The sequence below is a fragment of the Suricata suricatta genome, chromosome 4, assembly GCF_006229205.1.
Source record: "Suricata suricatta isolate VVHF042 chromosome 4, meerkat_22Aug2017_6uvM2_HiC, whole genome shotgun sequence".
Classification (NCBI taxonomy): domain Eukaryota; kingdom Metazoa; phylum Chordata; class Mammalia; order Carnivora; family Herpestidae; genus Suricata; species Suricata suricatta.
In genome coordinates this window covers 160,443,658-160,515,746 of record NC_043703.1, presented here as the reverse complement: position 1 = coordinate 160,515,746, position 72,089 = coordinate 160,443,658, and the positions used below count along the sequence as shown (strand labels likewise).

General features: G+C 45.4%; 2 long non-coding RNA genes across 2 annotated transcripts; both read right to left on the bottom strand.

The window, feature by feature from the left end:
- Positions 1–23,216: 23,216 nt before the first annotated feature.
- Positions 23,217–24,071, bottom strand: LOC115289222. Its single transcript, XR_003907481.1, has 3 exons — positions 23,994–24,071; positions 23,395–23,466; positions 23,217–23,254 (listed from the first exon to the last, which is right to left on the bottom strand). It is a non-coding gene; the product is annotated as an uncharacterized LOC115289222 (long non-coding RNA).
- A 12,495-nt stretch (positions 24,072–36,566) lies between these two features.
- Positions 36,567–56,079, bottom strand: LOC115289221. The gene is made up of 5 exons (XR_003907480.1): positions 55,995–56,079; positions 55,281–55,336; positions 38,963–39,099; positions 37,705–37,821; positions 36,567–37,428 (listed from the first exon to the last, which is right to left on the bottom strand). It is a non-coding gene; the product is annotated as an uncharacterized LOC115289221 (long non-coding RNA).
- Positions 56,080–72,089: the final 16,010 nt, after the last annotated feature.

The following is a 72,089-nucleotide window of genomic DNA, read 5'->3' as shown; positions in this document are numbered from 1 at the left end:
TAGCTTTGGAAGCAAGACAAGTCCCAGAGGAGTTTTCAAGGAGCAGGAAGGGAAGCCAGGGTTGATACCCAGGCCTCTGCACTACTGCTGCAACAGACCTGACTCCAAGGTCCCCTCCCATTTCTGTGTCAGTTCCTAGAAGGGCTGTGCTCTGGACTGAACTTTCACCATAGGAGAAAGGTGCTGGATGTATTCTCCTACCAAGAGCAATCAGGATGCTAATGGAACAGGGGACTCCAGAGACCCCAAATGACAGAGCTGGAACCCACAGGGTATAGGGCCAGCCAAATGGGACAGCAAATGTGTGATTATTTTGTGAAATGAGTAATTTTCTACAATATAGGATTCCTTGTATAACACATGTTCTTTGTTTTCACTATTACTACTTGACAGTGGATTTAACTAGCCCAAGGTAGAAGAAGGCTGAAGATCTCTGTTGCAATCAGCTCCATTCAATATTTGTACAAACCCTACCTTCTAGGTGCCTGCTGGCACACTGCCATGTTGGGCTTTGATGCCACCTATACTTCCCGGCTTCACACGGCAAAGCCAAACTTGCTTATTCATTTTCTACCCAGAGTTTTGAATGCCAAGCAGCTGTTGAAAAACAACATTTTGATGAGAGGTATAAATGATGCAGAAACATATGGACAAATTTTTCTTTAAAATAAACACAGGCATTAAATCAAAGGGGACAGTTGATTGACAGAACTTATTCTGTTAGAAAAGATGGAAATGCTTGTGGACTACAGTGGAACTCACCTGTCTTCTGTTGGTGTGGTGGAGACTGCTGGCCATCGGGGGAGCCCCTTCACCCCTCCCGGCATGATCCAGACGAGAAGCCTGTGTGTGACCGGCAGCTCTACTGAAATGTCTGGCGTCCCTTGGGGCTGCCATCATGGCAACTAAGTTCTCTCCAGTCAATGAGCAGAAATGACATGTGCCATTTTTGCATGTAGCCTAAGGGGAGTGCCTTTCCCATGCACTCTTCGGGCATACTGAACCCAGATAGAGTGGTGACCTAGCTTCAACCATGACAGCACCCCAAGGAAAGTGTCAGCAAAGGTGTTAGTAAAGGCCCAGAGAGTCAATACTTAAGATCTTGTGAGCGGTGTGATCTGCCATTGCCATTGTCACAACAAAGCAGTCATAGACACTGCCTGTCCAATGGTGGTGTTCCAATAAAACTTTATTAACAAAAATAGATGGTGGACGTGGAATACTGGTTTCTGTCCTAGGGAGTAAAGAGCCAGAGGATGAAAAAGAAAAGCTTTGGAAAGAGTTTGATTGTACAAAGGACCCCGAGGGACAAGACTACACTAACACCTTGTTTTGCTAATATCAGGACAGCTACATATGAATGAAAACTTCTCTACTCTGTAAGCTCTAGGTTTGCAAGGACCTTTGTTACAGAAAACTATCTTTACCCTAACACACTGAGTAGATAGAAAACCAAAAAGTAAAATAAAAATAAATAAAATACCCTCTCAGGAAAGCTATATGATCAACTAGATTAATAAAATATGTGCAGTAGAATCTCTGGGACAGAAAGAACCACATAGATACACACCTGATAGTACCCTGTATAATACCTGGAATGGAATGTGAATATAGTGTTTAAATTATGTTTTATATCTCATTTATTATTTACATTATTTTTAAGACTATTGTTAGAATAGCTGATGGTTCAAGCTGTAATCATCAAAATATGCTTGGAGAAAAATCATATCTTGGACCATGTGTGGGTAGTGGAGAATAATAATTCTGTTGTCCATGTTATGGAAAATGTGTACAAATTATAGCATACCCAGAAGGGTAGATTACAGGTATGCCAAGTGAAGTATGGTGGAATTGACAATGTTTAATATGGAAAAGAAAATACACCAGCTCTACCTCATTAGCTAAAAGGAAACAAGGAAGAAAATTTTACTTGAGTAGCCCTAATAGGTAGAACAAGGCAGAAACTTCTACAGAGAAGTCGATTTTAGCCCATTGTAACCAGGGTTAAGATAAAAGGTAATCCATGTTCTCAGATGTGTAAGACTGTTCTCTTCCTTTGCTTTCATAACAGAATTCAGGGTTTTGTTTTGTTTGTTTGTGTTTGTTTTTTATTTGAGAGAGAGAGAGTGTGTGTGTGCGCACACGCACATGAGCAGGGGAGAGGGGCAGAGGTAGAGACAGAGAGAATCTTAAGCAGGTTCCATGTTGAGTCCGATGTGGGGCTCAATTCCATGACATTGGGATTGTGACCTGAGCTGAAATCAAGAGTCAGACACCCAGCGCCTGGGGGCTCAGTCAGTTGAGCATTCAACTTTGGCTCAGGTCATGATCTCACAGCTCGTGGGTTCGAGCCCCGCATCAGGTTCTGTGCTGACAGCTCAGGGCCTGGAGCCTGCTTCACATTCTGTGTCTCCCTCTGTCTCTGTCCCACCCCTGCTCACTGTTTTTCCTTGTCTCTCAGAAATAAATAAACATTAAAAAAAGAGTCAGACTCTCGAGACACTTAGCCACCCAGGTACCCCCAGAATTCAATTTTTATTTCAGCTCCTTCCCTTGCTCCAGTTGACTGAGAAACTTATTCTCCATTAACTCTGTCACCCCTTCCACGAGATGTATCTAAGATTAACGCAGGTTTTATCGTTTTCGAGGTACGGGGCATGTGGGGGTGGGGGTGGGTTTTGGGCCCATGTGTCATTCCATCACCACGGACCAGTTTTCACACCCTGTTCCCTTCTGCTGTGTGGTCATCTGTCTACTTGGGGGCACTGCTCTGTGTCTGCTTTCCTTTTAACAGCCGGCCATCCCAGGGTTTCCAGCTCATTGCCTCTTCTCAGATGGCTCTCCAGCAAGGAAAAATATTATAGTTCATTGGATACAATGACCCTAATTAATAATTCAAGATATCCTATCGTGCTATTGTAGCCCAGAGCTCCAGAGCTGGGTGGATTGTCTTGCAAGGTGGTGAATCACTCATCATTGGAAATGATCCAAGTTTATCCACGTTTTGTCTGATGGGTGCTCAAGAATTTCAGAGGCTAGTTCGGTGGCAGGTGAGATCAGATCAATGGTTTTCAACCTGGCTGCGTATGATCATAACCTCTGGTGTTTGTTAAAACATCCACTGATTTTCTTGCTCGATTCTGAGATACCTTGAATTAAAATCTTAGGGGCTGAGTGGATGGTTGGTATTTTCAATAAACTCGACCACTGACTTTTATCCAGCCATCTTATTTTACACACACTGACATTCCCACTTGATCCCAAGATATTTAGAAACAGACCGGTGTTCTAATGGATATCGGCAAAGTCTTACCAAATCAGTCACATAACACTTTCCTGAAAGCACTGTGACATACAACCAGACTCCTTTTGTTTATGTTGTTAATAGCAGATGTTCCAAAGCGACATCACACACGCCTGCTTAATATTATCAAAACAATTATTCATGTGTTCATCTCGGCTCAGTGTACCAGTTGCAAGCTGCAGACACGGCCTTCATGAGTGCATAAACAGAAACCCGTGTCATGTGCAATAAATCATCCCCAGCCTGCGTCACATGCCTCCTGACACTGTGTGTGTTGACTGAAAGATAAGAGGAGCCTAACTTTTCCCTCTGAGGGAAGTGGGTTCTCAGCATCTGGGGGACAGTGATATTGGGAGTCTGAGCCTGTGACTTACATTTCCCAGGACACATGAGGTGCAGGGAGTCTTACCTTCTGCAGAATGGCAATGGTGCACAATGGGAAGGGGTTGGGAAGACCCCCGTGAGATGCATCCTTTGGAACTGTTTGTGTTCCATCAGGCAGTGAAACTAGAATCTACCAAAGCATGACATAATGTTCAAGTCTAATGATATCACTATTCATTTTCTGAAGTTCAACAACAACAAAAAAATAGAAAGTGTCACCAGAAAAGGCTTTTGGTCCATGTTTGATTTTTTTTTAAAGCCTCATGAAAAGTAAATTAATTAAGAGACTATTTGGGTTACGAGTTTGCATCTGCAGTCCCCCAGTGTCCACTTAATTGAGGGGCCCTAGGGGTTTTTCTTACACTTTCTCTGCCTCAGTTTACAAAACTGAGGATGGCAATAGTGCTGGCCTTATAAGGTTATTGAAAGGATCAATGAGTTAAAATATAATGCCTTTAGGGCACTTAGTAAGCCCTATATTACTACCTTTATGTCCAGCAAATATTTATTAAGTGGTTATTGTGCTGGAGAAAGAAAGTTAACAATGAAGAAAACACAGCTCTTCCTTTCCTCCAAGAAAGGAATTACTCTGTGATGTAACTCCAGTGGGAGCTAGTGAAAGATTCAAAGTGCTGAGGAACTCTAGCCCATGGGTTCCGCAGGGGTGATGGGAGACTCAGGTCATGGGAAACCTGAGCATCTCGTGTCCCACGGTGCCTCCATCCTGTGACTTCTCACCACCTTGTAGGAGGTATCTTCTCTTTTCATGAGAGAAGGAAGGAAGGAAGGAAGGAAGGAAGGAAGGAAGGAAGGAAGGAAGGAAGGAAGGAATGGAAGGGGAGTAAGAGAGGTAAGGGGAATTAGAGGGAGAGTTGTAAGGTGGGAGAGAAGGTTGGAAGTAGAGTTGAAGGAAGGAAGGGCAGAAGTGGCTTATTATTAACCATAAAGAGCTAAAACAGAGCATACACATGAAGACAACATGGTACAATAAGAAAAGAGAATCCACAAATAAATGTTGGTAATATTTCATCAAATCATTATTCTATACAGTTTTCTCTCCTTTTCTCCTTCTCTGAATAATAGATAGCTCTTTCTGAATACACACACTATAGCTGGTTAGATATACATGTGTGTGTTTGTATCCATATTCATAATTACCATTACATGCATATCTGTCTCTACCTCTTATCTCTATCTACTTATCAAGAGATGAAACATCGATAGGAATACCATACATACTATGTGTGGTCTTTCTAATCAAACATGTTCACTCAAATTGAACTTGAACTAGCAAAAGATAAAATAATTAGAGGAAAATAAAGAAACATAAACATGTAAATATTTAAAAATAAACATTTTTCACAAGAGATATGTTTCTAAGAGGACACCCCAATTTAAGAGCAACAACCCTGTGAAAAGGAAGAGACAATCACAGAGAAAGGAGGAGGCTTTGAAGAGTTGGAGTTTATAGAATTCTGGTTTTTTCTTTCTAAAAAACAAGTCATGTCAATAAGCCCAAGAAGAAAATTAATGGATTTGTCAATATGAAGCTGTGAGTCTGCAGCCCCTGTGGAGAGCCTTGTGGATCCCTGTCCGTGGGTCAGGAAGCACACAGTGGGGTGAAAAGCAAATGAAAGGGAAAGAATGTTGTCAGCCAGTGTAGATGAATATGTACAGGGGGTACATGTGGGACACCTGGGTGGCTCAATCAGTTAGTTAAGTGGCTGACTTTGGCTCAGGTCATGATCTCACAGTTCATAAGTTCAGGCTCTGCATCGTCAGGTTCCGGGCTGACAGCTCAGAGCCTGGAGCCTGCTTCACATTCTGTGTCACCCTCTCTCTCTGCCCCTCCCCTGCTCGTGTTCCACCTCTCTCTCTCTTTCTCTCTCTCAAAATTAACTAAACATTAAAATTTTCTTAATAAAAAAAGAAGAGGTTACACGTGATGAAAAAAAGGAAGCCCATTACAAATGGTGACCTAGAGGAAGATTTAATAATCTGAAAAAGTTTACAATTGGTTGCAAAATGACTAACATCATTAGAGAATAAACATAATACCCACACTGATCTCTAACTAGGAGTTTTGGGCTCTTCCATTGATGTTTCATCATCTTAAAAAAACCCATTATCTCCTCTAATTTGTGAATATTTAAAAGCATGTCTGTCACAAGGAAGGCTTGTGTGCACTCTGGGTAGCCTTCGGTGCCTCTAAAGGGTAACCCCAGAGAGGGCAGGCCAAGTAGACCCTATGTGGTCACAGTGAAAAGTATGCATTTTTCTATAACAAAGACTGGATCTACAAAAAGACAGAGCAGGTGGCCACTCAGCGAGGGACACTGCATGGACAACATCATGACTTATTATCCAAATAAGACCAGTTGATATAGTAGAAGAAGCCCATCCTCACTGGGACTCTGGACAGGCAGAAGTCCAGAGACTCCTGGGAGACAGCCAGGACACGTGGTCTTAGGTATGAAGGACACAGAATGGACATCTTCATTCTCTCCTGGTGTTCCCACTGCTTGAAATCTCCACCGAGAATGACCCTTCAGGTTTAACCTTTTGAAGGTTTATTTGAAAAGGAAGTATGAGATAGGCATCTCTGAAAAAGTTGCTTGCAATTCAAAACAATCAGATCAGACAAATTCTGTGGATGTTTCTGAGGAATGAGGCATCGTTTTCGTCATGGTGTGCTAGTCTATCCGAATGAGTGCGATGAAACCAGTCCTGGCTCAGTGCTAGAGAACTTGACTTCTTACTCATTTTGTCAGTTTCCTAGGGTTGCCCTAACAAAGTGTCACAAACTGGGTGGCTCAAAACAACAGAAATAGGGGCGCTTGGGTGGCTCAGTTGGTTAAGTTTCTGGCTCTTTGTTTTGTCTCCAGTCATGATCTCACAGTTTGTGAGTTCAAGCCCCAACTGGGCTCTGTGCTGAGAGGGCAGAGCCTCTTGGGAATTGCTCTCTGTCTCTCTCTTTGCCCCTGCCCTGCTCTCCCAGTCTTTCTCTCAAAAATAAATACATTAAAAATAGATAAATAAGACAACAGAAATTTATTCTCTAACAATTATGGAGGCTGGGAACCCAAAATCAGTGAGTCACCAGGGTCATGCTCTCTCTGTAGGGTCTACATGATTTTCTCTTAGCTTCTAGTGTTGATGGAAACCTTTGGGGTTCCTTGATTTGTAGACATGTCACTGTGTCTCTGTCTCCTTCATCACATGGCTTTCTTCTCCCCATGTGCTTGTGTCTCTTCCCTTTGGACACCAGCCATATTTGATTAGAGCCCAGCCAAACGACTCCATCTCAACTTGATTACAATCACAAAGACCCTATTTCCAAATAAGGTGAGCTTCACAAGTATGGCAGTTCAGGCTTTGGCAAATCTTTTGAGGCAACACAATCTGTCCCACAACAGAGGTGCTGATCCAGAGTGTCAAATGATCCTGAAAGTTCAAGAAAGATTGCCCCTGAAGCCTGGTGATGAAGATTTAGAAGTGAAAGAGAAATGAACAGAGAGAGGGGGTATGAACAATGCCTTGGAGGAGCTTTAATCTGGAGGGAAGTCACCTGGAAGGGGGTGAAGGGTTTTCTTAAGAAGATTTAAATACACATGAAAGCTAAGAGGAAGAATCCAGTTGAGAAGGTTGAACATAAAAAAGAAGAAAAAAATCACAGTAGAGACATCAGATTTGGCAAACAGGTATAAAATCTAAACCATTGGTATAAGGATTCATTTTAGAAGGAGGAGGGTCACCTGTATCATAAAAAGAAGAATAGAATAGGAGTGGATACAAATAGGTTTGCGTTACAGTATTTGCTTTTAATTAGAAATGTCAAAAAGTTTCTAATAGCTTGCATTTTTTCTACCAAGTGGGAGAATGGTTCACTGTTCTGGGGCTGTGGTTGGTGGGTGCACAGGGAGTGGGTGCTGGCGGACAGAGGGCTTCCGCGAGGTAGGAGACAAGTGAGAGCGGGCAGTGAGTGGGTGATGGGAGAAATAGGGTTGCCATGCAGTGTTGATGACAACTGTGAAGTTGAGACCAGAGCTTAAGACTCATTGGTGGCATAGACGCTCTTCAGTGTACATGCTATTGAGAACGGCAAACCCAGAAGCTGAAGGCTTAAAAGAAAAATATTCAGAAACAAATTATAAAAAACAAATGAACAGACAGATAATGCCTGGCATGTGCGTCCAGAGGCCTGGGCTCTAGGCAGGTGTAGAGTGAGGAAGGTGAATCGTTCACCTGGTGACTCTCACCTAGAACGGCCAGGGTGCTCAGGCTGGTGACAGCCATGTCCCTGTGTTGCTTGACAGGTGACTCGCTGCCTCCACATGATGGGTTTCGTCTCCCCCATTAAGCATCAGCTCTGCAAATGTAAAAAACATGACTTTTCATTTATTTGGCAGCACAAAGAGTTATGCTTTGCGATTATATCTCTATCTCTATATGGATATAGATGGATATAGATAGATCTAGATATCTCCGTACATGTTGCTAGATGGAATTTGGACTCTATTTACATGTGTAAATATACACGTAGATTATATGAAAATGCAAAAACGAATTTTATTTTAAATTGATAGAAATGCCTCTTACTTAATTATTTTTGCATTTACCAAAGTTATATAAATGGATTCCATTCTAGAGATAGGGTAATTTCCTCTGGGAATTTTGCCTTTTAGATTTTTAATGCACAGTATTTCTGATGGCTCATAACCGATTAATCAATCAATCAAAAATAATTGGCTAACTTATTCTTATTAGTGTCAATATTCTAATTTTCACCTGGTATCTTGGCCGATATTCAGTATTCAGTATTCGTATGTCCAAATAGGCAAGAGCTTTCGATTTTGAATATATATCATGAAAGTCCTTAAGGTACAGGCATTAAAGGTGGAAGTCACATTTTCATAGCTGAAAATATCTCTATGAAAAATAAAACAATCGAGAGTTTTATTATTTGAAATAAACTTACAGTGAATATTCTTGTTAAATACACACACACACACATCCCTTCATAATATTAACAGTACTCTAATTTGTAATTTTCTTCTCATTTAAATTTCAGTATGTAGAGTCTCCTTCCAGTTACCCCATTCAGGGGCAAAGGTGGAGCATTCATGTCTGCACCCCATGACCCAGCTTGGTGCCTGAGTCCTAATGGACACTCCTACAGTGTAAGTTTAATTGTGACAAGGCAGGGCTAAGCTTACCTTTGCATTCCAAACAAAAAGCTAATTTGCTATGAAAATTAATAATGTCAGGCAAGGAAATGTTCATCGTGGCATACAGAACAGACTGTTCTCGAATACTTGAGAGACTGCTACTACGCTACCAACACTCATCTGCTAATTGCTAACCATTCATTACAATTCATTAAGGGAGGCCCGAAGGACTCTTCCCTAACACCACTCGCCAACAACCACAGACGTGGGGTTGACAAAAGTAACACACGCCCCTCCCGTGCCACCACCACTGCATACACAGAAACACTAGTGTTCAGCAAGGTTTCTTCATTCAGTTGCCTTCCTTGACCGGTCTTCTCCCTCCGTGTTTTTTTTCTTCTGAGTCAGTGAGGTATTCCTCTATTTTTACAATGCTCAAGAACCAAGCTACCCCAGCAAGGATGGCTTCTCTCTTCTGTTGTTGTTGTTGTTGTTGTTGCTGTTGTTTGTTTGTTTCTTTCTTTCCACAAAGCATCTAGAACAATGCTAACACATATTTTATCTGATTTATAATCTCTTTTAGCATTAAAGCATATTTTTATTTTTTTAAATCATGGCCTCTTTTTGGTCTCTAAGGATTCCCCTTGAGACAAAAACCAGTTTTGGAGAGAATCAGTGCAACACGCACCAGTTTGGATGCTGTGGCCCCGGAAGAACAGCTTTCGCAGGCTCTGTGATGGGAAGAACCTTGACAATAACAGGGAAAAAATGCTGGAAGAGCAGCCCTTCCATCTTCACCAAGCAACCTCTCCAAGACCTTTCTCCCACAGAAGGAGTCCAAAGACAGTCTGCCAGGGAGAGCAGGGCCAGCCAGAAGGAGCATGTGTGGGGATCCCCAGAGGCAGCGGTCATGTCCATCAGCTGCCTGGTCCATCCCTTCTCATTCCTTGGTTCACTCATCCACTGGGCAAGGTGACGAGGGAATCAAGGATCAGGAGGAAAGTGGCATCATCTGCCTCTCAGTTTGCAAAACTGTAAAATGAAAATAAAGTGCCTTCCTCTCAGAATCGTGAGACAATTTTATAGGAAATGCCACACTAAGCTTTAAGTCCTATGGGAACACAAACATTTTAACATCACTGTCAAATGCAGAGCCCCATGGGGGACAGTGGTCTCCTGGTCTGCTCCCTACACAGTGGCAGAGAGGGGCCTTGAGCAGAGTCAGGACAAGGGCTGAGGTAGTGAGGATCCGCGCCAGGTGGGCTGGACCAGAACAGAGAGATGAGTCGCTCTCCGGGGACTGGGAAAGAACCTGGGAGACACGGCGGCCTGAGCTAAGGAACGGGAGGTCCCACACCCGAAGATGTGGTGCACCTGCCATGGGCCCTGGGTAGACACGGCTCCTGAGCAGCCTCCCAGCAGGTTCCCAGACACGGAGCAGGAAGCTGTCCTCTGTGAGGACATGATGGTGACTCGCCGTGCATCCCTTGTCCTCACAGACTGACGGAAAATGTGGATGGTAACATCTGTAATCAGAAGGTAAATCAGTTCAGCCCAAGATAGAGTCCCAGAGTGTATGTCCTGAGAAGGACAGCTCCTTCCTCCGCCCACACTCAGGTCCAAAACTCTTTTCCTCTGCACCAGATGTGCAGTGTGGTACGGGACAAACGGGGCTGTGCCCCGTGTGAGCAACAGGAATCTCCCAGGGCTCATGTTTCAAGGTGCTGACACCGAGGCCCAGAGTTTTGGTGACTTGTCCAATGTCATTCAGCAGAGGGCAAGTCCAGATGGGCACCTGCTTTCCTGGCACTTTCTCCCCCATCTCCCTGGATGCACCAGAATCTTTGTGTACAGCAGGTTGGAAAGAACATGAGAAAGATCTTGAAGATTTTCCTAGATGACCTTGATTTGGCGATGGCATTTTCTCATCAATCATACCTAATGATCCAAAGGAAGATCCAGTAACTAAAAAGCACAGAACCTAAGCATGCTTTGTTCTTTGTTTGTTTGCTTTTTTAACTTGTGCAATGGAATTTTTGCTCCTATTTATTCAAGGGGACACATTCACCCTGACACCTGTTGGCTGGAAGGCTTATAAAAGACTCAGCATTCACTCCACCTAAGTGAGCCCTGAAGACGGATCAGCTTCCGGACAGAAGACCAGCCTTAGAGCTGGGAGCCAGCTTCAGGTCTGAGGGAGAGCGGGTGCATCCACCTTTGCAGGCCAGATGCAGTCCTGCCCTCCTGAAATTCCTCTGTTTTGTTCTCTCTGCCTCCTGACTCCATCTTTTAATTTCCCATTCATTGAATTCTTAGACTGCTTCCTCTCTGTGCGTTTGTTGGCATTTAATAAATATTATTTTGTATTTATTTTATCTTTTACTCCATGCTTGGCTTTCCTCTAAAAAGAAGCCAGATTCTGAGACTTACTCATCTCTGGATTCTTTACAAAATCACCCCCTTGCCTGAGACTTAGAAGGAGCTCAGCAGAAAGCAATCCTGTCGCTCCTTCTCAGAGGCCACGCTTGTGGATCTGTCTGCCATGTTTTCCGCTGCCTTGAGGACCCTGTGCAAACTTTCTCCTGTTACCATAAACCCGCTAGAGCTTTGCTTCTGTTGACCTCCTCCCATCCCCTTGCCTCTTTGGCCTCATCCAACACAATAGTCCAGCTGCAGGAGGAGACTTGTGGTCACAGGACTTGTCCTTGACCCCCATGGTCTGTGGGGTAAATTGCAGACTGGTCAGTGCTGCAAAACTCCAGGGCAAAACCTCTTTGAATCACTGGCCTTTATATTGTACCCAGATAAATGCAATATAGAGCTTGTTGCTTCCGCTCCATGACTCCAGGCTTTCACGTGTTTGTAGGTTAAATGAGAACATTTAGCTAATGCTACCCAGTTTTACCAAGTGTGAATTGGTTCTTGAGCAGAGATCCTTCTGTTAGTGGATGTCCAGTGCTCAAGACCCCAAAGACTAAACCACCATTTGAGTGGCAGAGAGTCAGAAGGCAAAGGAGATATTGTCTCCTCTCCAGGACAGACTGCCCAGCGGAGACACTTAGATGACTGTCAACAAGACAGAAGCCACTTTGCACAGATTCGGACCTGGAGGAGATCTGTGTTGTTGTCAAGAACTGTTTGAAATGGGTTCACAACCATATAGGGATAAGGATATGTCCTAACTTATTTTTTTTTAATTTTTAAATGTTTTTTATTTATTTTTGAGAGACAAAGAGAGACAGTGTGAGCAGGGGAGGGTCAGAGAGAGAGGGAGACACAGAATCTGAAGCAGGCTCCAGGCTCTGAGCTGTCAGCACAGAACCCAACATTGGGCTCAAACCTACAAGCTGTGAGATCATGACCTGAGCCGAAGTCCGATGCTCAACCGACTGATCCACCCAGGCACCTCTCTAACTAATTTTAAAATTTTACTATTTATTCATTCATTGATTCTCTGTACAGTTGGGTCTCTGAGCTTAGTTTTCTAATCTTTGACATGTGGGGACTAATCCAATTCCCACAATCACAATTTAGAAGAAATTGGATCAAGAATCAAGAATATATGAGACAAGGTCAAAAGGGCCATAGCTTATGGTGGACACTCATCATGTGTCTATATTATACGCATAAGCTCAGTAGCAGTTTGTGAGGGTGCTCCCCACACCTCAAAGTTTTCAGTCACACTTTTTGGGTATAATCACATGGCACAAAGTCACTCTTTACAAAAATACAATTCAAGTATGTTTTAGGATAGCCACAAAGTTGTGCACCGATCACCTCCAATTTTGGGATGTTTTGTTACCAACAAAAGAAACCCCATACACATTGGCATCACTCTTTGTTTTCCAGGAAACCCCTGAGGGAAGCCCCAGGAAACCCCTGATCTACTTTCTGTCTGTGTGTTTCATAGAAATGGAATCACACACTCTGTGACCTCTTGTGTCTAGCTTGTTCCACTTAATATGTTGTTTTCAAGGTTCGTACATACTGTATTGTGTTCAGCACTTCCTCCCTTTTTAAGGCTGAGTAATAGTCCCTCATATGAATGGACCACATGTGCTTATCCATTTAACAGTTCATGGATATTAGGGTTTGTTTCTACTTATTCACTCTTCTGAATAATTCTTGAACTTATGCATAGAATCTTTCTTGGTGGAGGCATATGTTTTCACATATTTTAAGGCTATACCTAGCAGTTAAATTACTGGGTTGTATGATAGTTCTGTGTTCAACTGTCAAACTGTTTTTATAAAGTGGTTGCACCATTTTACATTCCCACCAGCAACATATAATGGTTCCAATTTCTCAGAATTCTCCCTAACATTTGCCATTGTTTGCTATTTTAACTAAGTGGGTGGTGAATGGTATCCTCTGTGGTTTGGATTTGCAGTTTTCTCATAACTCGTGATGTTGAGTCTCTTTTTGTGTGTTTATCAGCTATCTGTACATCATCTTTGGAGAAATATCTATTCGTAGTCTTTGCTTGTTTTCAAATTGGGTTGTTTTTTATTATTGAGTTCCAAGTGTCCTCTGTATATTTTAAATGCAACTCTCTTATCAGATAAATGACTTGCAAATATTGTGTCCCTTTCTATGGGTTGTTTTGCTATTTCTTGATAGTGTCCTTTGAAGGACAAATGTTTATAATTTTGATGAAGTCCAATTAATCTGTTTTCTTTTCTCACTTGTATTTTTGGTTTCATACCTGAGAAACCATCGTCTAATCCAAAATCAGGAATACCTATGCATTTATCTTCATCTAAGCGCGGTGGGATTTAGCTCTTATCTTTACGTCTTCGATCCCCTTGAGTTAATTCTCGTATGGTGTGAGATGTGGGTCCAGCTTCACTCTTTTGATACCCGCTTGTCCTGGCACACATGCTGCACTGAGCTCGTAGGTTTCCCCTCGCTTCCACCTCTCCCCTCTGCCACCATCTCCATCCCAGTCCACCATCATTAGTGCCAGTTTCTGGCACTCAGGAAGGCTCAGGAAATGTTCCCCAAAATAAATCAGTGACCAAACAGTGTTAGAAGTTTCCTTTCGTACATGTTGAAACTTTGTTTTCGAGCATCACTGAGATGAAAATCTCTGTGTAAAGAGCACGAGTTGTTCAAAATATTATGAGAATGTTTAAGAATTCTGAGTTGGCATAATACAAATCAAGGTACAAGGTCAGGCCTAGTGTGTAATTTAAACAGTCCTCTGAATTCCTTCTTTATTTGTTGACTGATTAAGTTGTAGATAAGTACCTCACAAAATGTCCTCCTAGGTCTACTCCCTCTGTCTTGAATTAAGGTATTTCATAATTACACCAAAGACCCTTGGAGCCCATGTCAAAGGTGGAAAATTTTGAGTAGCACACACTTTCTTCATTGAGCTAACACAACCATTAAACTTTGATTAAAATATGGCTTGGATTTGGTGAAAGCCAAACAGATGAGCTGAAAAATGTAACTGAAACCCTTTTTGTCATTAAAAAATGAAAGAGGTGAAATTAATTTAATAATGTATTTTATTAACCAAATGGACCCAAAATTTTATCACTTCAGCATGAAGCCAATATAAAAATCATTAGTTATCTCATATATTCCCTTCTAATTGAGTCTGCAAAATCTAGTTTGTTATTTTATCTGTACGGCTCTTCTCCATTCAAGGTAGCCACGTTCGAAGTGCTCAATAGCCCCACGCATCTAATGGCTGCCATTTTGGATGAAGTAGACCAGCAGCTCCATCATATGGAATGACTGCAGGAGACCGACTGAACTATAGGAATGGAACTATCGCCGCGCCGTTAGATACTGAGAAGCAGATACTTTCACTCAGTGTGGGATCCCTGCTCCTTAGGCTTGTGTCGCAAGAGCTCTTCCTGGCCTCAAGAAGAAGTCCTTGTGGTAAGGCAGTGACTCAATTCTGTGAGAGTCCAAGTTAGAGGCAACTTTTAGGAAATGCTACTAAAGTGCAAAGCGGTGCTAAAACAAGTTTCCTTTACATATTTGCAGAATTTCCAGATAACCACTCTGTTCTCTTCTGAAGAGATTTTTAGAGCTTCTGGCAGTTTTTATTTTTTTCTTCCAGCTCTTGTTGGGATTTTTTTTATAGACCCTAAGTTGTTCATAATAAGCCACCCACTTTCAAATAGGTTCTCTCTGGTGCATCTGTTCCTCGCTGGTAGCAGTGAGCAAATGCGCGTTTAGAAACACTGCGAGAAACGTTGAACACTAGCATTTGGTGGAGGCAGATGCCACGGGACCGGCGCGAATGTCAGTAGTTGCAATTGATGGGGGATTCTGGGGAAACATTCATTTGGCCTCTGCTTAAAATTCTGGGAAGGGTGGCATAAGATCCATGTGATTTCCCTTCAAGTTTCACTTTGGAAATATATCCCCAAAGCTGTGTGAATCTCTGATGAAGGCCAAGGCCATATTGGCTGTTTTTTTTTTTTTTTTTAAATCTCCCCACCCTCTCCTCTCTTTTCTCCATGTTGTAGAGCGGTCATGTATCTAGGATTCCATTGTGTAGAATGCTGCTTCGTCTCTGAGGTTACTTCTCCCTCACTGGACTCCAGAGCTGAGTACAGAGTTAAGAACACAGAAAGGGAAACAGCCATGTCTTTGCTCACCCTAAACCTTGGAGACAGGTATGACTTAAACTGTGGGTCTACCAAAGTCAAATGTCTTTGTCTCTGTTGCAGGCAGTTAGCCATGAGCTCCTGAGCATGACATGTGATTAGGGTTGCCAGATCAAATACAGGGCACCGAGTCCAATTTGGATTTCAGACCAAAAAAAGGAATACAATTTAAAAATTTTCTTTTTAATTTAAATACGTACTAAATATTATACGAGGTGCCTTATACTTAAAAATGTTAATGACTCTTTCTTTTAACCTCAAATTTAACTGGGCATCCTGTGTTTTTATTTGTTAAATCTGGCAACTCTAGGTAAGAGGCCAGTCTCCTTGCCAGCACAGGAACCTAGCTCTAGACTCTAACTCTCTCCACACCTTCTGCCTGGACCATAAGGTTGCCTTTTATGCACAGTGTTCTTTGCAACTCTGGCGTCTTTGTATATGCATTCAGCCAATAAAGGTGTCTTACACGTCTACTAAGGGTACTGGCGATACTGACTTGAATAAATCATAGTTGTTACTGTTAAGAGGCTTATACTGGAGTAAGGAGAGTCAGATATATAAGTAAGTCAGGGAACACAGTGTCCTTTGAGCTACAAATAGTTCCCTGCACAGACTATAATGGTGGGTAAAGAGGGAGAAGGACATCTGGAAAGATGCTGGGGAGGAACTGTTCACTAGAGAACTCAGAGGGGGGGACTGTTCCTGCAGAAAGAGGATCCTCAGCAACGGCCACGGCACAGAGCACCTGAGTGTCGGACACATTGTGCTCGGTCCGCTGGGACTGTAGAACGCGCACCAGACATGAGTAGAGTAGAAGATGGGGGCCAAACCACTGAGAGTCTTCTAAGCCATTGCAAGAAATTGAGATTTTTGTTTGTTTGTTCATTTTTTAATCATAAGTCTCTACTGAGTTTCAGCCCCCAAATCCTTTAAGCTCTTCTATCACTCAGACTCCTCCTCAGTTGTCAGAAAACAACACACAGCTACCTCTTAGGAGTCTTCCCAACAGACCCAGATGCGTAGCCGTCTTTCCTATGGATGCCCGCAGGCTGGCCTCATCCCCCATTCCCACCTACTGCACTGGCGTGAGAGGTTCACCCCATCACTTGTACCACCGGGGACTGAATTCTCCTCAAAGGCCAGAGAGACGCTTTCCATCTCTGTCTTTCCAGAGCCCAGGGGCAGGTCCAGCAAATGGAAGACCATGGAATGAAGAAATCAAAGCACTTTTTTGTTTCTCTATAATTCCATAATTTAACTGACATTTGTTGACTAAACCAATGAGCTAGCATATGCATCTGCTAAGGCCACCATTACAGAATGCTCCAGACTATGTGCCTACACAATAGAAATTTATTCTCTCACAGTTCTTGAGGTGATGTCTGAGATCAATTATCAGCAGGGCTGGTTTCTCCTGAGGCCTCTCTTCTTGGCTGGCAGATGGCTGCCTTCTTGCTGTGTCTTCATGGGGTCTGTACTCTGTGTGCTCGTGTCCCAATCTCCACTGATAAGGGCACCAGTCTTACTGAGTTAGGTCCACACATATGACCTCATTTTACTGTCATTAGCTCTTCAAAGGGCTGATCTCAAATACAGTCACATTCTGAGGTAACTGGGGTTAGGACTTCAACATATGGATTTGTTGGGAGGGTGTGGACACAATTCAGTCCATAACAGATGGATAATATAGAGAAGAAAAACAATGCTCATAATCTATGTTAGCTACAAATCCATAGTTCACCTTTAAGCACAGTTATCTTTTTAAAAAGTTTTTTTTAAGTTTATTTTTTTATTTGCGAGAGATAGAGACAGCGTGAGTGGGGGATGGGCAGAGAGAAAAGGAGGGAGAGAGAATTCCAAGCAGGCTCTGTGCCAGAGCCACCCAGGCACCCCCACAGTTGTCCTTTAGAATGGTATCTGACACCCAATGAATATTTACTGAGAGAATGCATGATTGTTAAGCACTGGACTTCCTCATTTTTAATCAAGGTAACAGCACCGACTCCATAAGATTCACTGAACAATTAGAGAATAAACATATCAGTGCTTAACTGTGGACTTCTGTATGTTATAAAATACAAACACTTGTTGGCATTTTTCTTTGGTTATTTGTCCCTTATACTTATTTCCTCCATTGGTCTCTAGGAGTCCCCAGGTGACCAGTCTAATCTTGGTTAGTTGGCTCAAGGGTGGAATTTGCACCATGGACCAGACAGGGAAGACATTTTTTTTTTAGTTCTTCAGTTTCAAATATGAGGCCTTGAGGGGAACAGAAAGGACTCATGGCAGAGAAATTTAGGCAAGAATGTGCCCAGTATGTGGGCTCTCCACCCCACTAGCTTACCTCACTGTAGACTCTGAAGCTGGGGTCCTGAAGGAGAATTAAATGGTGGAGGGAAAAGACCATGCAATGATTTTCTGAAGGTAAAAAACTCCATCTTCTGCCTTCTGGACAGAAGTGGCCAGCCCTGGACTAGAATGGGTGTGGGGGGAGGGCAGGGGTGCCTCTGATTCATCAGACTGCATGTGAAGAGGCAAGAAGACCCTGGACAGGGGGGGCCCTGTGGGATAGGGGTCAGAACCACGTGGCTCCCCTAATGACTGTAGAGCAAAATGCCCACACCAGCTACATGGGCAGTCGACAGAGAAAAGTTGGACTTGAGTGGGTCTGCAGATGGGGTTGAGAGGTCTTTAGAGTGAGGAGCCACGGCCTTGACCCTGTGCAGATCATGAACTGAGACAGCCTGGCAGCAGTGGAGAGGGACACTCTGCATCAGACAAGATTGTGTCTGTCCCCACTGCCTCCAGCAATCTGAATTAAAATACTGAGCTCCAGGAGAACTAAACAGATACTCCGTGTGTACTGGGAAAGGGATTCAGATACCCTGCCATACTTCAACATTATGGTAACGTCCCAATGGACTAAACAAGTCATAGGACACGCCTCAATTATGCCCTCAAAGTTAAACACCAAACTCTAGTAGTTTCTATTGCTTTTATAGGATCCCCTTTAATTTTTCTATCTTCATCATATGTGTGTGTCTGATATTTGAATTCAACTCCCTAAGAGTGGCCAGGGCTCCCTTCTAGTGGGAATTTTTGATTGTTTCCAGTTATGTGTAGGGGGCATTGTGGACAAGAGCTTGAGGGAAGGAAAGCTCCAGAAGAGTTGGAAGGTTTCGGACGGTCCTGGACAAAGGGATCAGTGGTAGTGGTCAGAGAAGGAAGGACAGGATGGAGGCATCTTAGAAAACCTCAAATGCTGAGTGAAAGAATGGGAGTCTTCATTGCTCCCCTAACTTCTGTGACAACCAAGGTGCCCCGGGCGGGGGGCGGGCTGCATCACTGAGTATCCCTCTCTGTGGACAGGGAGGCTCTCCATGCCCAGGATGCATGACTGCTGTGAGCTGTTGGGCTCCGCTCCACCTGCCAATGGCTGCCACCTGCAGGAATCTTTCCATAGAATGTGTGGAGCCACCTTCCACTGCAGGGCAAGGTGTCCTCTGTGTGGCTTGGTGACCAGAGCCTGGCAGCACTTTCAGGTCTGACTCTGTCATTGACACATTGCCAGGTGCCTCCCTGTGGGTTTTTAGCAGGTGACACCAGGAACAGGGGAGCAAAAAGGGTCTCTGGGAATGACCCTTAAAGATGCCAAGTGGACAGGTCCAACATCATTGGTCATTTGCAATCATTTGCAGAAAGGTCTTAGTTTTCTCTTCTCCCTGGTTTCACGTCTCCTGATGGCATGACCTGTGCCCAGGGCAGGCTGGCCTGCACATGTGGGAAACAAGTGTCCCCAGGTCGTTGCATTAGGGAGTGGATGGGGCCTCAGAAAGAGTGACGAACAATAATATGGGCTCAGGCTGGAACTCAGCTCCTTCCTGGATCTTCCTGTTCCCGTCAGAGGACATCATGGAGGAGAGGGGCTCACAGATGGGTCCCATGGCCGCACTCCACCCCTGTCCCAGCTGCAAATGCCCAGAACTAGGGCTCCTGCTGCGCCGGCACCCCTGCTCACCTGGACAGCTTGGGGCCTCACTGTGAAGGCCCCCTCCTGACAGCCACCTCCTGCTCAGGTGGACTCCAGAGTTCAGCCCTGCACTCAGCCTCCTCTCTGCTCGGTGAAGGACGGACCGTCATTTCAAGCACTCCGACCTCCTTCTCGATGCTGTCTGCCTTTCTCTTCTCAGATACTGCAGGCAGGCATCTGTATCAAGCCGCCTGCGGCTTTGAGTCTGTGCTCTCCTCAAATCCTTCCCGGTCCCCCAGGGCTCCCCTAGAAAACGCCTGCACTTTTGGCCAGATTTCTAGAGTTTGATGCTGGGTCTTGCCTTGTTTAATTTTTTAGTTAAAAAAAAAAAAACATTTTCACTGAGATACAATTGGCAAACCAGATAATTCAGGTGCAGCTGGCTGGCTCAGTGGGTAGAGCATCCAACTCTTGATCTCAGGATCTTGACTTCAAGTCCCATATTGGACACAAAGTATAGTTTAAATAAATAGATAAATACATAAATAAAATGAAGAGTACAATTCATTATGTTTTAGTATATTCACGGAATTGTGCAACCATCACCAATATCTAATTCCAGAGCACTTTCGTTGTCCAGAAAGAAACCCCATCCCCATGACCCCACCACCTTTCCAGGCCCTGGAGGGCTGTTCTGGACACCTTGAGTCAATAGAATTGTTATATGTGGTTCCCGCGTCTGGCTTCTGTCACTTGCCTCACGTTCTTAAGGCTCATCCACGTTGAGGCACATATCGGTACTCCATTCCTTTTTATTACTGAACAGAATCCCATCATGTGGAGGTACCACCATTAGCTTATCCATTCATCAGTTGACAGGCATTCGTATTCAAGTTTTGTGTGGACACGTGGTTTTATTTCACTTGTTTATATTTCAGGGAGTGGAATTCCTCTATCATATGGCTACTCTTCATTTAATATTTTGAGAATTTAAGTTTTTTAATATATAAGTGAAAATAAAGGGACTACACAAGATTTCACGCCTGTGGATGGAATCAGTTGGAGACTGGCATTTCCTTCCAGACCTTTCCTTAAAGAGTCTTGAGATTTGTGGGCCGCAGCAGAGCACAGATATTTGAGAGATGTGCTTCTTCATGTCCCATCTGCCAGAAGCCTGGACTTAGTGGCAGAGTTGAGACACTAATTTGGCCTCCCCACAAAGGAGGGGTGATATTGGCTGTATCATGTAATTTCCTAGAAGCCATTTCCCTCGTCTGTAAAAGAAAGCAGTCGTGACATCCCTCCACATATATTTTGTCATCTTGCTATGAAGTAATGTCATTTGTGTGTGTGATGAATTTCTTTTGATGTATTTAATATTTGCCAAGATATAACCTGTGTCATTGCAGAGTAGACTTGGGAAGGTTTACTTGGCCACGTGCTGCACGTGTCAAGGTGACATGGCCCAGGGGCAAGAGGACGTGGTTTTGGTCCTTATTTCCATATCCCTTCCCTGGCACTGTCCCTACTGGCAGTCACGCCTCTAGTAGCCTCTGGGTTCCGTGGACAGAAGGGATAATAAATTTATAGTGGATTTTTTTTACCATGTAAGTCCTGTGATCAATAGTCACCACCTGGCTTTTGTGAAAACTGCACTCATCTCTAGCCCCATTCCAGCTCAACTTCAAGGAAACTAAATTTAGTCCAATCTAGTCACTTTCCAGTACTTCTCTTTTGAAGTAGATTGTATTTCCCACTTTAAAGGTGGAGAAACTGATGTCATTTGCACCAAATACTGCAGTCAGATTTCTAAGAAGTCCTTACCCCCACAGGTTGGGTGGGTCCCTGGGTGCCTCGTGTCCGGCACAGAACGGCGTTACGCTTGTTGGGAGTCTGGAGTGAAAGGAGCAGCTGCTCTTACGGATCTTACCTTTTTATGAAAATTCCATGTTTTTATCATGATTTTTTTGCATTTGTTTTGATTTTTTAAATGCTACGTTGAAATATTATTAATCATAATTAACATTTTCTGACATCTCTTTATATCTTGCACTGAGGAAAAGGAGACACTTGCTCACACACCCTGCCCTAGTGTGCAATACACATCCAGTGAACGTTTGTTTAAGACTCAAAGAGAGAACTCTGTCCATTTTCTTTTATTTTTGGGGCAATCGAGGGAGACACTAGGCTTCAGAGCAGTCGTAAAAGCTGGTGCTCAGGATCCAGAGATGGTTATGCAAGAGACCCCACCTGGGGTGCACAGCCTTGCATGGAGGGGCCAAGAAGGTAGGGCCAGGGCAAGGGAATGATCGGGACAGCCTGGCAGCTAGGAGGCTTAACAATCCTCAGCCCCATCCCTTGGCATAGTACAGCGACCAGAGCACCATACCTGTAATCAAACGGTGTGGATTCCATCTCTTGCTGTGGTTGGGATCACCCTGCTTGGAGACAGTGGAGTAACGAGGTGTGAACTTGGCAACCAGAAATCCTTGGGTACAGATCTGACTCAGCCACTTACTGGCTCAGGCACTGGACAAGTTGTAGCCTGAATCTTTATTCTTCATGCGAACAGTGTGCACAATAACAGTGATCAACCTCAGAAGAACGCACTGAGCATTCCCCGGCATTGGGAAGGGGTCTGGGACAGCACAAGTTAAGTAGAAAAGCTTCAACAGAGGGCGCTGTGGAGCACCGTTAAGTTCATGGGTCGCATTATGAACTTATTTGTAAGGCGACTGAGTCCTGACTCCCTCAGCTACGGACAGACCCTTCTCAACTGTGACGACCAGAGTGTGAGTGAATGAGGACTTGTTTGTAATGCGTGTGCTTTGTGCTCACGTCCCCCCGGGGTACCGCTAAGCTTTGCGATGCAGCCGCCAACCACTGCCATTTATTCCTGCTGGAACTGGGGCAGAGACAGAACGCAATCTCCTTGCAAGTTCTTTAGATTCCTGGGAAGGAAGTATTCCTGGAGAATATTAATACAAACTGTTATTATGGAAATCCGCCGAAGTCCCCTTTTTTTACGTTGCATCTCATTGGAGATTGTAAAATGAAGCCTTCTAGGAAATAATGCAGTCGATTGGCTTTGATTCTTTCTAACAAAGATTTGGGGATTTCAGTGTCCCTTTGGATCTATACATGTGTATCCCTGATGGAACATACCAGAAGGAGTTAGGTTAGTAAATACGCCTCCATTTATTCCAGGGTCAACAGTGCCTTTTAGTTGGCCATCGTTCAAGAGGAAGGGTGAACTGAGCTGACTTCAGACCCACCTTCTCGTGTGGGAGCTCTGACGGTGGGGATGGAGTGCCTGCACCTGTGGAGGAGGGAGTGTGCGAGGAGAAGGTTCTTCCCAACGCATGCGCCTCCACGGCGGGGTCATGCTCCTCCTTCCCGTCCGCCGTGTGTGCCGCACGCCGCCTCCCCGCACGCCGTCTGGCTGTGCTCTCCGTCGTTCCTTGGCCTGGAGATCCTCTCGGCTCTGTCAACGCATCCTTCTCCATGTTTGCTCTGTGTGTGTTTGTCTTTGTGGGATGAAGTTTGTTTTTCAAGCTCTGACAGACTGGCAAGGCAAACAAGGTTGCCATTTTTGTTTTGTTTTGTTTTTATGAGCACGGCAATTTTTAGCCCTTTGCAAACAATCCTGAGACTTGGGAGGTTATAATTTGGGACGCCATGTGTAGAGGCACACATTCAGATCTTATTGTGGCTGAGGGAACAATCTGAAGGAAGCGGGTGGAAGACAGATTAATGTGGGTGATTTATCAGTTGTGAAGGGGCCAAGCTCCTGACAGCACTAAAAGATGAAATAACCAAAGTGGAAATGAATTTCATAGAACATTTTGAAAAATTAATTTTGAAGAGAATGTTTATGTCTGAACATACATATGTATAGAGAGTGCATAAATAAATATCGCATCTCACACATGCACTTACCTCCTGCTTCTGTATGTCAGGGCCCTGGCGTCTCATTGTCTGGGGACCCGCAGAAGGAAAGACAACGGGTCTCTGCATGGAAAGGCCAGCTGTGTCAAGGTTGTGTAGTGGGAGATCCTGCTATTTCCCGCTAACAGTTACCAGAGTCACAGGGTCCCCACGTCAGAAGAGGGAGCTAAGAAGCGACACAGCCAAGGGCCAGCCTCTAGTCTGTTTCCCAGTCCAGGTTGAATCTAGAATCCCCAGCCCAGGAGCAGTCCCGAAACGTGCAGCCTCCTTCATCAGGCTCACACGTGCCGCTCCCATCTTTGGCTTCCGAATTTGAGAAGCTGGGCCCACCTACAGGAACGTTAGTACAAAGGTGACCTTATGGTTGGACACAGACTGTCATTTTCTTCAAGGATGCATGCAGAATCAAGGATGCATTGAGAAAGAAAATTAACAATGTGTGTTAGGGTTTCTTTTTATATATATGTAACAGTGCTGTCAGTTTACTATCTGTTTTTTCCTTCTAGACAGAATTTTACATGATAGGTCTTTAGCGAATATGAGACATATATATTTACAGTGATTCTGATTCAGGTCTCACTAAGTCTCACCTTTGCTGTTTTGGTCACTGATTAAGCCATGTTTTAAAGGTACACATCACCAAATTCTCAAAGTGACTCATCTCGGTTGGAATCTGATCATGGAGGAGTCTTCACCTTTAGGAAAAAATGGAGGGGAGAATAGCTATGAATGTGTATCAGGGATTTAAGAGCTACAGGAGAAGATGACTTTTAGCATTGCTAGCAAAGTACTAATCTTTGAAATGCAGAGCAGGTAACAAATCCAAACCAAACCTACCCTCTCGTTGTGTATCCTGGTTTCCTGAATCCCCGAATGACATAACTACAAATTTCAGATGAGTCCTGGGCTACCTAAGGACCTAGATCTCATCAGAAATCCAATGACTCCAAAGAGTATGGGGCAGTCTCCAAGCCATTACAGGAAAATCAGGGTATAGTTCTCATTATTTCTTATAAGAGGATATAGCATTTCTGGTAGGGGTCTGTGTTATGAAACCAAACCAACACATTCAGAAGTCAAGAGTGAGGGGCGCCTGGGTGGCTCAGTCGGTTAAGCATCCAGCTTCAGCTCAGGTCATGATCTCACGGTTCGTGGGTTCGAGCCCCACATTGGGCTCTGTGTCGACAGCTCAGAGCGTGGAGCTTCAGATTCTCTATCTGCCTCTCCCTCTGACCCTCCCCTGTTCGCACTGTCTTTCTCTGTCTCTCAAAAATAAATTAAAAAAAAAACATTTAAAAAAGAGTGAATAAAGACTGTAAGCTATTAAAAGGAAGAGGCTATGTGTCCACCTTGTACCCTGTACCCTGGCTCTACTCCTGAGGGTCTCTTTACATGAACTCTTTGAATAAGTACCTAACTAGCCAGCAGAGATAGTTCTGCAGAAGGATTTCTGTCTTCCCACTACCTTATTCAATTTAAACTTTTTTTTTTTTTTGGTGTCAATGAACAAAGAAGAGTTAAGCTACATCCATCAATTTATCAGGACCACTGTTCAGTCATTTGGTGGTGACCATTGTAAATGCTGATGTGAAGAACAGTAGTAACAACAGTGAGAATGTGTGTTGAGTCCCTTCTATATTCTAGGCTGGGTAGGTAAAGCTACCTGCCACAGATAACTAAGATCCGGTTAAATGTACTCACTTTCCAATATGAATGTCACATCCATGATAAAAAAGCAAAATTTGGACCATAGAATATATTTTGGAATGTGATCATAGGAGGAAAGCAGAGCATAATATGGAGGTGTTAAATGGCAGATCTGTGATAAATATAAATATCAAATGTGTTATTTTGATGTATATGAGCGATAATTGGATTTTAAATTACCCATCTATAAAGAACAGTATCTATGGTGCAAGAAGATTAGTTATGAAAATAATTATAAGAAAAAACTCTGTTGGCCTTACATATAATTTTAAAATCCTGCACATATATATTGGGAACATTCAAAGTTTTCATTCCCTACCCCCAGACTTCTCAATAAAGTTATTGCAATAAATTCGTGAAGCATGAAATTAAATCCATCTTAACCTCTATCTGATTGTGAGGAGTGAGGATTAGACCAGAATTTCCAACCAGTGAAGAGTCTTATAAATTCTTTTTACTTAGTCCAGCAGCAGAGTGACATGCCTATGTAAGGTTCTACAACACTGACAGAAGAAGAAAAGGTCATACATACAAGCATCTGATTCATTCACCTCATTTCTTCATTCACTAAACAATTGTTGACCATGGTCATGTACCATGAACTCTCTTTAGCATGTTCAATCTGTTTAATCCTCATAATAATTGGAGGAGTGAGGGGTTGTGATGCTAGTGTTATGTCCACTGAAGATTCAAGGAAGTCATACAGCCTTCACATGGTAAATCAGAGATCAGCTCCTATGAGCCAAGTTCACTGCAGGCACTCTGAAACAGGAAATTCTGCCACCAGAGGGGCTGGTCAGGTCAGGACCTGAGTTAGCTTTCAGGAATTTGAATTTTATGCCAAATGAAATAAGTCAGTCAGCCAAAGACAGATATAACATGTCTTCCCTCATATGCGGAGTTTGAGAAGCCTAACAGAGGACCATGAAGGAAGGGAAGGGGGAAAATGGTTTCAAACAGAGAGGGAGGCAAACCACAAGAGACTCTTAAATACAGAGAATAAACTGAGGGTTGATGGGAGGGGGGGAAGGGAAAATGGGAGATGGGCCTTGAGGAGGCACTTGTTGGGATGAGTACTGGGTGTTGTATGTAAGTGATGAATCGTGGGACTCTACCCCCGAAGCCAAGAGCACACTGTGTACACTGTATGTTAGCTAACTTGATGATAAATTATATTTAAAAAAAAGAAATTTGACTTTTATGTTTTGGGTGAGTGTCTACTTGGTTATGCGTTGGAATAACAAATGACTGGAAGTGGTTTTGAATGCTATGATTAAGCAAATTAATATAGAAACTGGGTATTTATGGGGCGCCTGGGTGGCTCAGCCGGTTAAGCGTCCAACTTCAGCTCAGGTCATGATCTCACAGTTTATGGGTTTAAACCCCACATCAGGCTCTGTGCTGACAGCTCAGAGCCTGGAGCTTCTTTGGATTCTCTGTCTCCCTGTCTCTCTGCTCCTCCCCCACTCACGCTCTGTTTCTCTCTGTCTCAATAATAAATAAACATTAAAAAATAACAAAAAGAAGTGGGATATTTAGAATTAGATTATTTGTATCAAAATACTAGATATACATCTTAGCTTTGATTATAGATAGAGAAATTCTGAACAATGAGAGGTTTGAGGCAGACCTTGAGATTCCCCGTTCTGGTCAGTTATTCATTTAGTTCCTCTTAAACGTCACTAAGGCTCATGACGTACATGATTAGTAGCTTATGACTGATTTTGAGTAAACAAGCCCTCGGAATTTAGATGAACCCAAAGGGCATCTTAAATACCAACAGTATTTTCACTCATCTGTCTTGTCCAATGCAGTTGGTTGGGCTTTTATTATGAGGAATGTTTACTTCTGGGAAGATTAAAGGAAACATAGTAAAATAGATTTCAACACCTTTATAGGGACTCGACTATACTTTTGAACAATGGATGTTAAGAATTTTATACATGTTTTGATCAAGTATGGATGTACAGATCACAAATTGGAAATAGAGAAAAAAAATAACTCAAGAGCAATGCCTACATGAGTTTATCCAATTTTGCACTCATGACATCTAAGATGAGGAAAATAAAAATAGAAAGCTTTCAAATGCAACCACTTAAAAATACCCAAGAATATGAGATTGATGTCTGTGACTAGCCTAAATGATAAAAGAGAATCTTTCTGTGAGACACAAAAGAAAAATATTGGTGCATTCCTAGAATTCGTGGCAACACGGCACTGACTGGGAATTGGTTATGAGGAGGAAGGTGACATAGGGTGTGAAATCCCGTTATGTTAATATTTCTAGTTATATTGTGCACTATATTTTTACAGATTCTACACACTATCCTGATGCTGACAACGTATCTCTAACTTGTGCTTCTAATACAATTGGTGAAACTGAATAATAAATGAATTGAAGTGTTGAAAGAGATCATCAGTTTGGTAATATCATGTGAAAATGCAGGTGAGAAATATAAATCGAAAGGAAGAGAGTGTTTTATTCTTATGGAAAATATGCTGTGGTCAGGAAATACCGTGGAGATAAAAATGTACATCTGTGGCAACCAGTGTTATGAATAATGAGATGAAGCCAGTGTCCTGGGTGGTCTATCGTTACTATTTATAGTGGCAAGATAATCATTGCAAAGTCAAACTACCATGTCACATATTATGTAGAACACAGTGGTACAGCATAAATCCATCTTGGGCTTTTGTTCAAGGAAAATTAATGAGTTTTTTAAAACACCAGCACAATATTCTTATTAGAAGTTCCCATTCAAATGCGGTCCAATGGTATGCAATAAACAGAAAATCAGCTGTTGAAAAAGTAAGAATTGATATGAAAACATCAGAGTTCTAGTCCCTACTTTACCACTAAGAAGCCATGCACCATGGATTGACCTAGGATTATCAACTATTCCAAAAGTTGGATGGTGTACAAAAGTCTTAGAGTAAATTATAAAGCAAAATGTAGGTACTTTTAATAATTAACATTTTATAGCAAGTAGTTTAGTTAAATCATCATTTTTCTTGTTTGTTTAGGGTGTAAAATGTTCATAATAGTGAGACATTGAAATGCCATTAAGCATTGTACTATTGTCTATATACCTTGAACAAAAATAATGTGAAGAGACTTTATATTTATAATTGTCCCTGACATTTATCAGGTTTCAGGAGGAAAGGCAGGCAAAAATCATCTAGAACTACTCCAACTCACAGGTTAAAGAAAAAATCATAAATTATAAAAAAATAAGAACTGCCTCCATGATGATAAAAATAGAACATAACAAACCTAAAGATTCACCATTCCTTTTTAGAGAAAAAGTTAAAACCACAAATACTTTTTTAATAAAGTATGAAAGAAAATAAGAAAGTAGGAGGAAAGACTTAATAAAGAAATGACCAGAAATTAATGCAAGAGGATATATTAGTTGCATCAGTAATGTTATAATTCATTGATAATAGTAAAAAAAAAAGTTGACAAATAGGTATATAATTTAATACAGGAAAAAGGGAAAGTATAACAAAATACTAGAAATAGGAATGAGGACATTTCTAAGTAAGTAGCAGAGATTAAAAACATAAGGGAACATTAGGATCACCTTTATACCAATATGTTTAAACAAAACTTAGACAAAAGAGGAGACATCTTAGAAAAAATAATTTTCCAGATCAAACTCGATAAGAAATAGAGAAAATGAACAGTTTTATAACCACTAAAATAAATAAATGAATAGATAAAAAATATCTTCACAAGGGAAACACCAGTCTTAAATAGTTGGTTAAAGCAATCCTAGTACCCTAGGAGTGCTAGAATGTTTTCTAATGTAGTTAGAATGAATAATTCTAATCACAGATAAGTTTTTATAGAGAATAGAAGGTAAGGGAACATTTCTCAACACATTTTGTTAGACAGTGCCATTTTGACACCAAATCAGACCAAGTCAGTATAAGGAAAAACTATTACAAGTCAAATTTATTCTTGAACATATATGGAAAAAAAATCCAAAGAGACTATTAGCAAATCAAATCTAGTAAACTACAGAAAATACTAAATATATAAATTTGGTTTATCTTTAGAATGCATGGTTTAGCCCAACACTTAAAAATCTACTAATGCAATTTACAGTATTAATACATTTAAGAAGAAAAATAATCTAAGCATACGTAGAAAATTTTGTTAGCATTTGCCATGCACTTCTGGTAAAAATGATTAGCCAATTTGGAAGAGAAAAGAACTTCCTCAATATGTTTGAGAATTTTACCAAACAGGGAAAGGTTAAATAATTCCCTCAGGTCACCAAAAATGACAGATATCCCCACCATCATATTTATATTCAATATTATATTGAACATTCTAGTCAGAGAAACAAATAATAAAAAAATATGTATGGATAAAAAAAGTAAGTTTAAAATAAATTTGCCATTATTTGCTGATGATATGATTTTCCATAAAAATCACACAAAACCATTAAGATATAAATCATCTGCATTATTATGAGAGCTCAGTAATACTGATGGACCTAAGGATCAACTGCACTTCCATACTACAGTAATAAAGTATGGGAGAGGGGGGATATAAAGTACTTAACAATAAGTAGACTAGATAGATAGATAAATAAATAAATAAGCAAATAATTAATTAAATAAATAAATAAGACATGAAATAAATTGCTGAAGTATTGTAAAATACAGAACAAAAGTTTATGGAGAGATAGCTCATTCTAATGTCTAGGAATATTACATCATAAATATGGAATTTATGGACTAATATACAAATAGATAACACACAAGCAGAATAGAAAACAACAAGGAGACACATCATTGAAAAAAATTCAATAAATGACATCAGCAAAATTATTTAACTGTATGGAAAAATAAAAGGAGATGCCTACCTCACACCGTACACAGAAATGAAACCCATATGACTTAAGGTTTTTGTGAAAGCCAAACTTAAAAAACATATAGATATTAAGACTGCATAGTATAATACTTGGTGATCTTTTTGGTAGGAAACATTAAACAAAACCTATCTCCTCAAAATAAGTAATTAAGATAGGAAAAACACATCTGACTGTATTAAAGTAGAAAGAGAAAAAAAACCCCAAATGTCTGTTCCTAGAAATAAACTACAGATAAAATAAAATGCAAGTCACAAACCAGAAGAAGATATTTTCAATACAGTTAACAAAATCTACAAAGGGCTATTTAAAATCAATAATTAAAAGACCAAAAAAAATGGGCAAAAGACATTAAAAGAGATTTTACAGAGGAGGAAAGAGAAATGGCTAGTAACCAATGAGAAGAATTTCCAAACTCATTACCCAGGCAAATGCAGAATAAAACCACCCTGAGAACCTATTGTGCCCATGTGTTTGGCACATCAAACCCCCAGCAGTGTTGAGGTCACTGTGCAATGCATCCCAGCATTCAGAGACTGACTCCGGGGTTTCCAGAACAGCACTGGTCGAGGCAAGAAACTGGAAACAATCCACATGTCCACTGAGGGAGATAGACAACATTTAGCAAAGGGGAAGAAAAAGAGCATATGGCTGCAAATCACCATATAGAACAGGGAAGATAAATGAATTACAGGTGCACACAGGTACCAACATGGAGAGAAATGTGGAGCAAAGGAAAAGAGAAAACATGTTGTGAAGAACAAATAGCAAATGATTCCCTTTTATAAGGGATTATAATAATTTATTTATAAGTTATTATTTGGAGAGTTAAACTTATATGGCAAAATGTGTCAAATAGAAAGGGACTGTAAACTCACAGCTGTGAAGAATGGCCAGCTCCACACTGGAAGGAGGGGGTGGGTGGGACTGGGCAGGGTGCATGGGCTCCTGATGTACTGACGTTGTTCTCATTTCACTCTGCAGAGCACTGGAAGAGGGTTCACTTGGACAGTGTTCTCTCATCCGTCTATCTATTCAGCCATCCATCCATCCATCCATCCACTTATAATCTATCTGCTGTTTTACACACAAGAACACATCTTTTGTAATAAATAAAATAAGGACAAAAAGGAAAAGGAAGGAGTTGGAGAGGGAGGGAGGGCAGAAGGAAGAAAAGAAACTTCCAGCTCTTCTGAATCTGGTACAAGCTTGCACAGCCTTGGCCAGGGAAGACGGACTGAATTTACACATTGTCTAGATCACGGGATGCCTCGAGTCGGGGAGCTGAAAGGAGGAGCCCTTGGACTTTGTTCCACAGAGTTTGGAGCTGACCCTGAGGTTAAACTGCATGGTCCCCCTTAACAGAAGTATCTATAACAGTCAAACTCATAGAAACAAAGGATAGAATGGTAGTTCCAGAGTTGGGGGGAGTAGGGGGAAGATGTTAATCATCATACATAAGACTTCAGTTATGTAAGATGAGTATGTTTTAGAGATCTGGTGTGCAGCGGTGTGCAGTATTACAGAAAATAATACTGTATTGTATACTTAAAATCTGTTAAGAGAGTGGACCTCATGTTGGGTGTTCTTAACACAATTAATAATAAAAACACAAAAGAGATTAAGGACAGAGCAAGACGCTGAAGAGGTCAGGAAAGTGACAGAACGGAGTTTACACAAATTACCATCTAGAGTCCAACTTTAGAGAACGTGGAGTGGATATTGAAGAAGGTGGATCTGGAGGGCGCTGCTGGGCTCTACCATCTCCTGGAGCTGCTGGACGAAGTGCCGGGCTGGTGGAGCCCCGACTGAGGCAGTAGAACTTCAAATCGCAGCTGTCAAAGGCCAGTGCCTCTGGGCGGTGCAAAAGGCTGTAAATGGGATATGCCATAGGGTTCTTCTTGTCTGCAGCCTCTGCTGAAGAGGGGGCAGCAGATTGTGAGATGGCCAGAAGGGCCCTATTCTTAGGGAACTCTAACCCTTTCCCTGCCCCAACTGGTGTCTGCTCCATCTGGAAGCCCTGTGATCCGCCCCCCACATCGGAGCCTGACTGCACCTCCTGACTCACAAATCTGAATGCGTTCTTCCGGGGCTTCAATCTCTGAGTAGAATCCTGAACATGGCAGACAGGGTTGGGATGTGGTCTTCCTGATCTGCATGTCTCATCTCTTCCCCACCCACCACATGCCCTTTATTATCCAGAGAAAGAGAACTAGCGGGCTTTCCAACACGCCATCCTCCCCCGCACAGTCAGCCCACTGCGCTTGCTGCCTGCTGGTACTGTGCCTCCTGGTCGAAGCTCATTTCCCCTTCAAGCCTCAGCCACGCATCACCTCCCTAGGGGAGCCTTCCCTGATTCCCTGCACTGGCTGGGCTTCCTTGCTCTCTGTTCCCATTGTGCCTTAGGCAAAGCTCCAGCTCTGTGGCGACGACGTGGCGCAGTCTCTGTCGCAAGTAGAGTAGGGGCCTGGTGCCTTACCAAGGGTAGACAACAAATTAACGCATAAATCTTACCAAGGAGTCACCCTGAAATATGAGACACGGTCTCTGTTTCCCGGCCTCTCTTCTCTCATCCTCTAAGGAGCCCACCTCTGGGCAGTGGGAAGAGCGTGGGGATTCCTGGTCAAGTTGGAGGGTCAGAAGTCATGTAGAAACCCAGCATTCGTTACCTAAGTCTTGGACTTCTTACTGGCAGTGAGGTCAAGGTCAAGATCCCTCCCCATGAGCCTCCCCTTGAGGCGCTTACGGTTCTCAGGCTCACCTTTGAGCGTCGCTCGCCCATAAGAACCTCTGAACTCTTTGCTCTAAACCCAGTGGTGACAGTAAGCTACCACAGGCTGGGTTGATTATGGTGCAGTAAGCGGCCCAGCTGATTAATGAACGCGGCGTGTGAGGGAAGCCAGGCAGCCAATTACAGGTGAAAGCAACGCGTGTCTTATGGGTTCCAAGGAGAAATAGATCAATATGGTTTCACATAGGTAAGGGACTCAAACTCAAAGAAGGGCGTGATTAGTGCGTTTCGCTGTGTTCCACACGAGAGCAGCTTGTGGCCAAACTCAGAGAGAAGCTGATTAGACGGGGCAGGAGGAAGTGGGATGTTAGTCTGCAAACAGTAAGAAGACTAATACGAAATGAACGGAGGCTCCGAACGTCGGGATGAAAGTCATGTAAACATGTCAGCAGCGATCGCCAAATGCCTTGGCACCCGGGGAGCTCTTTTCCCTTGAAACGATCTAGGTTATAATGAGATTTTCACGTTCTGGGCAGTTTCCGAGATAAATCTATCTTTTTGTTAGTTCTGCAAAAGCACCGTGGTGATGGCTCACGCATTCGTTCATTAGATATCTTTAGGTAGCACTCTGGTCTGAAAGTTACCCTGAGTGCTGAGTGTAGGAAGGTGAGTAAGGCAGCACCTTGGACAAGCTGGCGGTCCATTGGAAGCCCCAAGCGGTAGGGAGGCAGTGTTCACACACCGCCGTGAGTGTTCCTGGAGAGGACACAGTAAACGGCGACGTGCTGAAATCATAACCCTGGAGCCACACAGAGCTCACATGATGAGGCAGAATCAGCAAGGAGCAAGCCCTGGACAGGAAGCCAGGCCCCATTCCAGCCCTTCCCTGACCAGCTCACCGACCCCGGCAAAGCAGTCCTCACTCTGGCCAGTCAGGTAGACGGCCATTGGCCAGAACAATTGAAGGTGCATTCTGGCTCTGTGATGTTACGTCCAGGCCGAAGACGGTCACAACTTCCTGTGCCTTTGAGCTGGGAAGAAACCAGCAGTGTTTCTCCGTCCACCCTCCCAGGGAAAAGCAGAGCTCGTGAGGGTGGCCAGTGAAGCTCCAGGGTCATTGGGATTTTCTCGTCTGCTCCGGGGCCCGCGCCATTCCCAGGTACCACAGGCTGTGAGGTCTTGAGCACTCACTGCTTTTATACCTTTCCCTCTGGCTGAAACGTTCTTTCCATCACCGTACCTTCTTCTGGAAAGGTCTCTATTCCCCCCTTAAAGCTTACTTTGCCTAGAAAATGCCATTGTAATTCAGTTTCATGCAGCTTTCTGCACAAACTAGAATGATTTTTGAAGGCAGGGACTCTGTCTTTTTCATCCCTGGATTATAATCATATGGTACAATGCCTGGCACCTCGTGTGTGTGTGTGTGTGTGTGTGTGTGTGTGTGTGTGTGTCTGTTAGATGTAAGAATATATGAAATGACCGTTCTATGCAGCATGGATAAATCCGCATTCATCAACCCCGAGGATGAGCATTCTCATGGATGTTGATCCAGATTAACAAAGCCCTCAAGAGACAGGTGTCTGCAGCCAGAATGATTTATTAATTTGCAAGAACTGCATCTGTTAGGAAGAGCTGACACATTTATTGGGGCCTGACTCTCACAGTCTCCGCCTGCGGGGAAACCCCATGGGAAGCCAAGTCATACTCAGGGGCCGGCTTGGTGAGAGAGAGTGCCATCTAAGCAGGCGGAGGCCGCTGCAGGAGTGAAATGTCTCTGGGCTCCGGCTCACCCAGCCGGGTCCTTCTACCTCACCACGAGGCTGTCCGCAGAGCTGAGCTGGAAGGCCCTTGGCCACCAGTGTCGTGAAGAGGTTTTGTCATAGTTGGTGACCTGGGAGTCCTTGGCCCCTCTGGGGTGGACTGGCCTGATGTGGGACCAGCTTCTAGGAGGATGGATTTTGCCGAGCTTTAGTTTCACTCCTCCCTTCCCACCCCACCCCTGCCCCTGGAGGTCGTCCTTGATGCCTTCAGAGGGACTGCCTCACCCTGAGGTCATGCCTCCCCATAGGGTCCAGGCGCCCTCACAGGGTTGTTGGCATAGATGCGAACAGTAACCCAGCTACCATTCTGTCATTTCTGTCCCCGGTTTGTCCTGAATGCTGATGGAGAAAATTCTGCTCTCTAAAAGAGAATCGCTTGGAGACTTAACATTGACCTACAGTCTATACTTCTGTGCATTGTTCTAAGCATCTAATTTGTCGAGTGGAAATACGTTTTTTTATTTTAGCTTTCTGGAGAAAACACCCTAGTATTGCCTCAGATCCAGCGGTACGTGGTCAGTGTGAGCTGGCCTGAGTGGGGACACGGGCTGGGAACCATGGGGCCTGGCCAAGCCTGGGGCACCCGCCACTCATGCCTCCGGCCAACAGCCGATCCCTGAACAACCACCCCCAGCAGGAAGCCTGGGGGGTGACGCTGGCCTCTGTGTGCGGCCATCAGCTCTGCCACTTGCCAGCCAAGCGCCCCTGAACAAATCATCAGCACTTTCCAGTGTAGCTTCTCAGCCTCTAACAGAGGGAAATCTGGGAAAGAATCTTTGACTTTTGGTAAGTATTAAATTAGGTGATTCACGTCAAGTGTTTACAGAGTGCAGGAGTGTGGTAACACATCCTGTTGTCACTGTATCAGCATCATGTACTGGTATTTCACTGTGCCTGACACTGGACCACCAACTCTTGTTTAAAAATTTTTTTTTATTTTCTTATTTTTGAAGGAGAGACAGAGCATGAGCAGGGGAAGGGCAGAGAGAGAGGAAGACACAGAATTCGAAGCAGGCTCCAGGTTCTGAGCTGTTAGCACAGAGCCTGACACAGGGCTTGAACTCATGAACTACAAGATCAAGACCTGAGCTGAAGTCGAACACCTAACCGACTGAGCCACCCAGGTGCCCGGCTCACCAACTCTTTAAAGACCAGCATTGCACTCTACCACCTTGATGTACACACTCCCTCAGATTCTCCGCACCTCACTTGCCTGCTGAGCCCCACCACCCACCGCATCTTGGACTCAGATGAATGGTCACACCACAGGGCATGGGGCCCAAATTTCTCAGTGGGATGAAAGGCTCGGGTGACCCAGCCTGCAGTGCAGAGGCGTTACCATCCCACATAGAGGATTTTGACTAGTGGGGCACCTGAGCCTGGAGGAACCAAAAAATACGGCTTTCTCCCTTCCTTTTGTTGAACTTGTGCTGGGTGCTATGTTCTGAGCATCCTCTCCAGAGATGTCCCCTGGGCCTTCCGGGCTCACTGGGGCTCTTGGCAAAGTGGTGGGCGGCTCAGGGTTGCCCACCGTGCATATCCTCTCTGCCATCTCTCGACCCTTTACTTTCATTCTCTGAGGTTGTGCTTAGCTGCTGTCTGTTTTCTAGAGGGTGCAGCCTAAGCGGATCTGACTTCCCTTTGCCTCCCCAGTGCCTGCCGAGAACAAACCTCTATCTTTAGTGCCCAGAAAATAAGCATTGACTTCAATAATGAACCAGTAACTGTCCAGATGCCTGAAGAGTGAATGAGGAGACTTGTGTTATCCCTGGGTTTCCACAGGGTAAGCTCTGCATTTCTGTAGAGCCTTAGTGTCTGCTTCGAACACTGAAGGAAAGAAAGGAAGAAAAGAGAGGAAGGGAGGATGCGTGATAATCTGGAAGAGAAGCTGCCTCTCAATTCCACTCTGTTCCAAGGGTCTTGTTTGCTGAGTTCCATTTTGGACCAACACACTGCTAGTCCAGCAAAACCAGAATCACTCATGAGAACGGGGAACATCTCTGACACAATGGATGCTGGATTATTTTTAATTTGGACAAATGTCAAAAGCATTAGCAGCTCAGTGCCAAAGCCCCCAACCTCCTGCGAACCTTTAATTAGCCATCAGTCTGCAAACCCTTCCTGGGAAGCTGAGTCTTCACGGGGGACACGTCACACTCGGTGGCTGTCTGTTCTCTGGAGTAGAAGCCACTGGGAGGATCACAGGGGGGCAGCTGGTTGGGGCCAGAGACGCCGCCTGCCTTCCCTTCCGGGTGATCCTGGTGTGACCCTTCCCTCCAACACCCCAGTGCCCTTTGCATAAAGGGAAGCCCTGTGTTCTAACCTTCGTCAGACTATTGCTGATGGGGGACAGTGACTCCCCACAAACTGGCCTGGGGAGCGTGCTCATCACTGCCGCAGAATTTAGCCCGATGGGATTCCAGCTTATCTGAACTAAGGGGTCAGCCCTCTGTGCCTGCATTCCTGCTCCCCTGCCTGGAACAGCAAAGCCCAACAGCCACACAGGCCCCGTGGCAAGCAGGGCTCCAGCTCCTGGGAGACGGGACACCAGGCTCAGAGACCACACTCCCGTCGTCCTGAAGCAAACACTGTGGCCCTGCCCGCACGTGCGACCCGCTCATGGTGGGTCCGTCGAGGGCCGCCTGTGGCCAGCATTTCTGGAAGTTCTCTAACTGATGGGAGCAGGGGGCAGGGACACAAGTGCTCTGCTCTGAGACCGCCGGCTATCCCCAGAGGCTCCCGGAGACTTTGTGAAAACACGCAGGGAGGTTTGTCAAGTATGGCCGGCCTCCGCTGTGTCCTCGAGAGGTCTGCCCCGGCTGGCCAAGTCCTCTCTTCTTCTTCACAAGCGCTTTTGACTCTTGCAAATTCCTCTCCTTATCTCCTGATCAGAAAGAATCCCTCCTGAATTGTCTCCAGGGACTCTGTCCACCTGAACCGTCTTTTGAAGAGATTTGTGCAAAGGCACCGATACAGTCACTGGAGACAGGCCTGACATTCGGTCAGAGACTGCGTTCCTTCCAGCACCCACTCTCCACTCAGCCCACGGCCAAGGCTACCCGACCTGCACCTCGTGGTGAATCACAGGACTCAGGCCCTCCCCTTAGAAGCTGCAAGACTAACCTTGTACTCTTTGTGGTTCCCAGAGCTGATGACTTACCGCAGCAGCTTCACTTCCAAAGGCTGTGACTTCACACGCAGGGGACTTGTCTGCATCTCACTGTCTTTGTTTGACAGCCCAGCAAATACGTCCGGGGAGCAGACTGTGCCCCGGGACCTGTGGGGATGATAGGGAGGCAGAGACTTGAGCCGTATCTTCATGGTGCTCACAGCCTGGTGACATGTCTCTATGTGGTGGGCCATGCATAGGAGAAATGAAAATATTCTTTTTTTCTTAACTTTTAAAATATTTATTTATTTTTGAGAGAGAGAGTGTGTACACGAGAGCAGGGGAGGGACAGAGAGAGGGAGACACAGAATCCGAAGCAGGTTCCAGGTTCTGAGCTGTCAGCACAGAGTCCAATGTGGGGCTTAAACTCACGAACAGTGAGATTACGACCCGAGCCAAAGTCAAACCCTTAACTGACTGAGCCCCCCAGGAGTCCCGGGGAAATGAAAATATTCTACAGTAACTCATCTGATGTAAGCAATAATTTTCTTGAGGAACTGGACTCTCTGGCCTGTCACATAAGAATACTCCATTTTTAAATCAAGGTATAATCACTGAAAGTCTAAAATAATTTCATATTACAGAAGAATATTCTAGCATCTCCTCAGAGAGCATCTTATGCAGGAGAGGGTGTTCCAATCAAGTCAAAGACTTCTGTTTTATCTGTATGTTGAGTCAAAAGAGCTTTGGACCTGAGACCTCACATTCAGTTTGGGAGACAGAGGCACAGACAGGGCAAGTGGCCACATCAGGCTACCTATCCACCCACAGAAAAATGAGAATTTATACATAAATCTGACATCGGGTTAATACCTTTACTCTGGATCCAGTAGACATATTACTATAACATTTTTTGGGAAATACATATTTAGAAAATTTGTTTCATATTATTGGACTTTTATAACTAATTATATAAAAGTTTAAAGGAAAAAACACATGGTGGGGTGCCCAGGGGGCTCAGTCAGTTAAGCGTCCCACTTTGGCTCAGGTCATGATCTTGAGGTTCGTAGGTTTGAGCCCTGCACTGGGCTCTGTGCTGACAGCTCAGAGCCCGGAGCTGCTTCAGAGTCTGTGTCTCCCTCTGTCTCTGCTCCTCCCCAGCTAACACTCTGTCTCTCTCTGTCTCTGTCTCTCTCAAAGATAAATAAAAGTTCAAGAATTTTTTTTAAAAAAAGGAAGAAAAAACACATGAGAGGAGAGTGTGCTGTGAAGGGTTTACCAAGTGGAGCTGGGCATCTTGCGCGCCCACCTCTGCGGGGACCAGACGGCAGACTCTCATGCCGTCAGGAGTCCCATGGGGTCGCTCGAGAGGATGTGACATCTGTGGGCTGGAAGATGGCAGTGGTGTTGCCGAGCGTCATTCATTTCAGCCAGAACCACAATTACCTGCGGAGGCAAGGAGGCAAGAGTGAGCACGCAGCCCTCACGAAGGGTCAGTAGTCAGATCACGAGTCTCCAGATGGGACATAAGTGTCTGGACCTCTGTGTAGCTGAGGACAAGGCTTTCCGAGCACAGTGGCTACTGCAGTGACCGGTGCCTCCTCAGGCATTTCTCTGATTTGCATAATGTCCTGACTTCCTTTATAGACTTGAAATATTTGTATATCTGTGCTTTACTATGTATCCGAAGCCCTTAGTGCAATAGTTGTATTTTGTGCCTCATGAGTTCCTGACTCCTGGGAAGTAACGGCTGTTTCTTCACCTGGGCTATCGGGTTGACCCTCCTAGTGCTTAGCATGACCCACATGATTGTCCTGGACTCAGGGTGGGATTCGGGTTCTGCACTAAACAGCAGTTGAATCATCCTCCAACTCATCAAGGGCGACCCCCCAGCCTCCCTATCACATCCCACCCGTTTTCCCCTCCCCCCACAACCTTCAGCATTTTTGGGCAGCTGGCTATCCAGATCCTGTGATTCAGTGATAAACCAACCACCATTGGAAGCGATTCATTTTATTGTTGATTTTCTGCAGTGAGAGAACAGGCTGGGGAAGCCAACGCCTTCTAAAGCCATCGTGCAAGTGACCCAGGACTGTCATTCAAAAATCATTTTGGGAAAAGGAGGCAGGTTGCTGTTCTGGAAGGAGGTGTGAGTGACCCTGGGTGGACGCCATGGGAGGAAAGTGGACAAGAAGTCTGTCTCTTGTTCTCTTTTTTCCTCCTCTGTAACCATGGCAGTTGCCATGGAAACACACCCTTGTGATAGTTCCTTTTGACTCACAGCTGTTGAAATCGCTAACATAGAAATGAAGGGTGGATTTTTTTTAAGTATATATGTGCATACGTGCGCGCGTGTGTGTGCTTAACAAAAAAGAATCTCTCCTGTTATAACCATTCTCCTGCTTCCGGTAGACCCTCTCGTTCATGAGGAGCAGGAAGCAGAGAAAGAAAGAAATGGGAGAAAAAAGTCATTTACTGGCCACCTGCTTGAAGCCCGGCACTATCAGATGCTTAGAAATCAGTTTCTAAGTTAATCCCCCAATTTTAAAAAATGTTTTTATTTATTTATTTTGAAAGAGAGAGGGTGTGAATAGGAAAGGGCAGAGAGAGAGGGAGTGAGAGAGCATCCCAAGCAGGCTCCACACTGCCAGCCCAGAGCCTGACGCAGGGCTTGATCCCATGAACTGTGAGATCATGACCTGAGCCAAAATCAAGAGTCAAGCGCATCAGTCCCCTAATTTGATGTACAACCACGCTCTCCATCTCACAGATGAGGAGACGGAGCTTCAAAGAAATGAAGTGGACAGTCTAGACTCTTGCAGTTAGTAACCAGCTGACCTGAAGCTGACACTTTGTCTGCCACTGAATGGAACATTCATATATCCAATATCACTGCTACTTCATGGTCTCTAGGACGTGTCAAATCCTCCTTGAACTCTCTAAATATGGGGACCTGCAACGTTTCTGGTAGAATAAAGAACTTGGCCTTGCCTAAAGATGAGCTTTGCCTTTGGCTTCTGGGAGGTTATGTTTGTTGTATTTGATAGGCCTGTCATTGTTTCCGGCAGAGCCTGGCCTGCCCTCAGGCCAGACTTTACCTGATACTCTTAGGATGGGAGCTAGACGTCCAAGAAAAAGGACCGTGAGATTGAGGGTAGGGCTTTGGATCACGAAGTTTCAGGAGACGCGGAAGCTGAGATCAGCCTTGTGGGTAGTCAGTCATTCATGTGTACTTAATGGAGGTCCAGCAAGTCTGAACCGTGGGGCTGCCTCTCTGGTTGAGAGTTCTCCCTATGGACCATCATGCATCCATGTTGGGGGTAACATGTCCTGAATCCATGGGAAACTTTGCTTTTGAACCCTTCTCAGATTCTGCCTTCTGCATTTCTTCCTTTGGTTCCTTTTCCTTTAACAAACCATAACTGTGAGTATAACAGCTATTGATCTGTGAGATCTGTGAGTTCTCCTAGTGAATTGTCAAAACGTGGGGCAATTTGGGAACCCCAACCTCGCAGTCCATGTCAGAAGTAAGGGAGTTCTTGAAAACAGCTCTTCCTGTTAGCCAAACTGTTCATATTTCCTTAACTACCACCACCACCCCATTTTAAAAACATTGGTGTCCTAGACGGTTTCTCACTCAAGAAAGCAAATCGTGCAGGAAACTTCGTACCAGGCGCTGGAGGTATAATGGCAGGGGAGAAGCAGCAGGGGAGAGAGCAGAGCTGCAGGGCACTGAACACACAGCTGAGAAATCCCTGTCGTGTCTTGCCACCTGGCTTGTGTCAGTGGAAGACTCGTTTCATAGATCACTCTACTCTCCTTAGGGTCTGTGGCCAAATGAATTTCTCACGTGTGAGGACCAAGACGGCAAACCACCAAGGATGACAAAACGTTCTCTTTGATCGAACATCGGGTATCTTCTATCCATGTTCAAATCTGAATATCACCTTGTGTGAGTTTGAAATCCCTTTTATTTGTTCATCATTCCTTAAAAATTCACCAGGGATAATATGATGGGCGTCTTACTCTCTGCCTTCCCGGAATCCATCGCGTTTGGATAGACATGGGAATACGGTGTGCCGACCCCGATAGACAGGGGAGGAGGAGGGAAGGGTGGCCTGAGTCAGACTGGGGTGGGTTGGTGGGTGTGGGAGGCTTCCGGAAGGGTCTACCTCGTCTCAGCATCTTAAAGACCATGTAGGAGCCTGTCAGATCAACAGAGACGTAATACTGTATATAGGATGTCAAAATCAATGTGCAAATCATGGTGGCACATATTTTGGCTGGACTGGCACATGGGTGGGGACTGAGCGATGCAAAACTTAAAGTCCATCTTAAGTTATCTGGCATCTGTGGTGCCCAACCTCAGGAGAGAAATTCTATGGAAAGAATGTGACCACGTGCATCAGACAAAGCTGAGATGTGGCTGTTCCTCAAATTTCCTGCCTGGAGCAATTTTCCAACCAGGAAGTACTCTTGAGTCACACGGGTTTACCATGTTTTCACTCTGTGAAAGGTTTCTGTTTGTTAGTTTCAAGCAAATAAAACCTGGTTCTCCCCAAATGATCTGTTATTATCTGTCTTCCATTTACTGGTCCAGTGAACACTGATTAAAATGACCAAACAGTATGACTTCGTTTCAGGGCTTTAACGAGCACGGGGTGGGAGGAGGGAGGTGCGGGGGAGGGGTCTTGAAACTGCTCCAACTTTCAGGTTTGATGTGATAATCTTTGCGACTTCTGGATCCATCTGTGCATTTAAGGAAAACGTGGTACTTTTGGACCTAAAGTGAAGCTAAAAATATACAATAAGTAGAAGGTTTGGTGATTAATTACAGGCACCAATTGGAAGCAGGTCTTAGAGAATAACAGGTTCATACTGGGGCATCAAGGTGGCTCCGTTGGTTGGGCGTCCAAGTTCGGTTCAGGTCTTGAGCTCACGGTTCGTGGGTTTGAGTCCCGTGTCGGGCTCTGTGCTGATAGCTAGCTCAGAGCCTGGAGCCTGTCTTCAGATTCTGTGTCTCCCTCTCTCACTGACCCTCTCTTGCTCCTGCTGTATATCTCTCTCTCAAAAATAATTAACACATTAAAAATTTAAAAAAAAGAACAGGTTCATACTTCTTTTCAACCCAAGTGTCCATTTTTCTCGGGGGAGGAGGAGAGGCCCAATTCTTGGTTTTCTAATTAGCAGTGCAGTGACAGAAATGCAAAGCCTACTAAAAGCAAAAGCATTCTGTTAGATTCTGTAAGAAAGGGGCAGGGAAGAGAGAAGTTTATTGGACTCTAGAGGGGAAGAAAGATGAACATGGATAGATGTAATTAAAGATACACTCGTACGGGGGCACCCGGGGGGCTCAGTCAGGCAAGGTCATGATCTCAAGGCTCCTGAGCTTGAGCCCTGCTGACAGCTCAGAGCCTGGAGCCTGCTTCGGATTCTGTCTCCCTTTCTCTCTGCCCCGCCCCTGCTCACACTGTGTCTCTGTCTCTCTCTCTCTCATATATGAATAAACATTGATTTTTTAATGCTTTTTATTTATTTTTAAGAGAGAGAGAGTGCGATCAGGAGAGGGTCAGAGTGAGAGGGAGACACAGAATCTGAGGCAGGCTCCAGGCTCTGAGCTAGCTGTCAGCACAGAGCCCGACGCGGGGCTCAAACCCACGGACTGTGAGATCATAACCGGAGCCGAAGCCGGACGCTTAACCGACTGAGCCACCCAGGCACCCCATTTTTTTTAATTATAAAAAGATATCCACATGTAAATGCCTTTATAAAAGTTGTTTGTGATAAATTCTGTGTCTGTTACGTGGGTTAAATTGCTGAGTACAGAAAAAATGGATTCTATTCTGTCTGGGGGGCTCACAAGGTGCCGTCTGGGGGATGAATCCTGAAGGGGAAAGGGAAATGTCGAGTGGTAGGGTGCGAGAGGAGAATTTCCACCTGTGCCTTTCTCCACCGGGCTCCTCAGAGGTGTGGTAGGTGCTGAGTCCATACTTCAAAGCCAGAGGTTAGGATGGGCAGTTCACTAGATAACGAACAGGCAGATGAAGAAGCAGAGAATTCCTGATTTGGTTAGAATTGACCACTTGTGGCAAGAGCAAAAATACTTGTTAAGTGATTTGACCAATTCATACCACGTGTGTGCAGTGGTCAGGTGACGTTTGAAAGAGAAGAGGGGTGACACCGAGGGGCCCCTGCTACAATGGCATGGTTGTTCTCAGGCTCTTTCCATCATTTACTCTTCTCCCTCGCCCTCTGAGCTGGACATCCAGGTCTCCGCTTCCCAGGTGAGAAGCCGGGGCGCAGGACGGCCACCGTTACCCCCGCGCCTGCCTGATGTGCACTGTCAGGCTTCAGTTCCTGGTGGAAGGTGGGGTTCAGAGGTGGCGGGGGTGGTATTCCAGTGGAGTGACGGCTGTCTCTCAACAGCTTAGGCACCCCAGGCACCTGATGCTGGAGGAAAGCATGTTTCTTTCTGCTCTCTCCCCTAGTGTCCATGATCCCTGGCTCACGACTGCTTTTTAGAAGGAGTCAGCCTGGGGTGAGCACGTGGGGGCTCTGATAGCAACAGGACTTCACTTTGACTCTTAGGTAAATCAGGACAGCCAGTGGAGCAGAAAAGGAGCCAAGGAACCTGTTCCCCACCTCGCAGGGATGTGGGGAGCATGTGAGGTCCTGGAGGTCTAAATGCGGAGAGCCTTGTAATCTGTAGATGGCTGCCCCGGACCCCGGTGTGATTTCCTATCTAAGCCGCCCTCCCATCCATGAACAAACACTGAAGCAGTGAGAACGAAAATTGGGGACCAGCGGTGACAACGCAGAGGTGCCCAGAGAGGCCTCCTATGGAGGACACATGCCTTGAGTCATTTCTAGACTGGGGACCTCCCATCCCTGCTTTCCCTACAAGCCTTCTGTGTGGTGGGTGACCGCTCCAAGATCAATACCAGAGGAGCCTCACTGTCACCGCAGCATGGACGGGGAGCTTAATGACAAAGTATCAAGCATTGGTTAGGGCGCTGGGCCAGGGACTCATGCATTTGACCACATATTAGAATCATCTGGGGGTCTCAGAGGTCCCCACTAGTGGTAGAGGCTGGGCCGGCCCCAGTCTGCATGGGGGGCAGGCTTACATTTCATACAGGGCCCCCGGTGGTCCTGGGTCACACTGGAGGACCTCGCTTGGGTTTTAACACCCCCAAGCTTCCAACACCTCCGCACGCTCTGCACCTCCGCACGCCCTGCACTGGTTGGCATTTCCCTGGGCGGCGCCAGAGCCTGACTGTCACCAGGGGTAATGTCGGAGCTGACTGATGAGTCTTGTAGTTCCAAGTCGCACGCTGATTTCTCACTCATGGGGAAAGCAGATCAGTGTATTTGGCATTTTGAAGGCAGTGATAGCTGAAGGATCCAAGTGCCTTTGCTAATTGCTAATATGTGCCGAAGGGGTTTGGTGACAGGAGTCTCTCAACATATAGACTTGCAGGTGGTAACCCATCCTTGTCTGCGACAAGAAGTCAAAAAAGGAAACGCTGACATAGCCACTTCTTGCTGATACAGATGGACTTGTAAACAGATAACATATACTGATTAAGAAGAAAACCATGGACGTAGCCAATTCTTACAAAGATTGATAATGTATATTGATAAATAAGATACATCAATATAGATTTGATATATAATATATATTGATATTGATATATATGTATGTAAATATGAGAAAAAGAGAGAGACCCACACAATAAATGAGAACATTCCATAGCAGCCAAGAAGAAAACAGAGAGGGGTCCAAATGCAAGACAGCCTCAGGATTTAGGACTGGAGAAGCAGTAAACCCACGGTGGGGGCAGGTGTTAGAGCAGGCGTGAGGATGCCTGAGTTAAAGGCAAAGCTCAGCAGGGAGCCTTAGGTGGCCCGGAGATGGAGGTTGAGGATAAAACCCCGGGCAATGCGATAACTTGCGGCAGGAAGCTTGGCTGGGTGAGGCGGCATCTAAAGAGCAAGGCTTTAGCCTTCATATGCCTTCTTGGTGAAAAATCCCATGAGGAAAGTGACTTAGAACAAGCTGCATTCATTCTAGGAGCTCAGGGATTTTCATAAAGGTGCATGAACTATCTCGCTACAATTCTTTGGCTCCTATTAGCATGATTATTTAAAAATCTGGGAACTTGTATTTAAAGACTTCTCATGCATTGATTCAAGAAATATTTACTGAGTCCAAGTCATGCATAAGTCACTAAACATGCAATGAAATTTAAAAAGGCATGGTGTTTCCATCTTGGTGCCTATTATCCCATAGGTGAGCAGACATCAACCAAGCAATCCTCTGAGTGGTGAAATGACAACCCAGTTCTGGGGGAGGAGGTGGCTCTGTGTGACCATGACAATGTGTCATAGAAATCTCACCTAGCTTAGGCAGTTGGAGACAATGTCTGCCAGATGCCAACCATGTGTGGAGATCTCAGCAGGCAAAGAGAATGAAAACAGAAGTGAAGTTGGCTTTCTCATTTGGGTGGCAATATTTGTCCTCCCAATGACCTACAAGGTGGCTGGTGTTACTCTCAGGGTAGAGAAGGAAGCTGAGGCCAAGCCTCCCAACAATACGGTGTGGAAAATAGCAAGTGACTGCTTCCGATTCCAGGACTGGGCCAGCTAGTGGTGGCAAGAAAGGCCTCTGTTTCACCCCCAGCTCTGTAGGGAAACACAGATCTCAAAATGTGGGGACATAAGTTCCTTTCTGTTACTTCAGGCCACAGGATCAGGAGGTAGCAAACTGGGTCACACTCTAGTCTTGTGAGTGTAAGTCTCTATCTTTAACACCTCACCGCTATTCACGTGAGAAAAAATACGGGTCCTCACTGGGAGAGACTTTAAAGACAATCCAAGTTCCTCATGCTGTATGCAAAAATTTAGAAAGAGGGCACCTGGGTGGCTCAGTCAGGTGAAGCATCCGACTTCAGCTCAGGTCATGATCTCATGGTTGTGAGTTTGAGCCCCGCCTCAGGCTCTAAGCTGACAGCTTGGATCCTGCAGCCTGTGTCTCCCTCTCTCTCTGCCCCTTTCCTGCTTGTGCTCTGTCTCCCCCCACTCTCAAAAAATAAATTAGCATTAAAAAAATTAGAAAGGAGAGTTGGCCCCAGTCATGGATGGAGTTTGGGGCAGAAGCAGGACAGTCCCCTAACTCAGGGTCCTTTGTGGCCAAGTGCACTGGCCTGGAGCCCCACCGGCAGCCCAGCCTCCTCCGCTCCCACCGGGAGCTGACTGCGCCGCAAAGTGGCCCTTACTCTTCCCCAGTGTGGGCTCCCTGGAGATCGCCTGGAGGACTTTCAGTGAAAGGCCTGTTGGGCGCCACCCCCAGGGTTTCTGATTCAGCTGGTCTGGGTCGGGATGAAGGTTCCCAGGGATTCTCAGCGAGGCCAACACTTCTGGCCCTGGGGCCACACTCGGAACCCACCTGAACTAGATCACTTTCCTGTTAGGAACATGGCCCACATTCTGAGACCCGCAGACACGGAAGTGCCTTGAACCATCTGAGGCTCGGTGGACATGACCAGGCTTGTGGGAGCCCCGTCCCTGTTCTCTCTGTTCACTGTTCTCTCTCCTCCGGGCTTGGTCCAGGCTAGCCCACTCTTGCATGCAGAGCCCCGCGTCCCCCTCCCCCCTCGGGCGGGACCGGAGCTCAGCGAGCTGGCCTCACTGCCGCCTTCGCATCACAGGGACCAGCTTGCAGACCGCGCGCCTCGTCCACCTCTGGGTCCCCACGCGGGGGCTCTGGGGGCCTCGCACAGACCGAGGCTTCGACGCGCACGTGCGGAATAAGTGTTAAACTTTGAATTTAGCCACATAGGGTCACGTTCTCTACTCCTATAGGCTCATGAGGCAGTCTGAGCAGGAATATTTACCGCTTATTTTTAACAAACTTTTTAAAATATTTATTTATTTTTTATTTAATAGTTTGTTGTCAAATTGGTTTCTATATAACGCCCAGTGCTTCTCCCCACAAGTGACCGCCTCCATGACCATCACCCCCTCCCCTCCATCCCCCTCCCTCTTCGGTCCATGGTTCGTTCTCAGTATTCAATAGTCTCTCATGTCCCTCACTCTCCCCAGCTCTCTTTCCCCCTTCCTCTCCCCATGGTTCTCTGTTAGGTTTCTCCTTTTAGACCTATGAGTGCAAACTTATGGTATCTGTCCTTCTCTGCCTGACTTATTTTGCTTAGCATGACACTTTTGAGACAGAGAAGGACAGAGCATGAGTCAGGGAGGGGCAGAGAGAGAGCAAGAAACAGAATCGGAAGCAGGCTCCAGGCTCTGAGCTGTCAGCACAGAGCCTGACGTGGGGCTCGAACCCTCAAACCGTGAGATCGTGACTAGAGCTGAAGTTGGAGGCTTAACTGACTGAGCCACCCAGGTGCCCCCCACCCCTTATTTTTAGAAGAGGGAAAAGGAGGACAGACATACAGAGGATTGCAAACCACAGCTGTGGGGTCATGCACCTCTGCAACAGACAGCTGGCATCATCGAATATGACACGGAGGACAGTTTACAAAGGAAAAGTTGACAATGATGCGGCAGTGTTTAGGGAAAGCAAGATGAAGCCTGGAGTGGACCCTGGAACCTAGAGAGGGGGCCATGTGGAAAAGGCCCATGAGAAGCTCTGTGGTCTTGGTAGACGAAGTTTGGGGGAACCTAGGATCTGCCAGGAAAGGAGGGAAATATATGCCTCCCCACACCTCACCCCACCCCACCCCCAGCCTTCAACCCCCCCGCCCAACGACCTCCCAGTTGCCACACTCAGCCGGAAGGCAAAAGGTGAAGGCGCCCATCTCGGGGTCGTCAGGGCAGAGCTGGGAGGGCGGAGCAGGGAGAGCGGAGGGCGGGTCTAGACGGCCCCCGGAGGGCGTCTCAGGCATGCATTTCAGCCTCTGGTTTCTGTTCATCTCCTCCCCATCCCGCTGCTTCTACAGATTCATAAATCTCCCCGTTACAAATGTCGACTCCACGGAATGTAGATGGTTTATTGATAAAGGCAGGGCAGTTTAATTAAATTTTAGACGGAGTTGTTTTAGAAAAAGGCTCATTTTAGAATTCACACTTTCAAACAAACTTTCTGCTTTATGGGCGCTAGTTTCTTTAAAAAAAAAGTCAACAAATGATAACACTGAAAATGCTTCACGCTAGCTTATTACAGCCTGCCTCACCGAGCAGACTGTGCGTTTATCCTCCGTGGTAGGACTTCACATGCTCTGGGATAATGATGGAAAAATGAAATGAATTTCAACAAATACTCAAGGATGTAGTTTCAAAAGACTGGTGGAATTCTTAGTACAATAATCTTTTTTTTTCTAAGTCATGTTTATTTTATGAGTCTGAAACAACTGATTCCAATAAGTCTTTGGGCTATAGAAGCAGCAAAGGAACACGATGTAATGTAGCATAGAGTAATATATGAAGCAATCATTCAAACGTAGCTTGCAGTATGTACGTCAATAAACTTGCACTGTATTGAAACCAGTGAAGTATAGGAGATATTCAAGCGGAAGATGTTTATTCAATGCATTGTAAAAAATCCATTTTTCTTCGGCTTGCCAAATGTGCCTGAGAGTTATTACTAATTTATCATGAAAAAGCGACCACCAGTGTGATCTGAGCAAGGAGAACGGGATAATTTCTCATCTTGTTCTTTGGGGCCTTAATGAGATGCCGCAGGCAGTAGATTGTAACGATCCTGGTCCAGAAGGTGGGGTCATGCCTTGACTCAATGGAGGTTCAGGTGATGCAGAGGACCCTGGCGTGGGTGTCAGAAGACCCGGATTCCACTTGCAGCTCTTCTAGGACCTGGATGTGCCACCCCGAGCCTCAGGGGTAAACTGGGAAAACTGAAATGGGAACTTGGAAGTCCCTTCCAGAGAGGGTGTTTATGGTTCTCAGGTGTGTTCACAGCCTGCGTTGTGCTCCGTAGTCCCACCTCTGGGCACACAGCCCGGGCCCCTCCTAGGGGAGAACGCTCACTCCCTGCAGGATCTGTGGACAGAAACTCCCTTCCCCGTGCCTTGAGCAGCTCCCATGATGAAGGTGTTCTGTGGAGAGTGCTGTCTTGTGAAGCCCGAAAGAGTAGCTCAAGGACAAGCCCAAGTTGGGGACCTTGAGCAAGAGTGACTGTATTAGCTTTCTCCTGCTGCCTAGCAAATGACCACAGGCTTAGTCATTGGCATTTATTATTTCTGTGTCTCAGAAATCCAGCGGTCACTAAGCTGGGACTGATGCTCCAGATCTCACGGCGCTGTACCCCAACTGTGGCCAGGCTGCTTTCTTGTCAGATGCTCCCCTGGGAAAAGATCTGCTCCCGAGGTCCCTCAGAGTTCATTTCCTAGTGGCCCCAGGACTCGTGATTGCTTACCTCTTTGAGGCCAGCCAGAGACAGTCTCTCTCTCTTCCGGTGGAGTCCAGCTCCTTTTTCCAGGGCTTTCCCTGATGAGGTCATGCCCACCACCCAGGGTAATCAAATTTGATGAAGGTCTTAACTGCTTGAGTCCTTTGTTACTTTTGGATCACTTCATCTCTGTCATATAACAGACTCTAATCACAGGAGTGATGCCCCCTCAGTAACCGAAGGTCCCTCCGCACTGGGGGACAGGAGATCACAGAGGGTGTAGAAGACACCAGTGGTCTAGAGTCTCGGGACCGTCTTAGCATTCCATATTCCAAAATAAACACTTTCTAGATTCCATTTGTGTTTCAAAATCAGATGTTCTGATTCTATGTCTTTGAAACAGCCTTCAGTGCCTCCACCCTCTGTGTGCTTCTGGTGAGACTAAGCTCTCTTGGCTCCCTACCACAGACTGTGTTGCCAATAGTTTGTCATTTCTCTTCTTGGTTTCTTCAAACCAACTGCACATTACTTAATCACAGAGACCAGGATTTGTCCACTTTTGTATTTCTGTCTAGCATGTATAACTTCTACATGGCAGATACGCAGTGATTAATGATTGATTGCTCGTATTAAAGAAGTACTCAATACGTGTATGATTCTTCGAAGTTTATAAATCACTCTCATATGCTTTATTTCAACTACTCTGTGAGGTGAATGGAGCAGAAATTAATGTATTGTTTTTCAAGGTAAGTTATTAAAAGATGGTGTAGTAGCCAAAGATAAAAATAAAATAAAATAAAATAAAAAATGTACTTTGAATTAGCCCTACTGTCAAACATGGAACATATAAGCAAAAAATGCAGACAAGAACTTTAGTTTAACTCAGAGCTGTCCTGCTTTACACTTCTTAACTATTAGTCGAATGTTACTTGGACAGTAGAATCCTACTTTCTGTTTTTTTTTTAAAGCCCCCACTGTTTCCTTAATGTTGCACAAAATGTCAGCACTTCCTTCTTCAAGAAAGAACTTGGGGGAGCAGTGCTGATAGGGTCCTGGAGAGAACCAGCTTAGGCCAGACTGTTTTCATTTGTAAATGTGTTTCTTCGGCTTTATTACCCCTGGACATATTTTAACGCGAAAATATTCAAATAGTATAGAATTGTTTAATGTGGCAGAACTAATGTCAGGAGAGAAAATAAATGTAAATCGACAGATTTCGTGAAAAAAACATAAAATGGAACAGTATCAGGGTAAATGAATCAGTGGAGATCACCGCCACCAGATTGTACAGTCACTGGTCCAAGTACACCTTTCCCTTCTCATTCCCCATTCAGTTCATGGTTCACCAAGCGTGGCCCGGGGTGCAGGGAAGCTTCCGGTGGGGGGGCGGGGGGCAAGAGGAAGGTGGCCAGTCCTCCCCAAAGGAGATTATTTGTGCTTCACTGCAATCACAGGTGAAGAGAGTGAGGTCAAGGGAAAGGGAAGCTGCATTTTGAGCCCACAGGAAGGGGAGTTCACCCTCAAGGAGGGAAGAAAGGACACCTTATCTGAAAGTTACAGGTCAACAGAGAATGTTATGGAGCTGTTTGTGTTCCCCCAAAACTCATAGGTTGAACCCCTACCATGTGATAGTATTAGGAGGTGGGGACCTTGGCAGGCAGTTAGGTGAGGCCATGAGATGGGGCCATTATGAGAGGATTACTGTCCTTATCAAAGGGACCCTGGGGAGCTCCCTTGTCCCTCTGCCCGGCGAGGATGCTAGGAGGGGCAGGAGTCTACAGCCCAGGAAGGCAGCTCCCACTGGATGTCTACCATGCTGGCATCCTGATCTTAGAGTCCCAGCCTCTGGAACTGCGAGAAGGAAACGTCTTTTATTTATAAGTGATCCAGTGTATGGTATTTTTGTTACGGCAGTCCGAGCTAAGACAGGAAGAATAGCATTCTAAGCTGAGAGCGTCCATCTACAAACAAATAGAGGTATGAGAAAGCTCAAGATATGCTGAGAAAGTCCAACAGAATTTCAAAGGCGGCCAGAGTGAGGAGGGGGAGGGGAAACTGAGGAATCAGACAGGGCCAGAACGTAAATATGGCCTCTGTTAATGCGACCTTGGGGAGCTGCCGTGTCATGGGAAGGACTAAGTAGTAGAGACAGAATCACTATCAGGAATATGTTTCCAGTAGTATGAGTCGGAGAGTATCAATCCTTAAGTAAATGATGCTGAAGAGGTCAGATTCAATGTTTTTAATGAATAAAATCCATAAAACCTGGTGGTTAACTGAATGGCTCTGGGTCACGTTTAGGAAAATGGAAGGAAAAAAAACACAATGAGTCTAAGACTTCTGACTCCAATAACTTGGTGGTTGTCAGGACTCCTGTTGTGATAAGGACACGGGAAGAAGCAGGTGACAGCATCCTGTTACAGGGCAAGATGCCGATGATGTAGCATCCTATGAAGGAAGCGATTGGCTGAAGGAAAAGGTTGTGAAATGGAAAAATCATAGTCATGAGGAAAAGGTATGGGACGTGTTCTAAAAGATTTTCGTAGTAAGACACAGTCACTGGTGTGGACAGATGCCAGAGAAAGGACCTTGACTTCCACTGTGAAGGGGAAACTTTCAGGGCCTCTCGGTGACCTTACGAGAGACTGCGTTAGGTTTGGGAGGTGGTCCGCATCCAGAAGAGAAGCACGGCCTTGTTTTTTTTTCAAGAGATGCCACTCAAGGCAACTTGATCACATTTGAAAAATACATGAGACTTTTCCTCCTGATTTTGTTCTCTACTGGGATCAGACATCAAGGGTGGAGTGCAGTGTCCACCCAGAGACAAGAAACTGGTTCAACGGGTCTGCACCTTGAAGAGCAGGTGCTCTCCTTGGCGTGGAAACACATCAGTAGGGTTAATCACTAAGCTGAATTTTAAGAGCCATGTTTGGAGAAAGGGATGCTTAAGCCCACATAGAATCTAGGAGGTGCACTCAGGGAGTGTGTTCTGTGCTAGGAGGCACTGCAACACAGAGGAGGATTTCCGACCTGGACGCCCCAGTTTGGCCATGAACTCGTTCTGTGACTTAGAGCATCTCCATGACACTAAAGTGCTTTGATTAGGTAAAATCCAAGGGCTCTCCTTGTCTTTGAGTAACATTGTCCAATAATCTACATATTTAGATCTTGACCATGTTACTGAAAGTTTTTCACGTCACGTATTTTAGACCCCAAATGTCCCTTTTATCTCCCCTATGCATCAAGTATGGATAATAGAATTGCATGCCTCCAGAAAAGTGGAGGTAATCAAGCACAATGTTCGAGGTGATTGAATTCAAATTCATGTTTTAAACAAACATTTGATGTGCAGATAAAGTGTGCCAGGCATTGAATTGCGTGCTGGTAAAAAAACATATTTGTTTCAGTAAAGGAATGTAGATGAATAGAGACAAAGCACATTGGAACAAAACCAGTTTGAATGTCTAACGTTAAGTGGGAAAAATGTCACTGGTGAATGGCCAAATAGAAAGTTATAGAAAAGTGGATAATTGTAACCTTGAATCTATCATTTCCTGGAAAGATCTCTGCTTTGGAGTCACACCTTCTCTCCGGCACGTGCTCAAAGAGACCCTGAGTGTAACTCATAGCCAGTCTGCGCCAACCATAGAAACAGATATTTGCTCCCAAATTGCTTGGCTCCAAATTCCAATGATAAATGCAGCTTTTTAAAAAAATTCGATCATAAATTGTGCCACATCATTACTTAAGAAATTAAACTGACCTTTAATGAGACATAAATGATGCTATGTGATTCCATTTTCAGGGGTGGCTTGAGAAACTCAAAGAATCCGCCACTAATCTCCCCTGGACAAACACCGCCTCCTATGCGCCTGAGCCAGGACTACAGCTGGGGAGCAAGCCTGTCCCAAGGGGAGGGGGACCATGTGTCAGACCATTACAGAGGCAACCCAGGAAAACCCTGGGCAGACTCACACCAGAGGGTGGAGAAAGACACACCTGGAAGTTCAGAGAAAATGCTCCAGAACGGGACATCCTGAGTCACACGATGTGCTCTGTGCCACGTGAGCCCTGTGCATGGATCCGAAGTTCCTGAGGCTTGTCGTCCTGGTGGCCAGCCCCTCGGTGTGCCTTTGCTTCAGCTGAAACTAATAGCGTCCATGCTAAGTCCTCTTTCCCTTTTTCCTATAAGATTCCTTAAATTTGCCGCATGCGGGCTGCAAAATTGACTTTTTGCTTCTTAGAAATTCACACAGAGAGGGGGAAAAAAAAGGAACAGTCATAAAATGTGCAGATCCATAAAATAAACAAAGCAGAGCGTTCTCTTGTCTATCCAGAAGAAGCAAATCTACAGGCAGTACTAAAATGACAAAAATGGTGTCGTGTCAGAGAAGGCTTACTGTTTTCAACAACATTCTTAAGGTAAATGCAGTGTTGAACTCTTTGTCTACTTCCTAAAGCATTTCTGAGGTTGTGGAGGAGTGAGTCAGCATTTTGGGGTAAAACAGCCCAGGAAACTCTGCACCACCCGGGTTGGAGGCAAGGCTTCCTTTGAGACCCTGAGTTGCTGAGGTCAAGAGGACCGCCCAGCTGTCTCATCATTAAATAGCCGTGTGACTGTAACCACGCTGGCAGCCTGAGTGACTCACATGGGGCGCACACATAAAATTCTGTGGGATCACTAACAGTATGTGTACGCAGACACACACGTATTTGCCAACACACACGCACAGCTCTTTTGTAAATTACAAAACGTTGTCATATGGGGGACTGATGTCTTTAAACGCAGAGACTCCCTTCTGATGCCTTGAATGTGTCTTTCCGGTGTCATGCCTCCGAGCGAGGGGAGCCCTGCGCACCTGACTTTCCCACACGCGTTTCCGCGCACTCGCCCACCATCGAGCCCCCCCCCACCTCCAGCCCACTCAGCCTGCCTCGCAGCATCTTTTCGCTGCCGTCTATCCCTGTCAGCTTGACGTCTTTCAGTTCGACAGCATTTTTAGCATTGTCTGCAAACTTGGCAACGGCACCGTGCACCCCCTCTTCCGGATTAATAAGTAAAAGAAGAAATGAGATGCTTCTTGTCAAGGAGCGTGTGGGACACTCATTTATTCTTAAACCTTTTCAGAGAAACGCGTGTTTAATGTCCGTGCCGCATTTTTTTAGCAGTCTCACGATAATTGGGATTGGAGTAATTTTAGATTTGGGTGTTTGTTAAAACATTTGCAGAGGAAAAATAAAATCACAGAGTGACAAATACCGTGTCTGAAGAGATCACAGGAACCTGTGAGACGAACTCAGGCGTCCAAAGTAATCCTTACCACCGGCTCCCGAGATTGATTGAAAAGGCAATGTTACAGAGAGAGGGAACAGAGAGAGAGGGAGGGAGAGAAGTTAAAACAAAAGGCTAAACGTCACCTGTGTGCAGGGACTGAGAGGGACCAGCCCTACATTTTCGGCATGGGGCTGGAGAACCGAGTGGAAGAAGGGAAGGTAACGGGGACTTGGCTGAAAATCTCCCCTTCCCTGGGATACCCCCCCTTCCCTAAAGGGGTCCGTGTGCTCCTAAAGGAACAGCCAGGCTTGGCCTGGCCTCTCTTTACCTCATTCCTGCCGAGTTCAAGCCCCTTGGAAACCCAGCACAGAGCGCAGTTCCCACATGCCAAGCTTGCTTACCCACCTAATTCAAGGAATTGGAATATTGGGAACTAAACCAACATTTTAAGTGCGGCTGGAGCTCCCTGGAGAGTGACTGCCTCCCCTGCGCTCCCCACCCGGGACAACCCCCAGCAGGCCCTGGGATTCAGAGCCCCAGCGGGTACCCCTGTGGTGCTCTGCTCCCTGCCCACCTTACAGCACCCGCCCGGCCACACCCATCCCAGGGGAGACTCCCAAATCCAAATGCACGAGGTCAAATGTGAGGAACAAGAATTACTGCTATTTGGGTAAATAGTCTACAGATTCAGCTACTCACAGGATCCCAGACTCTTCTGACTCCAAAAAGTCTTGGCTGTTACTCAGAATGCCACTTTAGTTAATTAGTCCTTCCAGGGCTAAGCAGCAGCCACAATGTCACTAGCTCACCAGTGTCACAACGTCACTAAGTCAGCAGTGTCACAATGTCACTAGCTCACCAGTGTCAAAATGTCACTAACTCAGCAATGTCACAATGTCACTAGCTCACCAATCGTTAATTTGTGGTTTGTTCCTGTTTCTTCTAAATTTTCTGCTCTCAGGAAATTTTTAGACAGAGATCCTTGATCTAGTTCAGGTCCTTCAGCACTGAACTTGATCGGGAATGCTTTTTGGTTGCCTGTTACCTCTTGAGCCAGAAAGTCACATGTGAGATTCTATCTTCCTCGAACACAACTTGGCGCACCATCCGTTATCCAGTTCTCTAGTAAGTGTAATTCACAGAACCCGGTGTGTTCATCTGCAAAATGGGCTTAATGTCTGCCTGATTGATTCCCCAGGGTTTTGTACCATTTTCTGCTGTGCCAACGTTATGGGTTGGTGTGACACGTCCTTTCATGGAAGTGCCTTCATACGGAACTTCCACGGGAGCGACCATGTGTATTTATCACCTAGAGCCTGCAATTATATTTTTAAAATGATATCATTGCCATGAGCATTTTATCAACAAGGGTGTGTTGAATTGGCAGGGCACAGGTGACGCGTAAATTAAAACGTGTGGCGTGATCCTTCTGCCCTCAAGATGCTTGTGGGGCAGCATCGGAGGGTATGAAGCCTGGAGCCGGATGGCCTGGGTGCAGGGGCTGGTTCTGGTGGACTCCGGGCACGGCGCCTCAGTTACCACATCTGTAGAATGGCCACAGCAACCATGACTAACCTGGGCCGTTAGGGAGATTCCACGAGCTAATGCACGTGAGCCACTGTGAAAGGGGCTGGCACGTGATCAGTCCTCGATGACCATTTCTCTTTTTTTTTAATGTTTTATTTATTTTTGATACAGAGAGAGACAGAGCATGAAGGGGGGAAGGGCAGAGAGAGAAGGAGACACAGAACCGAAAGCAGGCTCCAGGCTCTGAGCTAGCTGTCAGCACAGAGCCTGACGCGGGGCTCGAACCCACGAACGTGAGATCTGACCTGAGTTGAAGCGGGAGGCTTAACCGACTGAGCCACCCAGGCGCCCCAACCATTTCTTAAATAAAAACCAGATAATCTCATAAAGAAGGTGAATGCGTTTCGTGAAACAGCAGCCACACAAGGGGCAACTGAGTAGGTGAAGCCCTGGCAGAGAGGGTGCCCTCGATGTGACAAGGACGTGGTCTTGTGCTGGTGACTGCGACTTGACCCGGCGGGGGGCACGGGGGGTGGAGGGCGGCTCATCCTGCCGTCGCTCGGATTCAGCCTCCTTCCTCTTTAATGGCAGACTCTCTCTTGCAGTTTCTGCTCTGAAACTTGAAGTCCACGAAGCATTTGCCTGGTCTGTGTTTCTTCTAAAAGAGAATCTGCTTGAAGATAATGCTGGCACACCCGAAGGCTGCGTGTCCGCAAATATCTGGCAGTTCTATTCTGGAAAATTGACATATGTCCACACTCCACAGAGGGAGGCTGCAGGGACCTGATTGGAAATAACAGAATCTAAATGTGACCCAGGCTGTGCGAACCCCCGGGGGGGCTCGCAGCGCTCAGGGCCTCAGCACAGCGGCCGGTGGGACCCAAGATCACGGTCCTCCCCCAGGGGCATGCCTGCAGCCTCGGCCTCCGTCACCGGCAGGACTGGGGGCTCCGGCTCAGGAGGCGCCCCTGTCCAAGAAAGGGGTGACTTCTGCCCTTACTCTGGGGGGGTCAGGTAGACCCAGGTCGATGCCTCCTGTCTCATGTAATTGCTCCTCACACAAGCGCTCTCCTGATTGGAAAAGTGATGATTTTATTTCATCTTATTTTTAGAAAAAAATCACCGAGCGCTGGATGCCGAGGACAGCTGCAGTGCGTAGGACGTGGGACGCTATTTTTTCCTCTCGCCGCTTTGGGAACCAAACAGATGGGTGGCCACTCGATTATATCAGGGGCCATGGAGGGTGCTTTCCAGCTGTTGGCCACATGAGCACGTTGGCTGTGGGTAGAGGGGAGGTCTCCCTTCTGCTTGCCGCTTACCCTGCGGTCCTCGGCTTCCGTCAGTCATGCTCTGGGCTGCCGAAGGGACATCTGCCTACTTCTCTCTGAGACGTGCAGCCGTGGGTTCTCCACGGGAGAAGAATTTCCAGACACCTTTTGTAAAAGGTGCAAAGGGACTTTGCAGCCCTCAGGCCTCCCGAGCAGAATCCAGGCTTAAGGCGCACACTGGGTTTTCCCGAGAGACCGGCAGGTGACACAAAGCCAAGGTTCAGGAGAGCCTGGCCTGCAGCAGGGGCCACGGAGTCATACTTCCGTGGCCAACGGCAGCAAGGCCTGCGGAGACATCTTCTGACTAGCCATCGATATTTCTCTGCTGCCTCATCAGACGCAAGATGAAAAGAGCACTTTCTTCATTAAAAAATTTTTTTTAATGTTTATTTATTATCAAGACAGAAACAGAGCATGAGTGGGGGAGGGGCAGAGAGAGAGAGGGAGACACAGAATCTGAAGCAGGCTCCAGGCTCTGAGTTGTCAGCACAGAGCCTGACGCGGGGCTCGAACCCACAGACTGTGAGATCATGACCTGAGCCGAAGTCGGACGCTTAATCAACTGACCCTTGCAGGCACCCCTAGCTGTTAACATTAAAAAAAATTTTTTTAATGTTTATTTATTTTTGGGAGACAGAGAGTCAGAGCACAGGCAGGATAAACAGAGAGAGGGAGACACAGAATCCGACCCAGGCTCCAGGCTCTGAGCTGTCAGCACACAGCCTGATGTGGGGCTCGAACTCACGAACTGTGAGATCATGACCTGAGCTGAAGTCAAACGCTCAACCGACTGAGCCCCCCAGGCGCCCTGAGAAGACAGCTTTCTATGCATACTGGCCCGTTACAATCTGCAAAGAACTTTGCACGTGATGAATATGATTCCGTACAGTCCTGTAAACGCTGGGTCCTGGGACCCTGTTTGTTCTCCACTCTGTCTGTCCTCAGACACCGGTCCGACAGTTCCGGGCTGGTGACAGAGGGTGCCCAGTGATGAGTATCGGCAAATGTGGAGGCGACAGCCAACGGGTTGTGGTCCAAGCTGTCCCAAGCGCCCTGCCTGAGCTCCGTCTGTTATCTGTGAGACGGGGAGCATTCTCTTCCTCGGGAACCTCACAGGGTTTGGCTGGATCTGGTGCAACTATGGGAGAAACGGCCTTGGAAATGAGGACGCTTGATGCGCCTGCCTTCAGGTGATCGGCAGAATGTCTAGCAGTGATGCGCTCTCAGACAAGTTATGATTCCACATCGAGTCCTTATCGAACAATAAGCCTGGGTTCTCAGGCATTTTCCTCTCGGAAATGAGATCGCCTCACGCCACACATGCTTCGCGGCGTCCCTGAGACAAGGTCCTGAACAAAACCGCTTTAGACAGAGCTCCGCCCCCTCCAAGCTCTACGTTTTGCATCTTTTTAGCTTGCTGTACCTTCTCCATTGCAGCCACGACACCCCCAGCAGGTGGGTAACACCACTTTGATGTTGCCTTTGAGGAACCCATGCTTAAGGAGTTCGGGATTTCTCGTGGATTCTTCTGGTCACGGGGGAGGGGGGGGAGGGGGGTGGTGGAGGGGGTGGTGGAGGCGGGGGAGGGGGCTCGGGATTCCAGCCCAGGCCTCCTGACCCTGACCTGGGACGCTGTCAAGTTCCTGCTCCGTGACTCCGCCCCCACCGCGGAGACGAGTGTTCTTCCCATCTCTGCCTGGTCACGTCGGAGACGATTTCGTCTCTGGCTTTCCAAGAGTCCCCGTGGGAAGGTGACTTGACGCCAGTTTTGAGTTTTTGGAGAAACTTCTCCAGTGCAACGCAGGTACTCAGGGGTGGGTGCAGACTTGATTTTACAAGTACATCTGTTCTGTTTATTTTTGCTTCTTTGCAGTATTATCAACTTCTGCTCCATATGGATGGTCCATATTGTGCCTTGGTGAAATGATACCACATTATGCTTTTACGCCTTTATCATCAAACACTACTCATGAAAAAATCACCAGGTTTGCCTAGGTTCATCTGTTCAATTTATTTTTCCCAAACTTTATTTTGAATAAAACACCTACGGTAAATGTGATTTATGTAAATGAATAAAACAAAACTGTTATATAAGCGTTTTTGACATCATTCAGTCCCGTTCTGTCGGGGACCCACGACACAAAATCTTCTCGCAGCATGTTTTCCATAGGATTATATTATTTCTGAAATCGCAGAGCCAAAGAGATAAAACTATAATATACTTTCAAACGCTTTAATTTAATTTTTTTCCTTTCTCTCCCCGAGCTTCCCATATGGAGGAACTCCAATATTTTAAAAGAAGCTTTTACTTATGAGAATCTTTCCGCACTATTCCAAGTGCCTGTAGTTATTCCTCTCCTTCATAGTCTCTGCATTTCTCTATTTTTCTCACACCTCGCTCGCTGATTTTATTTAAAGAATGGCAATCCATCTTTCCTTTTCCCCCCTCTACTTCTTTATTGTTATATTTTTTTGCTTTCTACCCCCTGGGACCCTGAATGGAAGAATTTTCACGCATCAAGCTTGTGCTAGAAGCGAACTCCTGTGCCCAGGATTTACACCCGTTATCTCCGCTACTGCACACGGCAGGCACCTCTAGGAGCCTTCTTATCTCCACTGGGCAGATGGGAAATGGAGGCTCAGGGAGCTGGGGGCCTGACCAGCTCAAGGGCACAATGAACCACCATGCCACTGAACACGCATGCACCCACATTGCTGTGTGTGCCTGGGGGGGGGTGTGAATGGTCCGGGGACAGACACCCCCTGTGCAGCCGATGCTTTGGCAGGAGGGTGTCTCTTGCCAATGGATCCATGGGCATGGCTGAGGTTCTCTAGAAGACAGAGCTCTTGGGTCATTGTTAGCCTCTTCATTCTACACAGCCAGGAAACTGAGTCCCGGAGAGAGGCTCGGGTCCGACCCACAGCCCATCTAGTGACGGGAAGTGCATGAGGAGGGATTTGTTGAGCCCTGTGCCTGGGATGCACTTCCCATATCTAAACTCAAAGCTGCACTGTGCCCCCCTCTGCAGAGTAAACCATTCATCAGTTCACTAAACATCAATTTATAAGGTTTTCTTAAAGCAGGCATGTTCTATAAAAGAGTAACCAACATTTACATCGGAGATAATGCATGTGACAGCTTTGCATATTATATACTACTAAGATATACGTTATCACGATCACTGTAAGTGGAAGCATTTCAGAGCAACAATGAATCAAACTTAGTCTTTCGCCCGTTAAACAAGCGCCAACTGGGTTGGATACCTTTTGTGCTGTCTTTCATGTTTGTTGGGAAATCTGTGTGGTGCCAAACCTTGGCCTTGCATGACTACTGAGAGCCCATCTACTGGATTTCCCAGAGAGTTCTTTAGACATTTTTGCAAACCTCAGACACAACATTCAAATACTGAGCTTTGGAGCCATGAGGGTGTCTTGTGGGCTACTCATCGGGAGAGATATTCTCACTGGTCAGTCCAGGGGCTGTGTATCCTGGGAAGTTCGCTGGAATGACAGCTGTCCCTCACCATGCACTGGGATCGAGAGTCGTGACTGAGTTGAGTCTCTCCAACTGCAGCGGTAACAAAAGGCTGCCCGAGTCGAATGGAGCTGGGAGCCGGGAGCTAGGTGGGTATTTTCTACACCGTCATGAGATGTGAAATTAGCTGAACCTGAAAGGTAGTCGTGAGTGCACCGGGCTCAGTCTGGACACTATTTGTCAAAGGAAGAGAGGCTGTGCATTCAATTCCTGCCAAGCAGATATGCGAGCATTACTGTTTTAGTACTTTCTTTGTGTGCTCATAACTCATGCTTAACATCAGTGTTTGGGGACCGATCTGTTTTTAATTATGGAAGCAGAGGTTCTGTATGGCTTTTGTTTTCCCCCCTTTGCCGCATTTCTACTGCAGGACAAGGAATAGTCAGTCTCTCTACCGCCAGAAAACATGGCTGAGAATATCTCACCAGCTCAGACTCTGCTGCTCCTTGGGAAAGCATTAGGGCAAAGCCGCTCATTTTCAAGCGAGATTCACTTGTCACAATCATCGCTCTGCTAAGTGACGTGATGCTTATCCTCCTGCAGGACTGGTAGTGGGCAATCAATGATAGAACAGCTTACCCATGGCTCCTCGCTGCCTGGGCAGCAAGGTCTTTCAAGTGTTGGAGTCATGGGAGCTTTCTGAAATGCTTTCCCTTAATTGGCAGTGAGGATTGAAGAAAAGACCTTCAGGAGAAGATGGAGGCCAGATTCCCTGGTGGGGGGTGGGTGGCAGTCGTGGTCCCTGAGTGCGTGACTGTCACTACGCATCGCGGCTTTGACACCTGCAAGTTTCCCCACACAGATGCCACGTGGACGCTTGCTTCCCGTTTTACTGGTGAGACAACAGAGACTCATGGAGGTCTGCTGCTTGCCTCAGTTTAGTTTCCAGCACCCTTGGATGCTCTCACTTCTGGAACGGCTCCCCTTTCCCTTGGTCCTTGTTTCTCAAGCCCTTCTCAGACTGCGCCCTATTTGCTTCTAAGCTGGCATTGTATTCATTCAAAGAGATCATTGGGCTGATCATTGGATTCAGGATTCCCCTAGGGGAACTCAGCCGAGGTATCGGGGCCCGGCAGGACTGTTTATTGAGGCAGACCCTGGAGTCCATGACTCTCTGTCCGCCCTACCCATGGAAGGCAAGGAATGAACTTTGCCTTTGATTCCAGGACACTGATTGACCCTTCAGTCCCTCTGTGGACAAAATTAGTTCGCCTAGATTTCTTTGGAGAAAGACTAGCTCCAGCCCAATAAAACATAAGTCAACAAATGAACATAAATAAAACATAAATCAAAACATGAACTTTTCAAATGGTAACATCCAGCCTATTATGGGCTGGTAGCTGGATCGTGGTGGAAAAGCACAGGGTGGAATTTGGAACGTTATTTACCCCACTAACCATATTTCTTTTACTAAAAAATGAATATGAGCATGCTTAATGTGCCAAGTTCTTAGGAGAATTATATAAGTTAATGTACTCAGAAATGCCAGGGTGCTCACCAGCACAATGGAGAGCTTTGGAGAACTCAGAAGTTATGTTGTCTTCCTCAACTGACCCCGTCCTACCCTTTGTTGGTATTGTGCCTCTAAGTCAGTTCGGGTCCGAACTTCACAGCCTTCCCAACAAGAGCCCCGGGTCCCAGGAATCATCCCTGTTTCCAGATTCCACATCTATACTCCATGCCTGTAGCCCATGGGCTCTAGTTCAGAGACCATCTTGAACCATGGTCTGTCTCTGTTCCCACTCCCAGCTTCTCTGTTGAGTTTTAGGACCTCTGTTACCTGAAGCCCAGGCATTAGCTCATGGCCACTCAACCACAGCTGCCATCAGGACCCTCTACTCTGGTTCATTCTTTTTATTTGCATTTTCCTTAATAGGCTTTATTTTTTAGAGCAGTTCAGATTCACAGCAAAAGTACATAGAAGGCACAAGATTTCCCACATACCTCCTGCCACTGCACATGTATGGCCTCCCCCATCCTCAACATTTTCCACCTGTGGCATATTTGTTGCATTGATAAAACCACATTGACACATTATTACCACCCAAAGTGTGTGGCTAACGTTGGGGTTCCCTCTTGGTCTTGGGCTCGGACGAATGTTAGTGATATGTATTCACCATGATGGTGTCATACAGAGTAGTTTCACAATGTCCTAAAGTCCTTTGTGTTGTTCTTCATCTCGCCTCTCCCCTCTCCCTCAACCCCTGGAAACCCTGACCTTTTTATTATCACTGTAGTTTTATCTTTTCCAGAATGCCATATGGTTGGAACTATATAATATGTAGCCTTTTCGGATTGGCTTTTTTTCCTTAGAATTTGCATTTAAAGTTTCTCCATGTCTTTTCATGGTCTGATGGCTCACTTATTTTTAGGGCTGATTAATATTCCATTGTCTGAATGTGCCACAATTTATCCATTCGCCTACTGAAGCATATCTTGTTTGCTTCCAAGCTTTGGCGATTATGAATACAGTTGCTATAAACATCACATGTAGCTTTTGGTGTAGGCCTAAGTTTTCAACTCATTTGGGTAAACACCAAGGAGCACAATTGCTGGATCCTAAGGTAAGAATAGGCTTAGTTTTGTAAGAAATCACCAAGCTCTCTCTCAGAGCAGCTGCACCAGTCTGCATTCCCACCAACAAGGAAAGATTATCTCTGACTCCACGTGCGTGTCCCCATTTGATGTTAGTGTTTTGGAGTACAGTTATGGTGTGTTGTGCTATCTCATTGTTTTTTGTTTGTTTGTTTGTTTGTTTTAGGTTTATTTATTTTTGAGAGAAAGACAGAAAGATCGAGAGCATGGTAAGGGCAGAGCTTGAGGGAGCCTGACTCAGGGCTTGAGCTCCTGAACCATGACATGATGATCTGAGTTGAAATCAAGAGTCAGATGCTTACCCAGGTGCCTCCATTTATTTTTTTTTAAAGCTTATTTATTTTTGGCCATTGTTTTCTTACTTTTTTATTTAGTTGTTAACTAAATTGGATTTAAATTTTAAAAAAAAGAGTCATTGTTGTTTTACTTAGCATTGTTTCGGATGCTCATTTGCCACCCTTGTATCTCCTTCGCTGAGGTGTCTCTACAGGTCTTTGGCTCATTTTTTACATATTAAATTTATTTATATTTTCCTAACAGGAGAAAAGGTATACAAATTTATTAATTTTTAACATGACAGGGACAGGGTCTCACAAGGAAAATGAGTGAATATCCCCTTTGGCCCATATTTAAGTCAGGTTGTTTGCCTTCTTCAGTTGTTGAACATTGAGAGTTCTTTGTATATTTTGGATAATGGCCTTTTATCAGATAAGTCTTTTGCAAATATTTTCTTCAAGTCTGTGGTTTATATTTTCTTACTCTTGACAACATCTTTCACAGAGCTGACTATTTTTTTTTTTAATGAAGTCCCTGTTATGAGTTCTTTCTTTCCTGGATCATACTTTTGATGTTGCATCTAATAGCTCATTACCATTCCCAAGGTCATCTACATTTTCATTTATGCTTTTGTGTTTTATGTTCAGGCATGTGATCCATTTTGAGTAAATTTTTGCAAAGGACACAAGGTCTGCGTCTAGATTTGCTTTGTTGCATGTGGCTATCCAGTTTTTCCAGCACTATTTGTTAAAAAGACCTTTTTTCTCAGGGCACTTGGGTGGCTTAGCCAGTTAGGCATGCAAATTCGGCTCAGGTCATGATCTTTCTGTTCAGGGCTTTGAGCCCCGTGTCGGGCTCTGTGATGACAGCTCAGCCTGCTTCCGATTCTCTGTGCCCTCTCTCTTGATCTCTCCCCTGCTCACATTCTGTCTGTCTGTCTCTCTCTCAAAAATAAATAGACACTAAAAACTTTTTTAAAAAAAGGTGATTTTTCTCCATTATATTTATTGCCATTGCTCTTTGGCAGAGATAAGTTGACTCTGCGTATGCAGGTCTCTGTCTGGGTTCTGTCGTCTCTTCCTGGGACCTCCTTGTCTGTTCTTTCGCCAGTATCTCCGTCTTGGTTGTGGTCTAAAATACGACTTGAAGTCAGGTCGTGTGCCCTGTGAGCCCCGTCTTCTGCTCACATATCATGTTGGCTCTTCCGGGTCTGCTGCGTCTCATGCACGTCGGGGTCGGTTGGTCTATGTGCATGGGACAGCCTACTGGGATTTAGACTGGAATTGGGTTGAATCTGTAGATCAAGTTGGGAAAAACTAACATTTTAATAGTATCTCCTTTGCCATGAGCATGCGATCTACCTTAATTACATAGTTACTTCCTATTGTTCATCAGTTTCCCAGTTTTCCCCACACACATCCTGTACACGTAGGGTAACAGGTGTCTCCCTCCTCCTGTCCACCGGCCCTGGAGTCACATCCTCTCTTTCATTTTTGACATTTAGTAATTTGTGTCCTCTTTTTTTTTCCTCAGTTAGCCTGAGTAGAGGTGTATTGATTTTATTGATTTTCCCTATTGGCTTCCTGTTTTCCATTTATTTATTTATTTTGCTTTTTGCTTAAGTTTTTATTATTTCTTTATTAAGAAATAATAAATTAAGTCTTTATTATTAAGAAATAATATAGTAAGTCTTTATTATTTCTTCTGCTGTTGTTTTTGGATTTAATTTTCTTCCCCCTCCCTAGTTCCTTAAAGTGGAAGCTTAGGTTATAAACCATATATATGTACATATATATCTATAATTCTTTTCTACATGTATTCAATGCTATAAATTTCTCCAAAAGTATTGCTTTTTCTACATATGACAAATTTTGATCAGTTATGTTTTTATTTTCCTTTAGGTCAAATACTTTAAAATTTCTTCTTTGGCCCATGTGTTATTTAGAAGTGTTTTTGTTTGTTTGTTTTGTTTTTTTATGGGGAGCCCAAGTGGTTCGATCGGTTAAGGGTCTGACTTTGGATTGTGGCTCAGGCCATGATCTCATGGTTCATGAGTTTGGGCCCCAGATGGGCTCTGTGCTGACAGTGTAGGCCCTGCTTGGGATTCTCTCTCTCTGTCTCTCCCCCACCCACATGCACACTCACACACTCTCTCAAAATAAATAAATAAGCTTAAAAAAAGAGAGAGAGAAGTGTTTTGTTTCATCTCCCAAGTGTTTGGTATATTTCCAGCCATCTTTCCATTATCACAATTCCATTGTGATCTGAAAACAGGCATTTGTATTATTTCTGCTTTTTAAAATTCGTTAAGGTGTGTTTTTTGTCCCAGATGTGGTTTATCTTGGTGAATGTTCCCTGTGAGTTTGGTTTTACATAGTTTGAAAAATGAGGCACCAAAGTGTGGGGCTTCTTTCTAGCACTTTCCCTGCTTGGTGTTCTCCGGGCCTCCTGGATAGCCACTTCGGTGACACTGATTTGGTGGAAATTCTCAGTCATTATCATTTCAAATATTTCTTCTGTTCCCTTCTCTCTCTTCTTCTTCTTCTGGAATTCCCATTACGCTTCTGCCTGTCTTTTGTAGTTGTCCCACGGAGCTGGTCTTCTGTTTTTTGTTTTGTTTTGTTTTTTTTTTTTTAGTCTTTTTTTTTTTTCTCTTGGCTTTTAGCTTTGGAAGATTCTGGTGAGACATCATCAAGTTCAGAGATTCTTTTCTGAGCTGTGTCCTGTCTACTAGTAATCTCATCAATGTTTTTCATACTAGTTACCTAGTATTTTGATTTGGAGCATTTCTCTCTCATTCTTTCTTAGAATATCCACCTTTCTGCTACACACTGTCTTCTTTCTCTATTTAGATCCTTTAGCAAATTAGTTTTCTGTTGGGCAATTCCAACTTTCCTGCCATATTTAGTGTATGATGTTTGCTCTGTCTCTTCAAAGCATGTTATTTGCCTTTGAGTCTGCCTTGTAACTTTTCCTTGATGGCCAGCCTTCATGGGCTGGATAAGACCTGCTATAAATAAGCCTTTAGTAACGATGGTGAAATGTGGGGATGGCACATTTTCTGCAGTCTTTCAGTAGGACTGCGCCTCTGGACTACGAACTTCACACTAGCTTCTCGGTTTTTTCTGTTTCCTTCCTCCTTCCCTCTAGGTGAGCCAGAATGGTTAGAGGGGGCCAGAACTTGGTATTTCTTAGGCTCTGACAAAACCCCAGTGGCTTAGGCTCTGGTTAAATACGGTCTCCTGAGAGCACACCTGGTAGAAAAGAACAGAACACTTTGGCATATTCTATCTCAAAATGATTATTTTTCTTCCCTTCCAGCCAAAAGCATAAGGGGCTTTTCCTCTCCACTATTCACCATGAGAACCTGGTTGAGTTTCTGGATTAAAAAACATTTTTAATGTATTATTTATTTTTAGTACAGAGAGAGACAGAGCATGAGATGGGGAGGGGTAGAGAGAGAGGGAGACACAGAATCCAAAGCAGGCTCCAGGCTCTGAGCTGTCAGCACAGAATCCACAAATGTGAGATCATGACCTGAGCCGAAGTCGGAGGCTTAACAGACTGAGCCACCCAGGAGCCCCAAGTTTCTGGATTTAAAATTGGCAAATGTGTGGAGACCCCTGCATGACTAGGTCCCCCCAGAGTTCACATCCGTGAGACATAACCACATCCATCCAGTACACTTTGGGCTTTCCTGCTCTGACACTTCTCCATGGAGATTTCTGCACATGTGGGTTGTGATTCTCTGCATCCGCCTGTCTCTCCAACTTCAGGGGTCATCAGTTTACCCTGGGACCTCCCTTCCCTTATCCAGTTTGCTCAGTTTCTTACCGGTTGCTAGGGTGGAGTCAGTGACTTCTACGATCCTCACTTGAGAACAGGAAACCTCCATTCTTCACACACACTGTCACTCTTTGGGTCTTGGTTGTTTTCAGGATGAACTTCACCTGCCAGAGCAGGGAACACATTCACGGCGTCACTCTTCCTGTCTCCCTCTCTCCTTTCCTACTTCTCCACTGTTTTCCCACCAGAGCCACGGCAGATTTCTAGACCCCCACCAACAGGGGCTCCTCTCTTGATTCTCTGCCTTAGCAAATGGCATTTCCTAAATCTCAGTGACCATTGCCTGTTCCTCTCTGTGCTGAAAATATACTCAATCTTCAAAATGTTGTTAGGAAGACACCTCTTTTTTTTTACAGAGACATCTCCTTTGTTAGCTTGTGTCACGTGCTTGGAGCATCTCCATGGTTTAAGCATCTGCGTTTTCCCTCTCCCATCTCGAACTCGTTCACTCGAAGGAGCCAGCCAAAGATTTCACAACTGAGTATCCGAAGTTGGAGCTTTTGTCTCCAAAACTCTCTCCCTGATTTTTAAGTTGGGTCCTGTCACGAGCCTTTAGAAACGATTCAAAGACAACAACATTCTGTTCCCTGTATTTCCTTTCATGTGATGCCTATTGTAATCACTGGTGTCATTTCTCTTCTAATCATGTTACAGTCATGACATCGCGTAAGTAACCTGCCCGTAGAGCAGGGGCTGCGGTCTGCTCACGTGAGATCCGTGAACGTGATCGCGGGACGCCTGGGCGGCTCAGGTCATGATCTTGTGCTTCTTGGGTTTGAGCTCTGCGTCAGGCTCTGTGCTGATGGCTCAGAGCCTACAGCCCACTTTGGATTCTGTGTCTCCCTCTCTTTCTGCCCCTCTCCCACCTGCACTCTGTTTCTCTCTCTTTCAAAAACAAGCATTAAAAAATTTTTTTAAATTAATATTGCTCAACAGTTACAGCCGCTGTGGTCCACACTCCACCTGGCGCATTGCTTCCACTCCTGGCGACACTCGCTGTTCGGCTCATCACACTGAGACACTGGACGTTTGAATGTGATGCGGCCCATAGCTCATGTAACAAGCACATGAGGTAGATATTACGGCCTCAGCTTTATAAATAAGACGGGGAAGATGAGAAGATTCAAAAGGTCTTTGCAGACACAGAGCCGGTGAGTGACACACTCAAAACCAGAACCAGTTGCCCCTCCTCCTGCAGACATTTGCTTCATGTGATGGGACCGCTCTGCTTAGCCCTCTTTTGCCTTTAATCAATTTCTATTTTTCCGTAAACACGTTCTGACTTTTCTTCTTTTTTAAAAATGTTTTTTATTTTTGGGAAAGAGAGAGAGAGAGAGACAAAGTGCGAACGGGGGAGGGGCAGAGAGAGAGAGAAAGACACAGAATCGGAAGCAGGCTCCAGGCTCTGAGCTGTCAGCACAGAGCCGGATGCAGGGCTTGAACTCATGGACTGTGAGATCATGACCTGAGCAGACGTCAGACGCTTAACCGACTGAGCCCCCCAGGAGCCCCCTGACCTTCTTCTTTAGATTCCAGCTTTCTATAACCTGCAAGTAGTTATATCTTTCCTCTTCAACCCACTCCCTTGACCCATTTTTGTTTTCTTATTTTTGAAAATCCTCTGATAATCTTCTCTAGTCTTTTTTTTTTTCCGTCTACATCCTATGTCAGGTCTGATCACACAATGAATTATGGAAACTAGGTCTAACAAGTAGCAGTTTTTTCACGGGGTCATTATGAAACGTGGTGTCAACCGCAGAGACGACTAAGGTAGGCCCTCACGCCATTTAATTAAAGACTACAGGAGAACCCTCTGGAACAGTGTGCCAGAACGCCGCACTCCATAGAATCCTCTTCACTCTGGCTTCTCACACAGTGTCACTGTGATCTTGTCACGGACAGACAGCGCCCAGCGGGCTGTGGCGTTGACCTGGACAAGACAGAGAGGCCGCATGCATACGGGGTAATCTGCACCCACAGCTGCCCAGGGGGCCTTTGCCTCCCTTTCAACGAGAATTTCGTATGGTCACTCATGAAGCCTACAGGAGCCTTTATCCCTCAGAAATGTGAACTTCCCTTCTCTTTGGGGGGATCATGAAATCTTCTCCCGTTCCCTTCCTGAGGTGTGTGTAAAATGAGTTCCCTTATCAGTCATGCCTGCCCAGGGGAGATAATTTAGTGGCAGAACAGAGTGTGTCCTTGTGTGATTTCTACCCGGCTCCCTTTGCAAATGCAGCATGTGATTTCACGGACTTTTTATTTATTTTTTTTAATTTGAATTAGCTACAATCCCTCTTTTTAATAGACTGTATCAAAAATGTTTAAATTCCATAGCATTGCTGGAACCGTACATTATGTCTGAGGACAAGGCCTAGGAGCATTTGGAGTGTTATCAGCAGCTTTAAATAGGTTTTGGGTTTGAAGATAGAGTGTGTGATGAAAGAAAGCCAGACCCTAGCAGTTTATTTAGCTTTTAGTTCTGAGGAACCTGTCACTTCTCGCTTCTGTAAACCTACCTAATGTGATTTATCTGATCCATTTCAATGCAACGGAATGAAATGGCTCCCGTTAGCAACCAATACACAAACTGCTGTTATAAACTCACAAGGCTGGTGCTGCTTAAACATCTAGGCTAAGCACTTTTTAAATTAGCCACTTTAATCTTGTTAGTGGTCTGTAAATGAGAACCTCTCTCGGCAATCAGATGCTCACAAATAGGGCCATTTCCCATGGACCAATGTCGAGAAGACGGGAGTCTCTTGTTTAGGAGGGTTGGCTTTGTGGCAGGGTTTTAACAGAGAGCCACGTGTGCTGCAGCGAGCACGGGTTCAGCCGTCTGGGGCGACTGGGGCACTGCCCACCACCCCTGCCATCCTCTGGTTTCCGTCCATGGCTCTCTCCTGGAGCGCGGGGAGATGGGAGGCTTGAGAGAACCCAGAAGCGTGGGGTGGTAGAAACCTCACCACTGCAGGTGGCTGAACGCCCACCCCCACCCCTGTTTCTTTGAGGATGGAGCCTACGCTCCACGTTCACCAGCGTCTTTGAGTTGAGTAATTAAACTATGCTTATGCCTTAATGTCCTGCTTCTCTCTCAGTCCCAAGCCTGTGCTGTTGGCCCTCTGATGCCCTGCTCATTTCTGCGGGGCCATTCCCTTGGGGCCCTGTGTGTATTCACATCACAGTTGTATTCCTTCTGGCTGAGTGACCTCACGGACCACGAACTTGCCCCTCCTCTGTCTTTGAGGAGTGCCTGCTTCTGTCTACTACCACCTTCCCCATCGCGTGCGGCCCGTAGCGTCATCTGGTTCCTAATTTTGGCTGACCAGAAGTGTCACCTGGGGAACTTTCCCCAAATAGATTCCATGACCTCATCTCAGTTCTGCTGAACTTGAATGAAAGACTGAATACGGGGATGTTCACGTTTTTAGAAAAGCTTTCCCAGTGAACCCTAGAATCGGCCAGGCTGGGGAACTAGTAACTGGGGTCACCTTCTTTAGAATCTCCTTGGTCAAGCCCGGCTGTGGGTGCAGCCTGAGGGCGATGCTGGGAAGAGCCTCGTGTTCTCTCCAATGATTGGAAGGAAGACCTAAATCTCTTGTCTGCCCGGTAAACAGATGGCAAGGCGGGTGGGCTGTTCCAAAGGACTCAAACACTGACCTGCTTTCCAGTCCAGGTCTAGGGAGGGGG